Source organism: Anopheles bellator, chromosome 1 (genome assembly GCF_943735745.2).
Source record: "Anopheles bellator chromosome 1, idAnoBellAS_SP24_06.2, whole genome shotgun sequence".
Classification (NCBI taxonomy): domain Eukaryota; kingdom Metazoa; phylum Arthropoda; class Insecta; order Diptera; family Culicidae; genus Anopheles; species Anopheles bellator.
This window is the reverse complement of record NC_071285.1, coordinates 7,899,792-7,960,739: the sequence shown is the minus strand read 5'-3', so window position 1 is coordinate 7,960,739 and position 60,948 is coordinate 7,899,792. Positions and strand designations below refer to the sequence as shown.

The following is a 60,948-nucleotide window of genomic DNA, read 5'->3' as shown; positions in this document are numbered from 1 at the left end:
AATCAAATTCAAGTTTTGCCAATTAAAGCCCCTTTCTCAGTTTCGCTAGTGACTTAGACTGCTAGTTGCAGGTGCTCCAAACCAACCAAAATCAACCTGCTCCTAATTCGAAACGATTCCCAGCCACAATGCCGTATCCACAAACCACCACCAGAGCCACCGGACAGCATTCGTCATTGGCCGAAGGACTTTTCTTCTCCGAGTGAACGGTCCGCTTCCGCTCACCAGCTGCGGCCACCATTTGTCGTTCTACGGAGAAGCCTCCCCGAAGGAATGATCGATGATTCGAAAGTAACCGATGGGAAGCGTAAAAAAAGGGGACCCCAACCGAAAACCCCAAACCATCATCGTCAGTCGGATTCGGATGGCCGTAAATCACACAAAAAATAAATCAAATGCTAACAGTCGAATCGATCCATCAGCACGTGGGCCGAGGCTGGGAGGCTAGCACCTGGCACCTGAATTGGGACATCGATCCTCGGTGCTCTGAGTGGTCTCTGTGTGTTAGCAGCGATCCGCGCTAGATGCATCTAGGCTGAGCTCACCTTTTATGCACCACAGGATGGCGCTTTTAATCCTACCAGCGAAGGACACCGAAGACCGCAATGGGGAGCCATCAATTCGCACCTATCGTCGCACGATTGCGCACCGTTTTATTGCCTCCGAATCGTGCCAAATCTTGGGATCAGGAAACGGGTGTGCGCCATACGCGCCGTAAACAGATCCACCTGTGGCGCCGTAAAATCCGTTTACTGTTACCACTGGCAGCTGTTTTGCAACGAGGAAAACGAGATTTTTTGCCCAGGTTCCAGGTGGCTTATCTGCGCCCGGTTCACAAGCGGTGCTCCACCCGGACGTAGGTCGCTCGTCGCTGGCCTGAAACAGGCCTCTCACGTTTACGACCTCCATTAATTTTGTGTGGCCAGCAACCAGAAGGCGGGTGAGTTTTGCTGTAGAAACCACCGTTTTTGGGGGAGCGTATTTCGTATTTCGGGCTGGGAGCGCCTGCAAGGTCTTGGCCACTCTCCTGACCAGCAGGGTATTATCAATCGTCGCCCATCGCCGTGGCGGTGACCGTGATCGTGAGCCATCGACGACACAGACACCAAGCCGAGAGGCTCGTAGTTCGTTTACAGTTTCCGGCAGCTAGTGGTTGTGGTACCCTCGGCAAGACGGGGCCCAAGATGTCAACGCGATCGTCACCTCGCCGGGCTGCCATCGATTGATTAATTGGATTTTCGGTCGGAAAATTTGTCGCAATCCGTCATCAGTCATCACGGCCTCCTAATGATCGTGTTCTGTTGTCGAGCTAATGCGACTCGACGGCGAAATGTAATACCCGAGATCAATCAAAAACGGATTCGGCAGAAGGTTATGCAAGACGGCGATCGCTGGTGGCCACTGAGCATTAGCATAGATTCCGGATTCAGATGCCGGAGGATGGAATTAGGGCTATCAAATTACTTCATCAGTTCACAGCTTCACCGTGACACCTCTTTAGCAGACGGCAAGTGGCAGTGGTTAGCTTCGACAGTATATAATCGATTAATAATCAAACCGTAATCAATACACCCGGTGCCATAATTAACATGGCATTGGGCAGCCCACCGTTGACATTGAGACCATCCAAACAATGTTGGGTTGCCACTCAAAACATCTTGTAGATCTTTCGCGATCATCACCGGTAAAAAAGAGGAAGCCAGTGACGGGTAGGTTAAAGCCACTTCTTGCGTTCTAAGAATCGCGGTTTTGGAAAGGCCCCATATTTTAACAGCAAGCGAGAAAAGGACACGGAGCGTCTCGGCCCACTGACGATCGTTTCGTAATGTTTCTCGCCAAACACCGATGCTGGTGGTTGTTGTGATAGAAACAAATCAAACCGACGATCTTCTGCTGTCACAACAGTCACAGCAGCCGGCAGCCAGGATGGGCTGTGTTGCAAAACGCGAGCGAATCAATAACCCATTCGGTTCGCCGGCTTATGCTGGCAGTGGCCGCAAGTCGCGCACATCATGAAATGCGCATCGAAAGCAGGAAATTATACTTAACATTAACTAATTGCTTGATTACGCGCCCAGCTAGGCGGGCGGGGCCTGGCCAAACTTCGAAGCGAACGACCGGCGTGCTGAATTTGGCAGATTGAAAGCGAAAAATGATTTATTTATCAGCGGCCGCCAGAGCTTCCGATTTATGGCCCTATCCACTCCTTCGGAGGACCGCCTTCAGAGAGGTCGCCGGAGGTTGGCTAGAGTTCGTAATGGTCTCGGGGATGATCCGAGCTCGGGGTCTGCAGTGGATAACAGTGTGATTGGTTTCAGCTTACGGACGCGTGTTGTGGCCAGCCAACCGACCCGGCAATGAAGTAACGTCTGACCCCCGGTGATCGATACAAGATGGGTCCACCACAAAGGCACATTAATAAGCAGATCGATCGAACAGGAGCTGTCGATGGAACTGCGATTAGAGGGCCGCCACGACCCGCGGACTGTCACGGGTCGTAGGGTATGTTGCGTAACGATTCAGAGAGCGTCTGCCGACGAACCGGTGACGCCACCGAAATCGTGGTAGTGATGGCTCCGAAATGGTGTCATGCACAGACAAATTGGCCGGCAAAAGTTCTCCGGCTCCAGCCGGCAACGGACGCCGCGTGACATCGAATACCCGGCATACATAATTATTCTACCATCAGTGGCCAGCGGTGAGCCGGTCAAATCTAGGGCAGTCGGTGTCCGCCGTCCCGTGCGCTGCCAAAAAGTGGCGAAGAAACAGGAAAACCGAACCGAACGGGCCAGGCCATTAGCAATTTTCTGGGGTCAATTTGGGGCCAATAAACGAAAAACAAACTCTCCCGACGGTGGGCCGACGGTGGGCCGACGGTGGGCCGACGAAAGTGGAGAGATCGCCACTTAAAAAGGGGTTTAAAATTAAAGCGGCCAACATTACATGAGTGAGCGTGTGATGCCAATTTAAATTGTTTCCAATCCGAAAACAACCGTCTCTCGCGTCTCTGCCGATTTGTTTTATCTCTGGCCGGAAAAGTGGAAAAGGCCCGTACGGCAAGGCACTTTTCTCAGAAAATAATTTAATGAATAAAAAAAGCTCCGAAATAAGGGTAGGACAAATTAACAATTATTCAAATCACAATGGCACAACGACGGTTTGTGACCATAAGTCTTCCGGTGTTATCAGAGAATCGCATTGCATTTGAATCACGTCCGAAAGTGAACGTAGGAAGAGCAGACTTTTGAAACACAAAGTGGCCAAATTTTGTGATTGTTTTAACACTTACTTATTATTTGAGTGAAAGGAGTCCCAGTATATTCCCCGAATCGCCCTCAGTTGTAGCCATATGTTGAGCTGCTCACTAAAAAGCGAATATGTTCATACTGAACTAAAGGGGTCCAATCATCTAAATAATAAGGGGTGTGACGTGACTCTACCATAACTTATTTGAATTTCTTACGAAGAACTCTTGAGCTGGTTGATCGTGAATAATAGGTGCACCCCGTTGAAAACGGTATACATTATTTCCTTTCCATTCAGTTAGTTTCAGTTATAAAATCTTCATATTTTTTTGGCGAAAATTCATCCAACGGCCACAAGCGTACAGCGATGGACGAAATGGATGTTGTTGGACCGAGTGTACGTAAGAAGTGGTAAGCGTGAGATATAGTTTCGATCAATCACGCCTCGTCCGAGTTCGGAGGGCGAATTCGCGAAATGTGACGATTTCTGGGGGGTTACTTTCGGTTATCGTTGGCTGGCGATCTGCAATTAATCGTGTGTCGTCGAAAGGAAAACGGAAAATCGGCCGTAAACGCGCCGTACGAAATAATAATTGTGCGTGCAAAACGAAGCCAAGCCAAGAAGAGCCTAGTGACGGTTTATGGACCGTCGCCGATTCGCTATTCGCTCCATTTTGAAAGTCTACAGCGCCGGTAGAGAGGTGACCGCTTATAATTATTTCACACCTTCGATCGCGATCTAGATTTGTTTTGTCTTGAGCAACGTTTTATAAATCAAACACGTGATAAGGCAACTCCACCCTTCGGGGTGGCCCTAGCCCGAGCATTAATGAGTTTTAATCGTACCCGTGGCCGGTGGCCCAGTCGAGAACCGTTTCTTACCCCCGTCTAGTGCTGGCTGGCGCAGCCTGGTGCTAATGTGAGTTGGCCCATTTTAACCGCGGGCTATGCACGGATTTCCTCACGGAACTGGCGAGGGTTTCGTTTTTATTAATGCGCCATCTCGTTGCTTCTAGCCGTCTTTCTCAAGTTGTTTACTTCAGAGCAGAATGGCACCCATTGGCGCCCATTTCGTGATCAACGTCAAGAATGTTGTCAAGAAGTTGCCGCAACGTGCCCCGTCAACATTACGGTCGGTGTTTTAATCACGCCTTTTGTGCCCGGCCCCTGGCTTGGCTGGGGTGTGGATCGATGGGGTTTTTTTTTTCAGAAGTTCAGTCTCGATCCATTTTCATTAGCTCGGCTTGGAGGAGCTACACTCCATTTTCGATTTCGAGTTCCGTGAAGGAGTTCCGCGAAGATGCGGATGGTTGAGACGGATTTGGTTTCCTAGGTTACCAAAAACAGTGGCAACTGAAAAGACTGTGCTGAAAATCTGTGATGAAGGATCGAAAGTTCGTACATTCAATCATAAGCATTTGAACAAACAGGAATGCTTACGCAAAAATATGTTTCTGTAAATATGTAAATATGTAGAAAATGGTTAAAAGGCCAAAGGCTTCCTTGGGCCTCGCGCCTAGGCGTCTAGGCTTCCCTAGTCCAAACAGGGCACCTCCATCGACATTCCAACCCCAAACCGACTATCCATCGCGGCAGGTGAACAAACCCTTTTTTGGGCGCTTCGTGGGCTTCCATCGGTCACCTTACATTTCGTTTCATTTCGAGATCACTACCGCGTGTCGCGTCTAATCGCATCAAAGCGCCGCGGTGCGGTGTGTGGCCGTGGCCGTTCTCTGCGCTCTGCGTGTGAAGAACCATTCTCTTCCGAACATGTTGCTGATGTTAAGAGCCAACCCAACATAAAACGGTAGGGAACCTGCGGCACCGTCTTGCAGTAGGAAAAAATTGGACCCCACATTAACGAACCACCACGGGCAATGTCAGTGCCAAGAAAGGCGGGTGACCAGCGCGGCCTTGGAGGCGGTTGTTTGATGGACGCACACGCCGCACGCGGGCTGAGTGGCGCAAATAGATCGAAACCATCACTACACAGCACTACGCCCCGAAGCGACATTCACGCCCCGAAAAATGCCAAACATTTGACGAACTCGATGAAATGGCGTCGAGGATCGGCGCGCTGATCGATGGCGCACCGCGTGTCCGTGGCTGGACCGCGTGGTCCAATGCTGAGGCAATTTAGTCAACTAGCTTCGGAAGCGCAAAATGGCTGGAAAGTGTTGGCACAATTATTCTGTCCTACCAAGAATGAAATTTAATTGAACATTTTTTTGTTCCAACGCGGTTAAAACGGAATTTCAATTGGTAGCTCCAATTGAGCGGGGCGCACCATCTGGTTACAACGTCGATCAACAAGTAGTTAACTAGCACAAATTTTCCTTTCGATAGGGTGATTTTATATCACGAAAATTATTCAGTACATTGCTTTACGTACTTTCCGTACGTAAATACAAATCGGATTTAAATTCAATGAAAATAGCGCCGGCAGTTAATCGATTACTTGGGGAACTACTTTTAATTTTTTTTGCTAGGCCTCACTCACTTATTGACCCATGTGATAAGTGACATTTCAAACAGGGTCAAGCTTTGCGTCGACATGCGGAAATTATCTTCAATTTTCTTTCCATTTTTTTCGTCCACCATCAAAGCAACCTTCCCATTTTGATCGACCATCATTAGGTTCAAGTTCAGCGATTCTGGTGCCGTTCCGTGTGCAGCCTTTCCACGTTTCTCACCCTGGGGGACCGACCAGAATAACAATGGCTCCGAAGAAGTTACGACGAAGGAGGAAGCGCCCGACTGGCAGTGAAAATTTCGCGAATCGCCGAATCGCGCAGTTTCGCAAATCGTTTCCACACCGAAACGATTCATCAAAGAAAAGCCCCCCGAATAAGTGTTACTTAACTGCTGAAGGTGCGAGGCTCTGTAATGGTTTGGTTCACGATCACCATCCGTTCCGGACCCATCCTACGCTGGATGTTAATTTTAAACATCTTACAGAGTGAGCATCGTTACAAGCGCTCCATAGACACTGAACCCGTCATTGTTCGAAAGGTGAAATTGATTGATTGTGAGCCTGAACTTTGCACACTCCCCAGCGGATGTAAACCGTCTGGTCATGTTTTGACCACATAACCAACATAAAAAATGGCACAATCTTAAGCCTTTACATTGTAGTCATTGCCCTCCGAAATGCTACTATCTGTTGCCAGTCGGGCCCGCCTCTTATCAGATCATACAGTGCCGGCGTGAAGGCGTGAGATAATACGATTGATCCATACTTTGGCAATAGATGACGGTTTTTGGGAATTTTACTTTCGAAGCCGTTTTTTATTATTGTGAAAAAGTTGCTCAATTTAGTACATCGTTAGGTGAGTAAATATCCCTCAAATAGCATCTCTCTCTCTCTCTCTCATTAGACTTCTAATTCGTAGGTTGATAACCACAAACAAACAGCAATCGCGTGGTACCTCGATGGGTAAACAAAAATCTTATCAGCTAACAGGTACTAAGAATCATTTACATGACAACAGCCTGTACGTTCTATTGCTTCGTCCGACCTTGGTGTTTGTTTGTATTCGTGCGATCAAACGCTACTCGGAACATTTGATCAAATTTGAATTGTTAATGATTACTCGATGAACCGATTTTAAAGCCACTGTCAGGCTGAATCCACGTGTAAGTGTCCCAAAAACGGAATAGTTTGGCCCATGATTCATCGACACGTTCATCAAATAGTCCCGTTAAGCCTCGTAGCCCTCTGCATCTGCCACTTTGTCGACCGCTTATCACCGTTATTGTGGCGGATAACAGGTTATCGTCAGAGCGCGTCAAGTGGTGGCCAATCCAGTCATCAATTGCACACCAGTTCACATCCTGACGCCAGCCGGTGAAGTTTGTTGTGCGCCATGAAGCACGCAGTATGGTGCCTGTTTTGCATTTCCCTGTTTCTGCTGTCGGCCCCGACTGAACAGGTAAGCAGTAGCTGGTGCCGGGGTCATCCACTCGGTAACGGGGTGTTCCTACCTTCCGTTTCTAGGTTTCTACTGCCTCCGATCCGCATTACTGGGCCGGCGTGGTAGAGTTCAGTTCGCAGCCTATCGAGGGAGAATCCGACGCCGCGGCCACCGACCGGCGGCTGGCGAAATACTTGGAAATTATTGGCTCGCCCGATGCTGTCCCTGCCGATGTGCTGGCGTTCCCGGAGAACACTCTGGATACCCGATCGACGGCATCGTTTGTGCCTCATCCGGCGGACCGGATCATACCGTGTAACAATCTTCGGTATGAAAGGACCGTCCGCGATGTGTCGTGTGAAGCGCAAAGAACCAAGAAGTACGTGCTGATCAATTTGACCGAGAAAGCGCGCTGTCCGGAAGGCGGCGACACGCGACCCTGCGGTCCTGATGGGCTTTACCACTTCAACACCAACGTGGCGTTTGATCGCGACGGTGTGGTGGTGTCCCGGTACCGAAAGTTTCACCTTTTCGGTGAAGCCGGCATGAACACGACCGTTTACCCGGAGATCGCCAGCTTCGAGACGGACTTTGGTGTAACGTTCGGGCACTTTATCTGTTTCGATCTGATGTTTAATCGACCCGCGCTGGACCTGGTCGAGTTCGGGGTGACGGATTTCATCTTCCCCACGATGTGGTTCTCGGAGCTACCGTTTTTGACGGCCTCGCAGATTCAGCAGGGTTGGGCACTGTCGAACAATGTGAACCTTCTGGCGGCCGGGGCCAGCTTTCCGGCGGTCGGTAGTACCGGAACCGGGATTTACTCCGGCAAACGTGGGGCCATCACCACCGTTATGAACCACGAAGCAGATACGTAAGACGGATTGTCGGAAGAACCGATAGCCGTATGATACTAACCGGACTGGGTTTTTGTCGCGCACAGGAAGCTCTACATCGCGCAGGTGCCGAAGATACAGTTCCCGGAAACACCAGTCAGTAAGCTGCCCCTGCATCCCGGTACACCGTCTCAGATGGCCAAGTTGTGGTTGAAGCGCGATCACATCGATGGCTACAAAACGAGCGACCTACCGATGGTATCGAACACGGCTTATGAGCAGAGTGTGTGCTACGATAGCACCTCCTTCTGCTGTAGCTTCACGATCAATTACACCGTCAAGGAAATGCTCTCGTCACAGGTATACCATCACTGATCGAGCGACCATGCAAAGAAAACTTCTTCCCTTTTCGCTCCACAGAATCATTACCGCTACAAACTGGTGGCTTACGATGCCGGGCGTACGTTCGATGGGTTCGCGGACGGTGAAATTACCACCTGTGCCATTCTTGCCTGCTCCTCGCCCAACTACTCCGACTGCTCGCAAAGATTTGGCGAGGGCCAGTCGTACGTGGACAGCGTCACTTTTAACGCAATCAGCATCAGCGCAAAATTTGCCAACAACCACGAAACCTTCGTGTTGCCTACGTCGGTCGATACTAGCATTATGCCTCTGGACGTGGCCGAAACGGAGTACACCGTAGTTCCCAGTACCACCGACAAGTAAGATCGCCTTCGAATCGCCCTTAGAGTACACGGGATGCTTCAGTAACGTGTGTCCGTCTTCTCTTTCGACAGTGAACCACACAACATCATCACCTACAAACTGATCCGTCCCCGGTCCGACCTCCTATCGTTCGCCATTTGGGCGCGCAACTTTGATTACATAGCTTCCGGGGCCCCACTTCCTGGCGTGGTGCCGTCGTTAGTATTGCTCGCTGCACTGTGGGGTGTGATGAGGAACGCCTGCCGATTCTAACGGCTAATCTGCCTTACGCGTTTTCTTTCCCGTAGCCAAAGGATCCACACCGACGAACTGTAGTGGGGTTCGGGAAGGGATGCAGGTCACAATCATCGCGCCTCATGAACATGTTATTCACTCATTGCACCTTCGGTTACTATTGTTCCTAGAACCTGCCATACAAGAAGCGAAAAGTTTGTCGAAATAAACGTCCTCTGATAGCAAGAAAGAACTGACCCACGAAGTGTTTCGGATGCCGTTTGAATGAACCTCGATTTGCGTTTTAAGATTCACATACAGCTCTCTACGTTTGATTTGAGTTTATTAACCAATAGTTTTATTTGCCCTTCTCTGCCGTGCCGCTCGAACACGCACACGGTGGCCCTGGCTTCGAGGCGCTGATCTTCGAGCCCATCTGGTTCTAAAGCTGCCACCATCTGGCTGGTGCTTCCTCCGTGTGGCCACCGGGAGCACGCGGAGCTGCCGAGCGCTAGAGAAGAGAAGTAGCGAGAAGTGTGTACTATTTTTCGGTTATAAGAAGTTTCTGGGCTTTCGCCCGACCGCCACTGGGTGGGGGAACTGATCGCGCAACTATCGCGCTCGCGATTGATAACATCATCATTGTTCTATTGGTTTCTCTTTCTGATCCTGCCATTTGTTGCTGTAACGATACTTTGAACTTTGTGCTAAATAACTAAAACATAAACGACACATCGTACGCACGGGGCTAAGCACTGACGATAGGGAATCAACAACATTCCACGTTATTCTTGCGATTGCCGTTTTCCCGTCCCGCTCACTGCGCGTTCTGGGCGCAACTTTCGGTCACCCGGTCGGTCTAGGAGCTTGGCAGAAATCTACGAGTTAAATCGGAGTGGTTAAAACCACCTATCCTCTGGTTGGCGCAATGGTTTGATGCTACGATTGTTAACGAGTTTTAAAAATAATTGCTTCCAAGCCCGCCCGTGGAACTGGGTGCCCTGGCGACTAACACACACGATCGGCACGCAACGTGCGCACCCCGAGCGAGAAACGGAAAACAAAATGCGAAACCGGAAACGGGATAGGGCACGAGGAGCGGTGACCGAAGGAAGAGAAGTGGTACTCGTTTCGTAAACGGAAGCAAACCGATCCTATACCACCGGCCGCCGGGGGATTAGTTCGATTTGCTGTTGCAAAAGTTTTTCTTGTGAATCTTCAGATGGTTGGCCTGGGCGAAGGATTTGCCGCACGCCGGGCACCGGTAGGTCAGCTCGGCCGTGTGGTGCGTCGCGTAGTGCTCGGTCAGCTCGTTGAGATCGCTGTAGTTCTTGCCACACATCGAGCAATCGAGCGGATTGTCCTTTTTGTGCACCTTCATGTGGTTCTTTATGTGGCTCTGCTGGATGAAGGACTTCTGGCAGATGTTGCACCGGTACGGCCGCTCGCCATTGTGGATGCGGATGTGGTAGATGAGGTTGATCTTCTGGATGAAGCTGATGCCGCAGATCAGGCACTCGTGCGGTCGCTCGCCGGTGTGGATCTTGGTGTGGTTCGACAGGGCCGACGACTGCACGAACGCCTTGCCGCAGGTCAAGCACTTGAACGCGCGCTCACCTGTGAAAAAGTGAAACCCAACTTTAGACCTCGGTCCTCTTCCGACGGTGCGTCCCAAGGCTTCAAGGCTTACCGGTGTGGATGCGCTTGTGATTGTGCAACGTCGACTGGTGGGCAAACACCTTGCCGCACACGTCGCACCGGTGCGACAGTTCCGGCACGTGGATGCGCACGTGGTAGTTCAGCTTGTACTTGTCCTTGAAATACTTCCCGCACACATCGCACTGGTGCTCGCTGACCGCGTTGTAGTCGTGGTACTTGCGCTCCTTTTTGCCGGGGGATTTCACCGTCCGGATGAACTGTTCCTGCAATGAAACAACCCAATGTGGCAGCCGAAGAAACAGGGGGCGGGTGGGCGCGGGGGCGATTGTGGGGGGAGGACGGGAGGAAAAGTGGAGCTTAACATTCGACCATTACGATCCACACAGACCTGGTTCCACCATACTTCGGGGATTTTTGTCACGGTGCGCACGTAGTTCTCCGTGTACTCCTCCTTCACTTTGATGATGAAGCCTTCCGGCAGCTGCGGGATGACGATGTTCCGGTTGGCTTTGCCTTTCTTTTTCTTCTTGCCCGTCCCGGTGCCGGTGGTGGTGGTTGTCGTGTTGGTGGTGGCGACCGTGGTCACTACCGCGCCCGCTGACGACTGCGTCTGAGGTGTTTGCTGTTGTGGTTGCTGCTGTGGCGCTTGCTGCTGCTGGGAAGCTGACTGCTGTTGTTGTTGTTGTTGCTGCTGCTGTTGCTGTTGTTGTTGCTGTGGGTGCTGTTGCTGCTGCTGTTGTTGCTGCTGTTGTTGTTGCTGCTGGTGGGCCGCCAACTGCGATTGCATTTGAGCCGACAGATGCTGTTGCAATCCCACCATCTGCGCCTGTTGCTGAAGCTGCAGAACGTGTTGCTGGTTGTGCGGCGATTGGCCATCGGGCAGCTTTTCGTAGGGATCGAACTGTTCCTTCTTCAGATTCACGATCATGCCCGGATGGGGAAAGTTCAGCAGCTGATGTTGGGTCTGTTGCGGCATATGAGTATGCTGCTGGCCCATATGAGTGAGCGGCGGTCCAAGCTGGTGCTGCAGGTACAGCCCTTCCCGTTTCACGTCATTCGGAATAAAACTGTGGGAACAGAGGGAACCGCCGTCAGTTGTCGCATCGGAATTGGCTGAAAATTGAAGTCTCGTGGCCCCGCGCAAGGGACCGCCCGCTGAGATTGCCATCACCACCCCCGAACACCCGAACCATCTACCAAAAAAGCGCATGCACACACAAACGCACACAGGGAGGCACATAAAACGACGTAACAGCACCGCACGGTCGGCGCGGCACAGGGCACGGATTGCCCGCCTGGCCTGCGACGGCACTTACAAATTCATGTTGACTTCGATGTTCCGCAAAACGGTCGGCGCACTTTTAAAGCATAGTTTTTGTGCGTTCACTTCCCCCACTAGCTTTGGCCAGTGCACTCGGTTACGCTAAACAACGCCAACGAAAATAAAACAAAAACATTTTCTTCTTTTTTCTGCCCAGCACGGGTTGAAGAATTTGCGTTGACTTAAGATGACAGCTCCGGATCGCTCGGCTAGGCGGTGCCCAGTGGTTGTGCCCAACGAATTTTTCACAGTTTGTGACAAAAGTTCACTATCACGCAATAATCTAACGAGGAAGATTAAAATATCTTATTACTTTATTCCATCAAAAATCAATCTGGAAACATTAAAAAGAATGAGTTGAATTCGGTTCGGATCACTCGGTTCGACGGACTTCAAACAGCATAATAAATGCGTTTGATATTTCGTGAGAAAATCTTGGAACACTATTTATTGATCCGGCGCTAAAATGCCCCATTATCAGGCAACGTCATTTTCGGCGATCTTTTCATGGATCCACCCAACAAATTGCGCAACATCGACATAACCGGCCGGAGTGTTTTGATCTCCGCAACTAAGTCCCCAGGACACAATCCCGGCCAACTCGTACTTTCCAGCGGACGTCCGACACGCTAACGGGGAGCCGCCATCGCCGGTGCACATGTCCAGATCCCGCTCACCACCGGCACAGATGACGCTGGAGTGCAGCTTAAAGAATGGTCCCAATCTGGATGCTCGTAACATTGTTTCACACTTTTCACGCGGCAGGATGGGCAGATCAACTCGTTTCATCACAGAAGCGTACGTCCTGGTCTTCATTTCTACACCCCACCCGTTCGAAGTGCATCGCTGACCTTCGAACTGATCCTTGGCAGCCGAAGTTGGTAGGCAGATGGGCCGGATGTGCGTTTTGTAGACTAGCGGCTGCTCCAGTTTGGCCAGGGCAATATCATTTTTAAAACCTCTGGCAATGTAATTCGGATGAATGAAAACGTTTTTATTAAGGTCGATATCCTGGCGAATAGAGAGAATGTAGAAGATACATTACCGTTAGCCTCTTCATTGTTAGTCATAGCTTGTTACGTTTCTTACCTCCACTGGCCAATATTCCGCCTGGCTGGCAAAGTCCCATTCGCCGAAGCGGGCAAACACTCTGTTTGGTAGTGGGTTTTCCAAAATATGCGCCACCGTTACGACGAACCGCGGATGAATTAAGGATGCTCCGCCAATCGGCTCGTACCTTGACTGGCCGCTTGACTGATACGTTTCCTCGATCAAAACCACCATCCAGGGAAATTCGCCGTATTGGGCATAGGCCTTGCCTGCCCCGTCGGACTCTAGTTTGTATTTCAACCCACCTGGGTTGCTTTCACCGCACGTGTCGTTTGGAAAAATATCATTATTATCAACCTACAGAAAGGGACCGCGAGAGATAGAAGAACAAATCATCGTCGTTAATTTAACGCTAGATTTACAACAGCGCAGCGGTACCTTTATAGTGCCGTAGCTTGAAGGATTCGTCGTAACGTTGGGCGTCAAGCAACAGGTCATCATGAGATCTAAACAAATATCTTCGTCCTCGTCCTCTAACAATCGTAATGTTATAAGGCCCGCGTCTTGAGGATCCACGCTCTGTCCTGGCCCCCCTTGGGGACAAACGTGCCTAGGTTGGCAGAACCCACCAGGGCATGGCTGTTTTGAAAAGGCGTCAAATGAATCAATTACAGGGGACATTTCACGTGCTGCACTACACTACCGTTTTGTCCGCGACTTCACCCAATATTCTTACGGCTAGCCACAGCACAATCAACACACATTGGCCTCGAGAAGACGGCATGCTTCATCGGTTGCTAGATTAACACTGCATCTCTCGATCGTATAGCGGCGAATGCTAAAAAGATAAGGCAAGGCGATCGATGAAATACACAAATAATAATAACACAAGCATTATTAACTGAGCCCCGCTAATATGGCATGACCCTGTGCGATTCTTTTACCCTTTCGAAGTATATTTATTTTTGAATCAATAAAACAATACAAATTGTAACGGAAATTAAGATGGTCAAACTTGGCGATGGAACTGGTAAGCTTTTGACCAGCTCTCGCTTTGAATGAAAAAAACGTGCAGTAGATAAGGTCGGGGAAATCCCGGAACTACACTGATAATATTTAGACGTGTGATCACCAGAATAATGGAAAACCATGTTTTGAAGCGTTTATTAAGCGAGATTTACGGACCAACCAGGTCCCAGGTGTGCATCCTAATCCATGCTAATGTTTTCAACAGTCTCCTCAATCCAATCTACGTAGTTGCTGACCGCAACGTAAACGCCTGGGATGTTGTGGCCACCGCAACCGATGCCCCATGAAACGATTCCAGCCAGCACGAACGATCCACCGTCTGTTGCGCAAACCAATGGCGATCCTCCGTCGCCTTTGCACATGTCCACGTTTGCTTCGCCGCCAGCGCACAAAAAGTCTTTGGAGAGGGAGAAATTTGGCCCCAGCCCTGCAGCACGCAGCGATCTCAAGCACTTGTCCCGCGATAGGATCGGGAGCTCAATTTTCTTCATTATGTTTGCGTAGATCCCACCAACTTCACCCCATCCGCTCGAGAAACAGCGTATCCCGGTGAATCGATCCTGAGGGGCCGGTAGACAAACTGGCCGGATGTGCTGCTCGTAGACGACAATCTCTTCAAGCACGAGCAATGCAATATCGTTCGATATCGGCTTGTACCGGTAACCCGGGTGAGTTATTATCCGTTCAACGGCCACATCCTAATGAGAAGGAAAAAAGATAGATTATGAGTTGATTCCGGCTACGATTCTGCTTCTCCCTTAATCGTTGTACCTTGTACGGGTAGGGCTCCTTGTTCGTGCTAACATCCCACTCACCCAACCGAGCAATCAAGTTCGCTTTGCCGTCGACATTGTGCGCCGTCGTTATCACGATTCGCGGATGCGTTAACGTTCCACCGCACACAAATTTGGTTTCCTTGTTTTCGAGTTGTCGAACGGCCACCATCCACGGGAACTCGCCGTACTGTGCCAGAGTATCGTTGTGATGAAAATTGTACACTAGTCCTTGCTCGTTCGATTGACCGCACTGAGCGTAGGATGAAGCCGGAACTTCGATTTCCTGGAGTTACAGTCACACATTTTATACCACCCTTCGTTTATTGAATTTCCAGAATTACTCACCTCATCCTCATCGCTGATGGGTTGCAAAGGTCCATTCGAAGTTGTACAACACATCATCATGTAATCCAAGCATTCATCCGTGTCCTGAAGGCGCAACGTAATCAATCCGCTGTCCTGTGCGTTTGCTGTATCGGTGGTGGACAAAGCTATGCTCGCGTTTGGGCACAGGTTTTTCTGAGTACAGTATCCACCGGGACACGCTATCGCCTGAAAACATGTTTGCGGAGAAAGGAGCAAATTTGTTCCAGCGAAGGGAGTTGACGGTGCCTTACGTCCGGATCCTCTATACTTTGACCACTACCGCTTGCCACAAGGCACAAAACAGTGATAACTCCAATCAAACTCATCGCTCGGCAATGGTTCAGGTCGTACTAACTCGGAGGAAAGCGAACGATTGTATATAAATCTGCAACTGATAAGACAGGCTTGATGCCTTTCCATGTGTTCGGTGCGGGATTTCCTTTTGTAAAACATGTTGCATATTTGGCACGCACTTTTATATACGCCAAATGTTTATGCGATAATTGTTGAAGCTCAATTACTGATTCTTGAAACTTTTCGCATTATCAAACGAATTGAAATGGTGTGTTAAAAAAAACTTTTTTAAATTAACTTTTTCCTTAGGTTATATTACAATTTTCTTTTTATATTTCTAAAACTATTGTGTTAGTGACGGTCCCGCCAGTGTTCATAGAAGAAGGTCTTCCAAATATTCGTCAAACTCTTCTTCGCGAGTTTTTTCTTCGATATTCGGTCCTGAAAAACATACTTGGGAAGTTAGCACAAAATAAATTACAGTTGACCGGCACCCATCACTACCTTTCGTCCAGTTGCTTTCATCCGCAGGGCAGGCTTCAGAATGGGACGCCTGATCTGTGGTTTCCGTTTCGGGTAGGTTGTAATGGTCTTCCGTTGACAGTTCTCCTTCCGATGCTTCCGCTTCGGATAGTGCCTCCGGATCATCTCGGAACTCTTCCGCCGTTTTCTTTCTTCTGGAGGATTTCATTTTCCGCTCACGTTTCTTCATTCGTTTAATTTCCCTCTTTTTGGATCGATAGTTCAACCGATCCGAGCACTTGGGACAGAGACCTGAAAGGAGTGGTTCTTGTAAAATGATCATTGTTGCGCGCCGACCATCATCACTTACGCAGTTTGACGAGAGCGTTTTTCTTCTCGTCATGTTCAAGGTACGCAAAGTTGACTTCCCAGCTGCGCAGCTCGCTCTGTTCCTCGCACTTCCGGTCGCCACAGATGAACTGCCCCTTGCCTAGAACGACTTCCTTCTCGGTTCTCCATCGCAGCGCAACCTCGAGAGGGGCAAGAACAGGGGACGGCTTGGCATAGGGCTCCGGCACTACCGCAGTTCGCTTACCTTGTTCTCCCGGTAGCGGCTCAGGTCGGAAATGCAGTATTCCTTGAACAGCTTGTCGTAGTACTTTTTGGCCAACTGCTTTTCCCAGCTATCCACCGGGTCGCTGTGCCACAGGAAGCGATGGTTCTCGCGGATAACATCGTGATCGGTTTTGTCGCGCGACGCGTCCCGCTCGAGCAACTTCGTTGCTCCCGGTTTCGTGAGGATGTACTCATTAATCAGATGTTTGTGCAATTCATACGGATTCAGATGGGCAAGGTTCCGGTGGTACATGATAATTAGTTTGATCCGTTTTTTGGCCCATTCACTGTTTTGCAGTATCGCAAATTAACCAAACATAAACAAACACTCTCAACTGACAGAAAATGGGTAGAAATGTCAAAATGGTGTTTACGTTTTGTGCGGATCTGATCCTTTTGCTGATGCTGATGCTGGTCGAAGATGCAGCAAGAAGTTTCCGACGGGGAAATAAGCGATATTTCGGAAGATAGTGCCGGAATTGAGGAGGAATTGGAATCGTTTGAATGTCAGCTCGAGAAGGAAGTAAGTCCTCATAAGATGATCTTTGTTTGCGTCTTGCGTTTCGCTGATCTTTGCGCTTTCTTACGGTAGGTCAGTTCGGATAATGGCACACGGACAAAGGCTGGAGAAGTCCTGGAAAGTGCTAGCGGTCCCACCGTACGCTGCTTGGAGCCGGAGCTCGAGTATCGGTGCCAAATGTGCACTAAATCATTCCACGAGCTGCAGCATCTCGGGCGGCACATCGAAACCCACAACCGGTGGCGGTTCCGGTGTGAGCAGTGCGGGGCATATTTCAAAACGAAAGCAAGCCTAAACATTCACCAACGTCGGCACCGGATCGAACGAACACACCAGTGCAGTGTTTGTGAGAAAAGGTTCGCCACCACTTCGGATTTGCAGGCTCATAGTAAGGTGCACGAAGCAACAGCTCCGCGCTATCCGTGTGGGGTGTGTGGGAAAGATTTCGGAAGAATCTATACCCTGCGCGATCACATGAAGGTGCACGCACCGGATCCGGAACACCGGTGCGAAAGGTGCGAGAGGGTGTTTGCCAAGCGCCGAAATTTGCTTCTCCACGAACGGACACACTTGGTGGAGGATACGCTACGCACTGAGTCGGTTGACTGACAATCAGCACCATAATCGATTTCACAGTATTCCGACCGCTTTTAACATAGTTTTGATAAGTTTAATTTAAACCGAAGACCATTTTTAACTTTGCATTAAATAAAACAGCTAGAAGGACTTTCGCGCGTTTGGTGTGTCTTCGCTTTTGGCTCACAATGCTGGCGGTTGTGCACCAAAACAACAGACATTGGCTCACGATATGCAAGGATCTTTGTTTGTAAACAGTCTGTCCAAAATATTCTTCTTTGGGTTTTCATGCGAAAACTCTTCTTTAGTTTTTCATACAAAAGCTCATTAGGTTTTCATACGAAAACTCTACTTAAGTTTTTCATACAAAACCTCCTCTTTAGTTTTTCATACAAAAACTCTTCTTCAGGTTTTCATAGGTTCATACGTTCGCGTTCCGGGGTTGTGCGGTTTATAACGTACGGTTTGCCACTTCACGTGTCGTCGAAAGATGAAAGATTAATCGGCCATTTTCCTAAAGCGTCTCGGAAGCATCTTCTCATCTCGTCGCTGTGAAAAGCAGTTTCCCGAGTTCCGTGAGGAATAAGAAAAGCAAGGGTGACGGATGTTGGTCGATCCTGAATAACTCGATTATCCTGAATAACTGAAATTACAAGTGACGAGTAGTGCAACAAAGAGGAAAATAAACATAAAAGATAGCACGGCAAACAAGGAAAAATGAGTGCGGTTGACGAGAGAACGATCTACGCTAAACTGGAAGCAATGAAAGACATAAGGTGCGTTTTCCGGTCAAAGGTTTCCTTTTCCGTCTCGTTGCTTCGTAATTGATGCCATATGCTTCGCTTTGCGCGCTGTTTCCCTAGGTCCAAAACACTCCAGCTTGAGAAGCTGAAGCTGAAAATCGTCCGGGAGGTGGAAAATGGGGACGCCGAGGAGAAGTGCTTGTCGGAGTACCGCCGCGAGCTGGAGCTGCTAATGCAGGAAAAGATGAGTCACGTAGAAGAACTTCGGCAAATCCACGCCGACATCAACGCAGTAAGTACCGGGGGTTGCTGCTCTATATATTATGGTCTACTCATGGCCACTATTTTCCCGGCAGATGGAAACGGTCATAAAGCAGGCGGAAGAGAATCGGATCCGCTCGATAAATATGGCAAACCGTATCCACGAGGAGTACGTACCGCTCAAGACCGACGTCGATACGATGCGCCGCGAGTATTTGGGTTTAGAGAGACTGCCGGAGCTGCACGAAGAGGAAGGCACCACCATTTCTCCTGAGTAAGCTTCAGACACCAGCAGACGGGAACCCTGTCGCTAAGGACTCTAATAGCACCTCGTGATTCTGCCTCTTAACAGTCGATTCCAGAACTATTACGCCACCAACAAGCCAATGTCGACCCCGACGGCCACATTCTCCCGTCCGCCGCTGTCCGCCCACCATCCGCTGCCTCCGGACGCACCGGCCACCTCGTTGCCTCCGTCGGCTCCGCCCGGATTCCTGCCGCCGCCACCCGTTGCCATGCGCATAAGCAAGCCACCGGAACTGCCTACTAACCGACTGCAGCAGGCACCGTCCACGATCGGCATTGGGCATCCGACATTCAGGTCTGATTTCAATGTGAATTTGAGGTGATTTTTCGTTTCTTTTTATTTGTTTACGATTCGCGATTCTGTTCATCGTTCCGTTCGTATTTGAAAGCGTAGTTACACGGCAAAAGTTTGTAGTGGGCAATTGTGAGAGAGCTACAATCCTTTCTTTTTCTGTCTCCCTTCACGCCTTTCAGCAGACAGCAACCGCCGCCGATGAAATCGTGCCTATCGTGCCACCAGCAAATCCATCGGAACGCCCCAATCTGCCCACTGTGCAAGGCCAAGAGCCGTTCGCGCAACCCGAAGAAGCCGAAAAAGAAGGACCACTAACCGCGCTGGTAGCGAGCGGGATTTCTTTATTAAATACGCGAGCAGGGGAACAGCGGTTTCGCGGTTCTGCCTCCTCCCATCTCTCTATTCCGTGGCATTTTGCGTTCTAGCGTTACTTTTCCATTTGCTTGCATAAGGCGCAAGGTAGAGTGTAATGTGTATCGTCTATATTACTATTACGAACGAGCGAACCGTGTGGCTAGTACTAAGTTTTATTCGTGAAAATAAATCAGTTTGCTCTATCTCGACATGGCGATTTGCTTTTCAAACAAACCAGATATTCGCGACTCGTCTTCCCAAATATCCGCTCTGCTTGTCACATCTGACAGTTCGGCTGTCAAACCGCAAGCTCGGTCGGTGAAAAATATAAGTCCGCTTGTGTCATTGTGTATTTGGTTGTCTCATTGATCGGTCGTGCGAAAATCGTTCGGTGCTTTATCTTTTCCCCCGCTTTCGGAACTTAAAAGAGGCAAGTGGACCATCTTTTCTGTTGGTGTGGACGGTTGGACCCGCATCCTTCCTAACGGTGCCGGCGCTCGAATGGCCGCACCGATTGGCACCGCACTTGCGTCGCCATTATTACTGGGCCAAGGAACCGCCATTGGCCACCAGAGAGCTAGTGCGTCAATCGCGCTTTTCTGTTTTATTTTCGTTCCCGGCGACGGTTTCAGAGTGTTACGTAGATAAGTGAATGGTGTTTTTGGCGTACCCCTTGCAAGCTGCTACATGGATTGCGAAAGCCGTGTGCGATCGAGACTCCCTAATGGTTCGCCCTCTCCCTCTCTCTGTCTAATGCTTTTTCTCTTTCCACGAAACAAATAGGATTGTGTGCGGTACGTTTGTGCTGACTAAGTGAAGGAGAAAAGTGTGCTGTTCGCAAAATTTTGCCAAAGAGAAGTAGTTCCAGTCCAGCGTGAAGGGATCGGAGAAAATGATGATTTCGTCTCGGTGCACCATCAAGTTGGCACTGATTAGTGCACTCGTTGTCCTGGCGTCCGCTCAGCCACAACCGGCGGATGGAACCCCAGGTAAGCCCCAGCGAAAGCAAATTTCACCAGAACAAACGAGCAGCAGGCTGTTGTTGCAGCAATCGATCTCGCGGTCGTCTCTGGTGGTGTCCAATCTGGCTTCAATCACTCCCATTCAAAAGGAGGTTAAAGCAATTTGGCTTTGTTGGCGCTCTGCCTATTATGATTCATCGGTGCGACCACCGTGATAGCCGCCGGAACGCGCGCTTCAGCCTCGCCGCGTTTCGTGTGCGTTTAACGACTTTTTATCGTCGCTAGCCATTGCTGGTCGCCATACCAACACAGCGGCGCGGCAGATCGCGTACGTGCAAAATAGCCTGAAGTAGCCTTCGCCCTTCGGGCTTTGGTGGACCGGCGATGGCCGCTCGAAGCGGGACCGTGCGCGCGGGATGATCGCGGCGTGCTCGGCCGAGGGGCAGGGTTTTTCGCGATAAGCCCGCGATTGGCGAGCGCGCCGAGTGCACAGTTTTGCATACATCAGCACCTCCAGCGGAGAGCCGCGGCCGGGCGTGTTGCAGTTCTGTTTATATTACCCTCCCGCTGGAGCCTCGGAGCCTCCTCCTGTTGCCATGCCGATGCCGGTTGTGTGTGGTTGGTGTCGTATTCTGCCTTTGCGAATGGAAACGATATCATTGAATAAGAAGGATATTCTAAACATCCGCTCCGATCTCACGGAGTCGGGGAGTTGGATGCGTTGCGAGTATCGTTATTATTGTTATTGCACTCTTTTCAGTCTGTCAGCACTTTCGAGTGCCCGTCCGTGGAAGGAATTGTGTGATGTGGGCGGCTGACGTTTTTACAACCCACAACACATTTGACGTCATTGCTCCGCCTTCGCCTCTACATTGTCGACTAATTTACGTATCAAACTGCCCTGTTCCTTTCCAGCGGCAACGGACAAGAAGCTTCCGGAAGCGGTGCTCGAAGCTGACGATGTGACCAACCCTGCTACCCCCGGTAAGTGTGTCCATATTGAGCAGCAAGTTGCTGAACATTTTGCGAAACAAATTCGAGCGATAATAAGCGAGGCCAGCAGCATAACTGGTTCATTCAGTTGGCTCATTTTACGACCGTTCATTAGGCGGCCCCCCTTATCGTCCTTCGTGAGCGGACGTGAGGAATTCCCCAAGCCAATGCAAATTCGATACCGCGGGGAGTGACATCATCGCGGCGTCAACGCGCCATCGGTCGCATAAAAATCGCAAATCTGTGGTGCAGATTAACTAGCTACTTCTGTGGCATTGTTTGCTTGTTTATTTGGGGAACGAATGGAGCTGTGAGTTTGCAGTAACTGTAAACAATGTTACGACCTATTCGAAGCAACATTTATACATTGTTCGATCCAATCGATTTTTATGTTTGGCTATGGGAAAGAAGCCTAATTGTAAAATATTACTTTGTGTTTCTACTTCGTTTTAGATGACAACAACACGACCACTCCGGCAACCACGACGTCAACGACTACGGAAACCACAACTTCAACCAGCACGACGGCCAAACCGGCACCGACGCCGGAGCCACCGACCCCGAGCCCCCCGAATACAACCACCACTACCACTACCACCACCAGCACTACCCCCAGCACCACCAGCAGCACTACAACCCTGGCTCCACCAACTCCTGCTCCAAACACGACCACCACGGCCGTACCGCCGACCACCACAACGCCCGCACCGACTCCGGTGCCGCACTGCAAGCGCTTCGATGCGTACTCGTTCGTCGGCGGCATAATCCTGGCCTACGGCTCGCTGGCCATCTCGATCGTCCTCTACAAATTCTACACCATGCAAAGGAACGCCAACAACAACGGCAACAGCAGCAGCAACTATCGCACCCTCTAAGCGGGGTGGCGCTAATGCTGCTGCTGCGTATAGGGGGATCCTCGATTCCCCTACTGCTGTGCGCGTCCGTAATTCTGTTTCGTTTTCGTATCTTTTCCGCCCAGTTAGCAAATCCATTCTTCAAACGGCTGCAGCGCATGGCCGAGCCTGGTAGGAAGAATGGTTGTCTTATTTTGTATTTTGTCCCGTTTTCTTTCCAACCCGAATCAGTGTTTGTTTTTTTTTATCGGCGCAACAAAAAGGACATCCCCTTCATTCAGTTAGCAATTAGTCGGTAGTTGATAGGGAACGAGCGAGAGCAGAGGAGAAGATGGATGGTACTGTAGAGCTGTGTATTGGCGGTACTCTCATTCGCGTATCATTCCTTTGCCCCATTTTGCCACCCCGTTGTTGCCATTCGAGGAGCAGCAGAACCGTGCGCCCGATCGGTGTAGTCCCATCGGACCCCCTCTTTCATCAATCCGCCGTGTGCCACCCACACACGATGTTATTCAGTACCAAAGTGCCAGTAAAACAAAAATCGTGAAAACATTTACAAGAAATATCAGAAAGCCTCGAATTTGTACAGCTCATTTCACCTTAAGATCCCTTCCCTCACACTACGCGCCTTCTGGCTGGGTGTCATTCCCTCGGTTTCATTCGTTTCGCATTTAATTTCGAATCCCCGAAGGGAGATCTTTGAGCATTTTTCTTTTATGTTCTTTTATTATCATTCTTCCTAGCATTTCACCGCACCTGTGAATCGGTGCGATCGTATGATCTTAAATTACCCTAATTGATTTCTGCATTCTACCAGAGTGAGAAAGTTAGGAGAGAACGAGAGAAAGAGAACGATAGGAATCAGATGGAAAACTTTGTTTTCTGCGCTGAATTTTATACCAAAACTATCTACTATTGTGTGATCTAGGCGATCACGGCAGACATCCGGAAACAAAACAAACACACACTCACATACCTATACCAGGATACATCGTATCCTGCTCCGTAGCATATCCGGACAGCTAGTAGATCACGCGGTGATGATCGAGCGGACGTATCGGAGATCACAACTAGCAACAATACATTCATATTCCACGGTACACACAAACTCACTCACATGCAGGGAAGTGTCGGTCAGAAGGTCGGGTAATTCGGTCAATCGGTCGATCAGTGTCTTTAATTTGGCCACCTTCACCCTCATCGTTCCGATCATCACCACGCCGCCCCGGAAGGACTCAGTTGTGCGCTGCGTGCGAGCAAAGGGTTGAGAGAGCAAAGTGGTAAACTAAATTTGTTAATGTAAAAAACGAACTCTTTAAAACTGAAATGTGCATTGAAATAAAAGGCTGAGTAATGATATCAACGCGTGTCGCTTCCCGCGAGCGCGCCGAGCAGGAAACCCGAAAAAGTAGTACCGGCGCGTGGCGCTTCTTTACCCTTTCTTTAACGGGTGGTCGGGAAATCGGGAAGGGTCGGCTGGGTCAGGCCCGCTTTGCATCCGCATCGCATCGTTCCGAAAGAACGTCCTGTTGAAAGTGCTCTTAAGTAGAAGTTAATATGTGCAGCGCGCGGTCCGTAGATACCGTTTGATTTCAATCCGGGCACTGTTAGAATACACGTTGCAGGTGACAAAAGCAACATCGTAATATCCAGCAGATCGGGCTATGAAAACTCTGTATTTAAATAAAAAAAGGGGGCTGTTGTAACACACTAAAGTAAAGTTAGCGAAAAAATACATTTGGAAGTAACCAGAGAGAGAGAGAGAACGAGCGATCGAGCGATCGAGGACCCATTGTGCGATGCGTGCGATCAGTATTACACCTTTACGGGCCATTCGGGCCGGTAAACTTTCAACGAAAATTTTGGTATCCTTGATACGACGAGATGTGCGTACCCACGCTCACCCTTGTCTGATATTTACAGCCTGTCCCATCCATCTACGTAACGTGTTTCACTCGCCTGTTTGCAAGAAGAATGTAGCACACATTTTGCGCTGTAAAAATATTTATGCCTAAAAAAAGGAGTCAAATAAAGTCTCCTCGGTTTGTGAATGTTCTCGGTTGGAGTTTTTTTTCACCGAACGCCAAACGCACCTGACACAAACACGATGCTGATACGCGCGTCAGGATCCGCGACGACCTGCTGTCCTTTTCAATCTCAAAACTTAATTGAAAAGAATCGAACAGATGACAGCTCCGGCCTCCGGGATGAGGCGTGCCTGATAAGCTATCAGCTTGTTTTTGGCCGTCGTCGTCGTCGTCGCAGGGGAGCTATTGGAACCGGCATCGGTTTGACGCCGCGCCATCGGACGATCACTCATCTGCGGAACGCGTTTGGTTTCGGTTCGCTCGGGCGAACACGTGCCCCCGCCGGTCGCAAGTTCTGCTGTTGTTCGCCATTCCACCGTATCAGTAATCAGTCGACACGCGGGTACGCATAAGTTCTGGTGGAAGCTGTTTTCGCAACCGGCTGGCCAGTTCGGTTCATTGACTGCTGTGCGGTTCGATCGCGTGAGTACCTTGATCGTGTGTTCCGATGAAAATGTTTTAACCCCGGGGGGCGCAGGATCACCAATGCAATTCTGCTGGTGCCTTCGCCGGGTGAAGGTGATCTTGGATCGATCGCCGAAAAAAAAGGATCATGCAACAAGTTCGAGTGGCAAATAAAAAAAAAATCTTGTCTGTGTTGACCCAGAGTCCGACAGCGGAATCATAATAGAAAGGTGCTCAGGGTTAGAAAACAAATTGTTTGGTTCGAGAGGCTGCAGATTGAACTTATGTCGTTACAAGTGTTCTATACGCATTTGGGGCCTCTTCAATCTGATCGAAACGTAAAAAACCAAGATTCCGGTGCTCGTGCACTGTAGAATCAGGTGATTTTGCCCAGAAGCTGCGAAGTGGCACTATGCAAGTGATCGATATCAGGCATCTGGATTGGTTTGGTGTACGCTGTGACCCTGAGCGGTCGATGTTTCTAAATTGTTTGCCTCAACAACCGTTAAAGCGTGGCTTATTGTTCAACTTCTGAAAGTGGCAAGGCACGGCATGTGAAACTGTGGTCCAGAAGTATGGAATATAGTTCACTGCGAAGCAAACAATTGGAACACCGATGCGTGGCGATTCTCGTATTCTTTCCCCTATCCTTGTGATTTTAATAAAACATGTCGCCGAATCAGGACGAGCAGCAGAACCCTGTGTCGCTACGAGAGCCCCTTTTAAATAAAAAAACATGGTGATCACGTTTCTCTTGATCATCATCCTATGTGCCAAGTCGGTTTCAAACTCGTTGACCCACTGAGAATGGCAAACAAAGCATAAAAAAGGCGACACCGAGAATCAACAAGCAAGTGGTTGGCGTGTATTTACCTCCATCTGAATTACTGTCGAAGTTGCTGGGGGCAGGTCATAAAACCCCGAACACCGGTCCAACTGCTCGGGATGGCGGAACCAACGCAAGCCACAACCTGTTTACTTCCGTAAGGGTCCGCGGCCAGATTGCGGTCTTATCGCCATTGTTTGTTGGTGAAATTTCGTCACTTTACCATCGTCTCGCGTGCCAGTTGCCGTGGCGGATCATCGGCGTTCTTCGCGAACGGAACTGATAAATGCTCCCTGTGGGGGATACACGGTAGCCATTCTCACGCCTCGTACAAGATCATAACGGTGCACCGTTGCTGATAGCGTTTCGCCCGCGACCATAAGATAATTAAGAAATTGTCTCAAGAGTGGGCATACTGTTTACTTCTTTCTTTCGGTTGGCCGAATTCAGTCAAAGTACCCCACAGCTTCTAGCCGCTTATCAACGGCACCAGCTGTCAATCAAATTCGCACCATTCCCAGTATCTAGTGGTTCGAGACAATCGTTCGAGGAGGCCTTGACATTTAATTAACATATCGGTTGGTGCCCGCAAACCTCAGCTACTAGACGTGTCACGTGACCATACCGAATCGGCCACACTCCCTGGACAAACCCGTTTCTGGAACGCCAAATGTGCCGAAAAGCTTCCCATGAACTAGTTTTCACCGAACCCGCGGTTGAAGATTCTGGTTTCCGATCCGGCGCCTACTGGGGAATGTAGCGGCGCAAAAAACCGTTTCGCCATCTCATCGTGTGCCTGGAATGACCTGGTTGAATCAGCCCTGAGCGGTGAAGGTTTCACAAAAACAGCCCAGAGTCAAGATCAACTGTTTGACCGGATTACGTTCCGCGCGTGGACAGCTTGCTTCGGTCGCCTGCGTTTGCTGCTATGGTAACCAGCGACTGAGATGGCTGGCGGTTGTAAAGCCCGCAAACCGCCCCGGTGGTCAACATGTCCGCCTGGTGCCCCGCCCGTCCGCAAACACCGACAGACCGCAACACCTCTCTAAGCTGTTTGTTCTTTTCCATTCACAGAGCACAAAAATAGATCGCAGTCGTGCAGGAGGCCTCTGCCGGAGACAGGAAAGGAAGAGATAAAGTACGAATCGCCAGCCAGCGAGATAAGAGGGAAGAAACCTTCTCCGGCCAGGTGTCTAGCGAGTGGTTCAAGTTCTTGGACCGGTGAGACCAACTGTGAACCCCATTACCCTATCAGTCGTGTCGGAGCTAACGAGCGGAGAGGACGGTTCAAGTTGGTGTTAGCCCACGATGAACAAGGATCCGGAAGAGGGTGGAATCGCGAATCCGGCGTTCTACCAGGAACTAGCGGAGGACCGTGATGTGGGGACACCCAATCCCCGGCCACAGCTCACCGTAACTCGGCCGATCTTCCAGCAAGATCAGCTGAACGATGCGTACCGCTACCGGAAACCGAAACGGCAACTATACCACGAACTGGTGGCCAACGTGCGACAGGTGGACACTAAAACCTGCTGCAGTACCGTGTTCCCGTTCCTGACCTGGCTGCCGGAGTACTCGTGGAGTCGCGATCTGCTGCGCGATCTAGTCTGCGGCTGTACGGTGGCCGTGATGCATATTCCCCAGGGCATCGGTTACGCACTGCTGGCCAACGTACCGCCGGTGGTCGGTATCTACATGGCATTCTTTCCGGTACTGGTGTACTTTCTCTTCGGCACCTCGCGCCACATTTCCATGGGTAAGTCCACAGAGTGTGTGTTGCAACCGGTTCCCATTCATTGATCGTACTCCTTCGCAGGAACGTTCGCCGTGGTGTCGATCATGGTTGGTAAAACGGTCCTGGCATACTCGGGCACGAGTGAGGGCGAGGATGAACCGGAACATACGGCGCTGGAGGTCGCTACCGCCCTCGGGTTCGTCGTCGGTGTGATGCAGCTTATCATGTGCTTGCTCCGGTTGGGTGTGATATCGTTCCTGCTGTCCGAGACGCTCGTGTCAGGATTTACGACCGGAGCGGCTATTCATGTGGTGACCTCACAGATCAAGGACTTGCTCGGACTGACGCTACCCTCGGTGGGCAGTATGTTTGAGATCGTCAAGGTATCAAGGGCGACCGCTAAGGACGGTGGTAGAAAGATAAGAAGATTCACCTCACCAATTTCGTGTTTCTCCTTAGACATACATCGAGATCTTCAAGCAGATCACCAACGTGAACTGGGCAGCGATCGTCATTTCGGCCATCACGATCGTTGTGCTTGTGTTTAACGAGTACTTGAAGGTAAGGCTACCGATGCTAACCGGAATCGAAGGACGCGATCGGTTAATGATCTTTTATTTTGCGGTTTGGTTCCGGTTTTTGTTTCGCAGCCGAAGGTGGCCAAGTGGAGCGTCATACCGATTCCGATCGAGCTGATCGCGGTCATTGCCGGAACGCTGCTGTCCAGGTATCTGGAGTTGCGCGAGCGGTACACTCTCAAAACAATCGAAAACATCCCCACCGGGCTGCCGGGTAAGTGGCGCATGGTCAACGGGCCGATTGTTTGTGCTGCCAGTTGGTTGATTAATGACCAGCCGATTTGTGACACTATTATTCAGTTGCCCCGGAACGAAAATTATTCATACAAGTGCTTAACAACTGCGTCATCGCTACTTTCATTGGCCGTGCCGTCAGATGATGAAATAGCAATCGATGAAATGCTTACGTTGAACTAATTACGCTCCAAAACGGTGCCAAACACCCGACCTTAGGACAGTTTGTTCCGCCAGATGGTGAAAACGCTTGTTGTTGATTCGGGGTTTGAATTGGTCCATTGTTCCTCGCAACCATCTGGGTGCGCTGGGTCAGAGATTCAGGTGTTTAACGCTTCTCGTTGTTTACTTGACCCAATAATCACTCCCTTGTTTTGTTAGAAAAGGGTGACGGGGAGTAGAAACCGGAAATTTAGTAACACACCCCAGAACAAAAAAGGTTTAAGAGTACCTTTCATTGTATGTTTTCTGGTTACATTTGTTACGGTTAAATATTAAATGTAATTTTTATTTCATTCATATTTACCCTCAACTGCAGCTCCGTCTCTGCCGGACTTTAGTCTCATGACTACGGTCATCGTCGACAGTATTCCGGTAGCGATGGTCGGTTACACCGTTTCCGTCTCGATGGCACTGATCTTTGCCAAGCGGGAAAACTACGAGATCGGCTTCAACCAGGAACTGTTTGCGATGGGAGCGGGCAACGTGGTTGGTTCGTTTTTCTCCTGCTTCCCGTTTGCGGCTTCCCTATCGCGGTCATCCATTCAGTACACGGTCGGCGGACGGACTCAGATCGCGTCGGTCATCTCGTGCGGCCTGCTGGCGATCGTCCTGCTATGGGTTGGTCCCTTCTTTGAGCCGCTGCCTCGCTGCGTACTTGCGGGCATCATTGTAGTGTCGCTCAAGGGCCTACTGATGCAGGTGACGCAACTGAAGGGCTTCTGGCGCCAGAGCCCGATCGACGGGATGGTGTGGATCCTCACCTTTCTCTCCGTGGTGGCGTTCGCCATCGACATTGGATTGCTCGTGGGAATCGTACTGAGCATTTGCTGCATCTTCTTCCGTGCCCTCAAACCGTACACGTGTCTGCTGGGGAACGTTCCCAACACCGACATCTACCTTGATTTGAATCGGTACGAAGGGGTAAGTTCTTCCATCACTTGCGGCTTTGCTTACCCCTTTAAAACCCTTCCCACTCTTTGCAGCTCGTTGAGTACCCCGGGATGAAGATATTCCACTACTGCGGTGCGTTGAACTTCGCTTCGAGGGCTGCCTTCAAGAATACGGTTTGCGAAACGCTCGGCATTAACCTGACGGAGGAGATCAAACGACGGAAGGATCCGGATTGGAAGCCAAGTCTTGCTGAGCAGAGCGTAAAGTTCCTGGTTCTCGATTTCACCTCGCTCAGTTCGATCGACCCATCGGCCATCGGGACGTTTAAGGCGATGGTACGTGAGTTTGAGGTGCTTCAGCTGCAGATCGTGTTGGCTGGGTGTCAACCTCCGGTTTACGAGACGATGCTCAGATGCGGTCTCATCGGGGACATCGAAAAACCCTTCTGCCGATTGTTCACCACGGTGCACGATGCGGTGCACCATGTACGGAGCGAAATGGAGGCAAATGCCTCGCTGAGTGGTAGCGTAGTTTCGAATGCTACTGGCATCGTGTAGTGGCCAGCGCGGCCGTTGACCGGTTTCATGTGCCATTAGGGTCCTGCTAGGAAGTGTACTTAAAAATGTTCATCGCTGGCATCGATGGGCGTTTGTTATTTTCGTGGGTTACACATTATGCTTCTGCTATTCTGAAGCGAACCGAGGACAGTCCACCCATCAAGCAGGACGTTTAGGATGTAGGAACTGCGTTTATGCATTGTTTGCCTGAGCTCTTCTTGAAGTATTGAACTCTACAAGACTTGTTATATTTGTTACAGTGTGTCCGAACGAATTTAGTATATTGAAAATAAAATTGAGTTACAATAATGTATTGCGCTTCCTTATGTAGAGTAAAACTTTTAATTTGAACATTGGAAGCGTTTGAAGCCGTGTGAAGCAGTTTGTGGATGCCGAGCTCTTGATTACGTTGTATCCGTCTCCAACGCCTTGTAGGTGACCTGCATCAATTTTTTTGTGTTACTCGTTACTCGTTCACGTTACCAACAAAGAACGTTTCGTTCAAGTCTTCATGAAAATCGCGACGGTTCGCTGAGACGATAGCACAGTGACAAAAAAATAGGCTTGCGCAGAAACCGGTCTTACCTACCGGGGGCTTGCGCAGAAACAGATCTTACCGGTGCAATATAAATAATGTACAATTACCCAACTGACCGGGACGGCAGAGTGTGCCGACTAGGCCTTATAAGAACGTAAGAACAGGTTTGTTCTTTCCACTCTGATGGTTTGTCATAGCGAAAAGTGTTCACCGTCAAACCTTCAATCTGTTAACCTTCTCATCTCACTGTCAAATTTGACTCACTTTCTCACTGCTCACTTCACTTTTTGAGGGACATTTTCTCATTTCCGCCCGAAGTCAGCACGAACTTTTCCGAAGGTTCCTGAAGGTTTCCGATTTTTCCGAGCATTTTCGCGCCATCTATTGAAAGAAAATGCGTGGTGCAATTGAGGACAACAACCCGAAACCATAAACCAGAAACCTGAATCTGCCCCGAACGGATTGCGAAACCGACCAACAGATCTCGCTCTCGAAATTCCGTTTGGGACAAGGACGAAATTTAAAAAAATGACCATATGTAAAAGTTGTGACGGATACTTCATGTTGAAAAATACTCTTCATTTGCGATTTAGTGGACTGCATTTGAGTTGCACTATTGAGTTGCCAATCATTCCAATGGCGATTGTTTCTGTTGAGTAAATGCTCCTGTCTAAAAATCAATCTTTCGGCAATCAGATCCCAACCGAACGAGATAATGCAAGCACCGGGGGCTCGTTCCGGAACCGAAGATCAATATTTTGCCCCAATCTTTGCAGACGTCGCAGGTAAAAGTAACGGATTATTTATTACCCTTGGGTCAGCGAAAGAAATGATACGTTTCTCCATATTTTTTTGCTCCCTTATATCGTATTCCATCATTATTATGGAAGGATTGAACTTCGTAAGAAAATTCTCCGCTCCCTCTGCTTCCTTGTCCTATTTGGTGGTCTTTGTTGTGGCTAACCACATTTTAAAGGATAATATCCTTTCAAAGGATGCCGTCCTTGCCATCTGTTGCTTTCGGTTCCTTGGCCCAGATTAGCTTCTCCACATGCGGCCGAGCGCAATAAAAATACACTAATAATAATGTCTCCAATATTCAATACAAAATCCATAAATGTAGGTTAAACATCAAAGCCGTACTGTCCGTAGGAACTTTTCTCGGTAGCAACGTTCATGTTACGCTTTGCTGCCCGCTTTATTCATCTAACTTTTGGCCTTTTTTATCTCTTTATTGGCAGGTGAATTTGGCCAACGATTCCTTTCCTGGCGCTTTTTTTCATCGTCGTTACTTGTTTCCGAAGAATCGTGCCCCATACCGGAGCGCAAACCCCGAGCAGAGTCCAAGACCACAGCCCGCATTGGCAGATTCTCTCGGTGGCTGAGCTTTAAGCAAGGTTCTCGTGATTTTACCCCCTTTTTTTTGCTTCCTTCAAATATTTCGATGAACCTTCTCATGCAAATTTGGTGCCGTGCTCGACATCCTTTGGTCAGAAGCAGCAATGAGGCATGGGATTTGTGAATAGAAACCGGCCGAAAAAGATCATACATTCCGTGCACCGTGCCGCCTTTTTTTTCGGTGTCCGCGTTCGAGGACGCCTTTCGGTGATAAAGGTGCGAGTATCGTTGATTCCAGGACGCATTTCACTTTACTTCATTTATGCTGTGACGAGGGTAGTCCTCGGTATCTATTTTTCGGCTCCCCGATTTCGTCCCGCATTTGGGTCGGGGAAAAAAGAGGAATAAACAAATATGACACAGCTTCCATGGTGGTCCGACAGCGGTTTATCCTTTCCCGATGGACGAACCTTTTCTCGTTGATTTTATTTTAAAATTACGTTGCCACGTGGTGCGGTTCGATCCGATCCGCGGCCCAGGATGATTGGATGTCCCGTTGATAGGTCCAGAGTCCCTCGTGTGCGCCTGATTTGATCGATTGCAATAGCCAAGTTTTCAAACCGAAAAGGTACATTAGATTAGCGTGGGATGGAACCGATGGATCTCGTGTCACGGGAAATTAACGCCCGTCGAGGCAAGTGTTTGGTGATTGAATTACTTGTTTTGGCGCGGAGTGCTAAATGTCCAATTTAAATCAAACGTTGGCGGGAGCTCAACGGGCAGAACAAAAAAATTATCGACATGAACCTGTTAAAGCTTAAACGGACACGGATTTTTGTATGGCTTTTCAAGCAGTGTTTGGTCAACATGGTTTTTCCGTTCCAATGTTAGCCTGAAAGACTCCAATCGCGCAACCTACCATCGTAAATTCTCAGCAGGAAACAATATTAATCCTTTCAGAGAACATACTTTTAAGCTATTTGGTAATCAGGTAATTTTACGCCCGAATACCAAGAAAGCCCTGCCATGTCCTTCATGCCGTGAACGGCGAGGACTTTGGCGAATTTTTGGAAAATAAATATCAAACATCGAATACAAAGTCTCGATCCCATGCGGAGAAGCAACATTTTGCCACAGCAACAACAACGATCGCTCCAAGGCACCAGTTCCCCGAAGTTGTCCCATCGTTATAAAGGCTGCTTTGCTGGTGATTGCCCGGCATACACATGCACAAAAAACTGGGGAATAAAATAAAATAATAAAAACCCTAGTCGAAACACCATTCGCATTCGGTGCGGTGCGGAACATCAATAAACAAATGAAAAGAGCGAAGGAAAAACGCCCCGGGGCCAACAGAAGTCATTTTTCGCTCGTTAGGAGCGACTACATTTCATTGTTGACTGTCACACATCATTACATCGGGCAATTGCATTACTTGCACTCCATCGACCCGGGGCTCCTCGGGCGAGCCCGGCAGCCAGCAGCCCGGGGCTCCTCGGGCGGAGGCTTTCGCGGGATTTGGTGGGACCATGGTGGATTTGTGTTCGTTTGTTTGGCCGCCGGCCGCGTTGGCGGGTTTGTTTGTACAACGATCGGTTGTTGCTTTATTGTAGCCCGTTCGCGAAACGTTCTCCGCGGAAACTCTTCAGGGAAACACTTCAAACGCACGGAACGGATCGAAAGGAAAACGCCTCCGTCTTCGGTGTGGGAAATGCATTCAAACCCCTTTCGAACCGAGTAGCGCATATTTCCTCGTACTCCTGGCCGATCCTTGCGGGAGACTTTTTAAAATCATTTTCGTTTTCCATTCTTCAACCGAAACACGTTGCATACGTGACAAACAGCGCCCGGGCGTGGCACGGTACTCAATAAATTATTCAACGTTTTTTCATCCCCACCCGGGTGGGGGAGGCGATTTCCGCGATGCTGCCCCTTTTTCTTTTGCCCACGTGAAGCTTTCCAGTTCCGCCGGTAGCGGCGGCTGGTTCTGACAGGCGTGACGCAAAACTTTGCCACGCGATTCGCCTCTCTAATCGCATTTCGCCTACGAATGATAATTGCTGTGCACCGCAAAACGGGAGATAAATTTGGTTCATTTAGACAGGGGCAACCTGAAAGAAGCGGGAAAATAATTTATAAATTACTTTCTCACATCCCATCGGTTCGGGTTTCACATAAACGGGGCGTGAGAATCTCGCGGCACTCAAGCAAGAAATTGCTTTCTTTGGCGGCCGATTTTGTGTCTTTTGTGGTGCACAAAAGATGGACACGGTGAAAACTCATATCATGCATCGCTGGCCAATGGCCGACGGTGTCATGTAGGACCCTTTCACCGGTGGTGGTCAAATTAAGTTGTCCTAAATGTTTCCCGAAGGTGCCAATGGCAGCTGTCAAAAACTGCCGAAATGGAGACGCCTAGTAGGCCGTAAATCAAAGCGCACCGAATAAAGTTACGATGACAGCCAACTAAGGGAACGACGCCTCTTCGATGGAGAAGGAAAATCTTCTCAATTTGCAATAAGATTGAAAGGGATTGAGGTTATCATCACTGCGAAGCATGAGATTAAAAAAAAATGGATTATCAAGGAGATAATAAAATTTGTTTTCAGCGAACCACATCGAGAGTTTTAATTTACGATCCAGCAGCGGCAACCCTATCACCGAAAACCGAGCTCGGCCCAGCGGAGGGGAAACTCTGCCAACAATTCTCATAAACTACAAAAACGCTAATCCCATGGCCCATGGCCGCTGTGGACACAATGGAGCCGGAGCGTTTGAAGTAAATGAAGCAAACAGCGTGGGCCCATCGTTTGCATTTTAATGACCGCGCGATGATCCTTTTACGCTGTGTGCATTAAACATCAGGATGGTCGGACCAGACCCGTGGCCCGGGCTGCATAGAAGCCATCCGTCAACGGCGCTGTTGTTGGCCACTGTTCCCGAACAGCGGCAGCCGCTTGCGCCAGTCTCCTGGGCCACTTTTATGAGGCCACATAAACGAAGGTAATGAGTTCACGAAGGAGACCCAAAGAACCGGCCCGGATTCCGCTGTCGATGGCGGGAAAAGAGTTCGAAGAAAACACCAGCAACCCGCAATCCGGCGCAATTGCAATGTCCGTTGCTGGTGCACTTCTTTTATGTTCCGATGCCGGTGAAGCCAGAGATTAACTTCCGGTGTTTCAGGTGGCCGGGTCGACCGGACCGGGCTCTCTCTCTCTTTCTCTGTTTCCCTCCCGGTAACGGCCATTCGTCTCTTCATTATGCAATTTGGTTGCAGTCGTCCGGGTTTTATGAAATAAACAGGATATCTCATCGGCCCTCCGGAGACGTGACCGACGTGAGCAAGCAATCTAGCGACGACGATAAAAACCGGATCCTCCTTGCGTACTTGCGGCGGCCGGCTCTACGGAATCTGCCCTCTCCTTGCACCGGGAACCATTGCTCGCATTGCTCCGTTGATCCGGAACTATGGGACCTGTTTTTATATTCAACACTTCGCGCGCCGGTGTCGGTGGAAATGGAGAAAAACATCCGCCACCGATGACCGCCATCGAACCGAAACACGGAAAGGTTGGGAAAGGAATGATAGAAAATGGAACGGGAAAAAAACTATTTTAAGGGTCACACAATTGGACGGGAAGCCTGATATTCAGAGCGAACAAAAAACCTCGATTGGTTTTGATTCAACTTTTATTTTATTTCGTGCCGATTTCTTCGATTTGTAGGTTAGATTTAATGGTCGATAAAACGTGGCACGTTTCTCGCCCCGAAAGCCATTCCCACAAAGGTGTGTTCACGGCGGTGTACGCCTTTAATCAGCTTATGCTGATTAACGACCAGCAAAGGCAAGTGGTAGTCGAGAGCGGGGCCAAGATGGGTGTCAATTTGTCAACCATTGCCTGCTGACTCCTGCCGGCTGGTTGTGGCTTTCGTGCTGAGACACTATTTGCTGCCACCGGGGTTTGGATAGTTTCCCCCGTCGTGCGTCCCACTGAACGGCTCCAGCAGCATTGGGGCGTGTAAGTGGCTTCATCGGAGGCGTGCGGTGACGAGTTGATTGATGAGCTTCCGTCTTCTCGAGATCCTTCGTGGTTCCTGATCAGATACTTTTGTGTCGGGTGGATGCCGGACGGAGTGGTCCGTTTTTAGAATCGGTGTTCCCAATCGGCTAATCGAGAAGAGAATCCCGTTTCGCCAACTTGAAACTAGATTGACATGAAATTAAGAAATTAGTTCAGTGGCACTCTAGTGGAGTGAAATAACGAAGGACGGGAAAGCGAGATTTCAACGTTCAATCGAGTTATTAGCCCTTCAGCGAAGGTTAACTACTAAATCAATGTTTCTGATGATGGTCTCTGTAGCTTTAGCTGGCAGCATAATTGATTTGATCCTTTAGTTCCCTTGCTTGCACAGTTGAACGTCGTCTTCTTCAAAAGGAAAACAAAATGTAATCAATATAATCAAATATCAAATCAAATATGGTTCAAATTCAATATCAAATATGGTTCCCTTTTTGCCATAATCAATTTCAAATATAATGAATTCGTGAATAAAATTGAATTTAGAAGAACTAGAACCGCAAACTGCACCGCCTTTTGTCTTGGTAGCTTCTCAGGTGACTTTTCATTGATCCCCAAACATAGGGCATCAATAGAAATGGAGTCAAAATCTGTCACCAAATTCCTGAACAATCTACAAACCCAACCACCCGGCACTGCCGCATTCCGTCACATTAAGATTCATACGAAAAATCAATGCGCCACGGCGGTTTTCGGAACTATTCCGCAAACATTCCACCGCCAAAAACGGGTTCTGCCAAAAACTCCTCGAACGGGTCCCGGGTGTGTCCTGAGAAAACGTGACCGTGCACCGTGAGCCTTTGAAGATCTGGGCTCCATGCGCTGCCATTCTTAGGCCGAAGCCATTCAGCAAACCAACCGGTCTAAGGTCTTGCCGGGCAAAAATCCGGAACCATTGAAGGCGCTTAAGTAACTAACGCATACACGCCAGCGGTGCCCACGATCTTGACACGTTCCGAGCCTCCGAACGCGGAGCCTTTTCGGAGAACCGTCACTCTTGCCACGCGCGCAAAGTTTTATTTTTCTTTCCCCCCCTCGCGGCCAAAGAGCTTTGTCGAACGGTTTGCGGTGGGTTTCGTCGGTGGTTTTTCGGAGCGACCCGACCGGCTGAGCGCTGGTTAAACAAAGTAGGGGGACGCTTTCCCACAGTGAGGGACTCGTGGTTTTGGGCCTGGTCGCGGCGTGGCTTCCGGTTGCCAATGGTGACAGGAGCAGGTGGCGTCGAGTGGAAATTATGCGTGAATGGGAACGTAAATAGGCTGCCCCAGCGCAAAACGGAAGCGCGAATCGATATGACCGAAAGCGGCCATGTATCTGTGTGGTCGCTGGTGGCGCGGGATGGCTTGCGCTGAGACGTGGTTGCTATTTTAACGCTGATTGACGCACTGTCGTCGTCCGCCTGACAGGAGGAATGTGGGCCGGCTGTGGATCAATATTTAAAGTGGGCTAATTTCACGCACTGCAAGTGACGATGGGCCTCGCAGCAGCATGCTGCGATGGGCTTTTGGTTTGAGGTTTATTGTGCCCAGCCTGTCAGCCAGGCTGTTTAATGGAAGGAGGGTTTTCGCGCGAAGTTGGGTCCGGTCTCGATGATCCTCCGGAATTGATGGACAACGACGACGCGACGTGCAGCGTGGGGGCACAATGCTGCGGGGCCTACGAAGAATTTAATCAAGAATGTAAAGCCCTTTTTGAGAAGTTTGCACTCTTAAAACTGCTTCGGTCTGTCTCGGCTGGTCCGGTGTTCGTTCTTGGTTTCGCTTTGCCAAACGCATTCTTCGTTACTCGTTCGCACTTAACAGACAGATTGATCCGGTTTTTTGCCATTCCGTTCCAACTGTTCACCGTGAGCTTTTTCACGAAAGCATTTTAATTACGAGCTGCATTAGGCGACACAAAGCCAATTCGAATGGCGATATCAATTACAACCCGAAACGGCCCGTCCCCGCGAAATGAATGATGGTATCGTGATTTTAATTAAATCTTCAAACCAATGCCGCCTTTCCCGCGAGAATTAATGCACCTTCTACATCAATTTTCCACGATTTCTCTCCCATTGAGGGCTTCAAAGGGCGCACCGCTCCGCACGGGTCCCGTAATCCAATAATAAATCGACTACCCCCGACTGTCTCGGGATGGCGGCCTCGAGTGGAACGACATAACGGAGAGTATGTTGTCCCTTTTCCCTTCTACTACTAAACCGCGACGTTGACATGGACTGACTTAGGGACACGATTTCAATTAGCTAAATACGACCGCCTCCAGCCGCTGGTATTTTATCCAGTTTTTGTGTGTCCAAAAAGCAAAACATTAAAAGTAATTAATTTCTATTGAATCCCACGTGCGTTTGAAGTTTGAGCCCGCTCGAGACAAAAAATCGGAAGGGTTTCCTTTGATAAATCGGTCACGTTTAGCTTTGATTCCCTCCGCGCTGTGCCGAGGGCCCGCGCGTTTTCGATCTCATAAGCCAATGCGGTGGAAATGAATTATGCTCTGCGTCCCACCCTGGACCCTGGAGCGCTTTTTGAGTGGCTGAATTATTAAATTCCTCGATACGATTGGCGAGACGTGACCGGCGACGTGATGAACCCACCTTCACGGGGCCAGGCGTAGGATTCATTTTCCGGTTGACTTACATCCGTTTCGCGATAGTGAAAAATTCTAATTTCATTTGCACATAGTTTACAGAGCGCCGCGCCAAAGTTTGCTGGCCGGCTGATGGTTGGCGACTGTTGGCAAAAGTTTCAATTTCCTCCTCGACCGACCCGGTCGGGTCCTACTTTTTATGTTTCTATTAAATCACACGCCGTAGTTCGCCGAGCGTAGCGGACCGGCCCCCAGACCGGGCCGGGGCGATATTAATTCAATGATTAATTGGGAGCATAATTTATAATGCCCATTATAATTCCGTTTACATTCATCATCTTTCCTTCACGTTTAATTACTTCATGTAAATTTACCGCCCGAAACTAATTATCGCCCATTTATCTAATGACTCATCGGGAAAGAAATGTGGGTATTAAAAAAGTGGGCGTACGGTATCGCGGCCGCGGTTCGGTTTCGGACCGGCATAAAACAGGCCACGCGGTCTTGGAAACCATCAAAATGAAACCTCACGAAGGATACGCGTGTTTGGTAAGCTTTATTGTGTGAAAAATAGCATCCAGCAGATACGCCGCGGATGGAGCACCAATCAAAGCAAAATTGGAGGGATTTGGCCGGAGATAATATATCATTCCATTGATGATACTCTGATTGCCCTCAATATGCTCTGCCCGGTGCCGTACGCAACAATTGGTCGGCCGCACCATCGTAGGCGATTGGATTTTCGTACGAATTCCGTCCTTTAGGCCATCGATCGGTGCCAAGTACCGTGATTTCGGTGGAAAAAATGGGATAATGCTTGTTTTTCTTTTCTGTTCCCCGTTGCAGCTATTACCAGGGAACCATAAAATTTAGTTTAGTTCTATGGTTCTAAGATGTTTCACTTAAATTCGGTTCTAAAGCAAAACAGTGCATCGATCCATTCATGTAGAACCGTTTGGAGCGACTGTAGTTTAAATCAAAACCTACCGGAACCAAGCATGGGTTGAACTAAAGTTCCACTCCGTTCTTCTGCATGATGGCACGTATAGCATAAGCCGTGCCTGGGGACAGCATCGCGGTGAATGATTTTTTTAATTGAAATAAATGACTATAGACTACGGAAACAAATTGTTTGTGGTTGACTAATTTATCAGAATTGTATTTAACAATTGGACGAATGTTTATGATAAAATCCTGGTATTCTAGGCACTATACAGACATAGTTCCCTAGCACATGATTTATTGCATTTATCACACAGTTTAAAATCGAACTATGAATAATAACTAAGCTAGAACGCACTCCGCCAAACATTCCAACTCGATTCCGTCTCACTGCCCAAATTATTATTCATTTTTAGTTGTCGTTTTTTGCTCTCTGTTTCCATCATCATCGGTAAACTCCGCCGGACGCACATATTCAAACAATCCGTGCACAATCCTGTCCCGTCGGGGGGCGCGTAAGACATGCGGTACGCTGCCGCTGTGCATGTGGATTTTATGTTGAGCAAACAAAAACCGGTGCATCCTTCCTGCACGAGGCAATCAGCCAGAAGCAGTGCTGCTTCGGCACTTCGGTTGGCCTCTTTTTTTTGGCAGGGCTTCAGTGCACTGTTAATTGAACAACAATAGTCACGTATTTGTGTTGCAAGCCGCGTGATACGCGGGAAGCTGCGCCAAGCGAGCTAGCGAAGATCCTGACGAGCCACGATGGGCACGGTGTAGTCACAGGCCCTTCCCGACATACATACCCGACACACCGGAGCGAAATGGTAAATAATCCGCAATTTCGCTTCGGTCGTTTGCCCTTTCGTCAGAGCAATTTACCACACACCCGGGCGGCCGGGCGACCGGAGCGAAAAGCGCATACAGCACACCGATCGGAATCCCTGGGGCCCGCGACCCGGTGTTGGCTGGAACTTTCGGATGGATGGATGGACGGAAAAGTCATGACAACTTGCGCGGAACAAACATTACCGAGCCTCATCGAGCAGAGCAGAGCGCCCGGAGCGCCGATAATTGCTGTTTCGTGACAGTGTTTCTCAACTGGGGCCGGGGAATCCGTTTTTTTTCCTCCCGTTTCGTTTTCTGTGGCCCCGAAATGTCGGAAGTTTGATGACCACAATGCATCACTCTACTGGGTGTAATTACGGGAAGTTTTTTTTTTTGTTCCGGAAACTGTTGTGAATGGTTCGGGTTTTTGGGGTTAGAATAGGAATACATTACTGTTGCTGGTAAAGTTCGTTGCTAGTTTATAATTTGAAAACAGTGGCGTTTTGTTGCAACAATTACTCTAATTGATTGATTTAAATTTAAATTTGAGTAGTTAGTATTAACCACTTAAAAAAGTCATCGTAATTTTGTAACTTTTTTTTGCCGACTTCGGTAAAAGCGGATTGCCTACATCTAGGCGCTCTGTTTTCGATGTCGATCCCTGATGACCGTTTCGAGCGGACAGTTTGGAAAATCTAATCCTGGAAGGAGCCCGGAACCCGGAACCCGGGAGTTTTATGTAAATTAAGTATCATGCTCTGCCCCACGCAAAACGACCTCGATCGTGGGATGATAGAATGTAGTTAAAATGAAGCATTCAAACCGGATCCGTTTAATGGTCGCAACATTGTCGCAACGCTTACGATCTGACAGCAAGGTTTCTAGGCAGCATTGCCCTTTGGGCGCGACATAGTTGGCAGACCACAAGACCCACGCGCACCCAGACACACAATGTAAACCGAAGCAATCGAGTTTATATGCAACCCGCTCAGGCGGCCGGCCACGCGGATGTAACGGCAAATTGTTTCCTCCCTGGCTCGGCGGCTCAAGCGGCGAATTTAGTTTCTGTAATACAATTTGATAAAACAAATGAGGTTTGCATGTCCCCTAGAGGCGCCTTCGACTGGAAGGCTCATCGCCGGTACACGATTTTACGCCACCGGCCCGTAAACTTCGAGAAAGCGCGCTGAACGGGACGGAACGGAAAATGGACGGCACGAAAATGTTGTAAAACGCTGCAACAATGATGTGACAACGTGGTGCCTTCGTTCGATCCCGCCGTTTGTGGCCGACTCATCTCGACGAAGAAAGAATCAGAACGGTAAGGCGTCACTTCTCATTCCCCCTAGCATGATCGCTCTGGACCTCTCGTCGAGTCGTCTTAGAGTAAGCCACTTGGTGTACGCTAATTTTTGATCCTCTTTCGGGGAAATTCTGCATCCCGCCCAGTGTAATCAATCAATTCGCCATCTTCGCGGCGCACGCACTTTACGGCCTCATCTCACAGCATGATGGCGCAAATCTGGGCCAATTTGTTTCGAATGTTTCGGTCTCGCCATCGTCGAGTTTTACGGCGGCCATAAACAAAACATCCCCAAGCGAAAGCACGACCACGGATGCCATTGGATTATGGGGTGGAAGTTATCATGTTTTGCTCGCACAAATCGCAGGCGTGATACGAAGGTTTTTTTCTATTCTAACAGATAATATTTAAAAATTATCACACAAATTGGCAGGCACGATAAATTGCGCCACCCAAACGCATAATAAATGAACGAGACAGCACTCGATTAACGCACTGCAAACGGGTGCCATTATGGGCGGGAAAGGAATATAAATGCGAGGATTTTTATCACCTGGCCGGGGTTAATCGGTGAATATTTCACAATTACCCACCACACGAAGGATGCGAACGGCGGACCCTGTCGCAGGGCGCGCGCGCATAATTATGTCACCCGGGCCCGTGATAATTTATTTTAATTTTATCCATTTTGGCGTTATCATTGGACCGCGTGCCACCCCAGTAATCCTAGACGATGCCATACCGTTAACGTTGCTCGGAAATGATTGGATATTTAGCACGGGCGCCGGTCCGGCGGGCAAATATGCTAAGCATCACCACCACGCACCAGCGTCTCAACGTGACGGCGGAGTGATTCTATTTTTCAGAGAGCCAAGGGCCTGGTGGCTGACGAAGACACGGTTCTGATTTGTAAAGCCGTGTGTCGGCGCGATGTGTGTGCGCCGAGCAAATGGAGGCGCCTGGTACGTGGTAGAAATCGGAACATTTCGCACTCGCCTCCGCCCAAAACTAATTATCATTAATTCACGCAACTGACATGTCACAGTATCAGAGTGGAACGATGAGTTGCATTTCCACTACATCATCATCACCATCATCATCACCAACATCATCGGTGCCGTCACGTGGAGAGCTTCGGATGTAAGCTTCTCGGAGACCCACAGCTAGCGATCCACTCGTTCCGGGCTAAAGGATTCCAGGCCGTGGCTATGGTTCGCAATCTGCAGGCTTTAAGTAAATAAAAAATGTGAACGTGGCCCGGCACCCAAGAACGGGGTTTGTGTTTAGCTGTGTGAGGCCGGGCACGAAATAATGTACATTTCCGGCATGATTTAATCGTCGGATGGCATCACTGCCACGCGAGCAGGGTACTGCGGTCGCCGACGCGTCCCTTCCACAAATGCTCGAAATTCATAAATAAACGAAACAAACACCTGCCGCCGGAAACCGGTTACGGTACGCAAATTATTTATTTTTCATTCGAATGGCCCGTACGTTAAGCGCGTTAGGTGCCAGCAAGGATCTCTGGTGGTGCTGCCATACTGTCACGGCGGCGAAGAAGCCCACCCTTAAGGGCTCGGCTGTGTTTGAACATTTTGTTTCCGTTTGCCGGGCGCGAATTTCGCTGTTACCATCCGCTTGGTGCTTCAGCTGAAGTACGTAAGTTGATCATTTGATGTGCCCAAAATTGTTGTTTTGAGATCGTTTCGATTAGACATTTTATGGCACCTTATCGCGATGCTCTCATTCTAGCAGCTCTCTCTCCCTCTCGCTGGCAACCTCGCTGTCTTAAGGGGGGGCCTCTTCATGGGTTTGCAATTATTTGTTTGGAAAACATTTGATACCGATGCTTAATATTATTTTTCATCTCCATCGTCTCCATCCACCCTTGAAGTGCCTGCTCCTCAATCAAATATCTGTTTTATGTTCCTTTCTTAGCGCTTTTTTTGGCGGTTCCCCGAGGGTGGAATAACACATTTTTATTGGTTTTGGCAGGGGATCTAACGGAGGGGACCTGCCTCGGTTCGCTTATCAATCTAATATTTCGCAAGAAAAAGTAATCAATTTAATAGTTACCAGAAAACAGATGCTCTGTGTTTAGCTATCAGGAATTGGTATTGCAGCGAGCGATACAAGGACAATAAATAGGTATTGACAAGAGACATCAATTTTGTATCGAAAAGCGAAGATAACGTAAAAAAAATTCACTTAGCGAGCCGTTAGCGGATTGCATACATTCAGGCGCATTACGAAAGATCAAATTCGATGTTTCTGAACAATGCATTAAGACAGGATCAAAGGGGTCAAAATCACCACAAAAAAGATCTCTTTAGTACAGGGGAAAGTGTCTCAACATAGTATTTACGTAAAGTACAATGTACGCACATTAACACACCTTGTGTTTAATATGCTTTCGTAGTCGACCCGAAAGCATAACTATTATGTTTCCTGCTTGTACTCGGCGCCGATACAATCTGTCGCACTCTTATCGTTAGCATAAAATCGTATGTGCTGTACGTTACTCGTCTCATCAGCATACACCGTAAACGAGGTAACCGTAGCACGAAGTGGACGCAATTTGAAGGAAATCGAGGTCCCGGCATCGCTGTCAAGAGGATCGTCCCATTTCCAGCCTAACGGCCCTGGCCCTGATGTGTCACCTTGTTGCTCTCGGCGGAAGAAACGACACCCGAAACGACTTCCCGGGCTGTCAGAGCATACCGGGACACGTCGGACGGTGCTAACAACGACGTGGCGTCAGTGGCGCGAAGTGTTGGCAAATAAACGGCAATTTTGCTATCATCGTCGGCTGCACCTCATAGTTACACCTTATCGGGCGCCAAGCCCAAGTGGCGCAGTCCAAAACTAGCTCTTGCCTTTCGGTTTCGGTGAGTCCCTGGCGGGCACGGTTTAGTAAAGCAACAGCTTACAGGCTGTTGTATTGAATCGAATAAAACCAGCAACGTATGAAGCTTTCGTATCACATTCGGCCCGTTTTTTAATGCATTTCGTCGCATGTTTAAATGTATTTATTGGTCGCGTCCGAGACACACATCCTGGGCGGAAGTTGCGTCGGTAGCTGCCACATGGCCTGCCAGTTGTATCGCAGTTTTCTTTTCGGTCCCTTTTTATTGGAAATGTTTCGCTTTATCCCCGCTTTATTCTCGCCACAGGAAGTAGAACCGTTTTGTAAGCTGACGCTGGTGCTGACGGTGTCTCGATTGGTTTACGGGGAGGCGCTAGCGTGCCCCACTACCATCGCTACTATAGTGCAACAGTTTCCGACTGTATCTGAGGCAGCATCGTCCCGGTCTCGGTCGTCGTCGCCGGCTGGGAGACCGAATCGTGTCTATATCTTATCACGGTGCAGCAGCAGCACCGTCAAGAGATGGCAGAGTGGTTCGGGGAAAGAAACTTAAAAAACCGGGCAGCGAAAAGCCGGAGCCCGGATGGCGCGCAGGAAAAACGCAAATCTTACCAACGATCAGCACCTTCGATAAAGGGCGGCATCGATGATGGCGGGTCGGACTGGATAAACCACGGGCCGCAAGGGCCGCATGTCTTGGGCGACACAGTTCGAGGTTGGCAGACGTGGGTTTTGTGCCACCGACCCGACCCACCACCGACCCGTCCGATCTCAATCGATTTGGCTTGCCGAGAGAAAGTAATCCTCGAGCATCCTTAAAGTGTCTGCTTTGCATGGGCAGCGTGGCCGACCGGGGTCGACCGGGGCCGGAAAGTCGATCGGACGAGGGACGAGAGTTATCCTTTCCCGTCGGCGATAGCTATCTGAGTCAATATGGCTTTCAAAATTTTCGCACAACAACCGACGATCCAGTCCGACGGGGGCCCAGGGCCCAGTGTTATGGCTGAGTGCCTTTCCGCTCTTTTTCGGCTCCGTTTTTGGGATCCGATTTTGCCGGCGCCACTGCTGCTGCTGCTGCTGCTGACGGCTGTGATATTTACTCTCCGTAGGGGTGTAAATTCACAATCAGCAAAATTTTCGTTTCATTCGATTTATTTTGCACTCGAAAGAAATTTAATAATTTTACAATAAAGTGGAGCACAAAATGGGTTAAAGTGTTCGCTCTTCTTTTTTGTGTAAGCAGCGCGCTTTTGGCCTCAATTTGCAATCGATCAAAAACCTTTATTCGGTTGGATCGACGGGGAAATTTAATAAACTTTGAACGGAACGCGGCTGGAGCTAGGCTTTAATGAAAAGCGCGTACCGTGAAGTGAAGATTACAGTTGGAATTTTATGTAACAAATGTTTTAAGCCCTGCTAAGCAAACTGTTTAAATAACTTTATTTTATTGCTATTTGTTTAGATTAAAGCTCAGCACAGTTAGGAAGGACGGAAAAACTTATGGAAAATGTGATTTAAATGAAAATAAAATGCCTTTTATCTATCTTTGGCCCATTTTTCAATATTCCAAAGATATGGTAGAGTAAACCGTATGCTTTAAAATGAGCTACCTCCCTGTTTTGTAGGCCAAAGGCGAAGGATACGGACGGACAGGGCTCAACGGGAATGCAAATGATGGACAACGATCGGGCGTGGTCCGTCACATCCCCAGGTCCACTGCTGGCATAATAAAAAGGCAGTCCAGAGAGGGGGGCGAGATGGCCCGAGAGAGAACGTTCCTGCTGCATCCACCACCGGAAAGGATTCCGTACATTGTAGTGCGGTTTTCTTTTCGGTTTCCCTGCTATTTCCCAATGGGCGCACTGTGGATGGCCAACAGCCAACCACAGCAGGACAGCAGCCAACAAAGCACGTCTCAAGGTAATGCATTCATCAGCTTGCACCGGTTGTCAGTTGCAATCGATTCGGAACACGACGGCGACACTCGAGAGCCCATCCTCTCTATTAAATGCTATTTGTTTGTGGCAATTAATACCGAGGCCGATAAACCTGAAGCGGTTGAATGGGTCAGCAGGTATTTTATGGTCCCACATCCGGTGCATCCAGCTTCGAATAAAACCAACGCTCTATTGAGACGTTCGTTCGTCACGGACCGCCACTGGCTGTTGAATGAATTATTTACACCTCACTTGGCGGCCTCTTTTAATTGATGAAGCAGAAGCATTTCGATCGGAAATGCCATCGGACCGTCAGACATCTTGATAAGGGATTAACCGGTGCGGAACGTTAATTGACTGTTTGGAGAACCGTTCTCAATTCGTCCCATTTCTTACCTTACCTCAGCAGAAACAATCGTAGAATGGGTAAAGAAAAGGGTTTCTCCCGGGGATCCCGGGACATCCGCAGTATCCGCTGTTGTGAATAATTTATTTACGTTCCTCCCATTCGGACGGCGGAATTCGGGCCGCCAGGAATTTAATTACTTCTTTTCCAACCAACGAATTCAACGGGTTTCCCAATCGGAACTCGCTAAAGTCGCTAATTTTCGACCCACCCGTTCGTCGATAATCCGAAATTAATCAGATCAAATCATTGGAGCAGGCACCGGAAACGAAGCTAGATCCCGCGGCCTTATGCTTCTCAAATGCTTCAATGCCCATAATAAGCACACACGTGGATGCGCCGCGGAAGCGAAACAGTCACACCGGAATTTAGACCCGGAACAGCCATCCGGAGCCCTTTCCGTGTTGAAAGTAATTGAGTTTCGATGCAACCGAGTGACGATCGGGGCCAGCATTCCGGACAGGGGTTTCCGAACGCACGGCGACGGCTTAATGAAGCATTGAATTAGTGACGGTGCCAAATGCGCTGCAAACGAGCAAACATGCAATCAGAATTGGATTCATTCCGATGTGTTTCGGATGTTTAATTTTAAATCGTTGTCATCGCCCGTGAATGCCGTGTCCCCCTTTTTGTTGGCTCAATTTGGAGGTGTTAATTGAAGCAATGCCCCATTTGAGTGTTTTCAGTTTACTTGCTGTTCGGTAAATAAGACCTTTCAACCAGCAGTAGTCGTACTAGGTGATTGGCCGCGTGTTGGAGCAATTTTGGAATTTTTCAAATTTTAAAATAACAATTCTAACTCAACACTCATCTGTCCTCCTGTTTGCTGTCCGCATGGTCAAGCGCCACCGATGCCCAGCATCCGGTATCGGGCGTAAGCTTACCTCGGCACGGTGTCCTTCGGTGTCCCTTGTTTATTCAGCAACCCCGAAATAGGGTGGAACAAAAAATGTGGACTCTCCGCCGAATTGTTCACTTCATCAAGGGCCCACGAAAAAAGGGACGATTTGTGTTTGCGTTCACAAAACAATTGAAAACATAAAACCACTCACCAAAATTAACATCATTCGGTGGCGCCAAACCGGCCGACGATGACGAGAGACAAAGCAAACACACTTTAAAAAGGCTTCCCTCTCGAGTCTGTGGCAAAAAAGGGCACCGTATGTCCTCGCGAACCCGCACACACGAACTGATCAAGTGCCCTCTCGGCAGCCGGGGAACAAACATTCCCACAATCCCCCACCGTTCGGGCCCCGAAAGAACCGACGTAAATCGGATCCAAGGGACCGGATGCGATTCCGATAAATTTTTCCCGCTGACCAACGCGAGTGAGTGAAGCCATTCACTTATCACAAGCCTGAGGGTCCGACCTAATGAAATTCATTAGCATATACGGGGCGCGCTGGCGTGCTGGCCACCGGGCCCGGTACCGATAATGTCACTGCTCATTACGCGACGGCAAAGGACGACGCTCGTCGGGGATCCTAAAATGGGGCGAAACTTTTTGAAAGCAAATTATAATTTCATTTCCCCCAACGAGGCGCGCGGACCCAGGACGATGGCGCGATGGCCACCGTTTGGCGGGTTTGTGGGTTTTTGTTTAATGAAGTGAAGCAATTTTAAGTCAACATCCGAACGGGAACCACCGCAAAAAAAGCACCAAACGTCGGGCCATACATTACGAACTAATAAGCGCATAAATGAGTTTCGGAAAACTTTTCCCTCGCTGCGCGCGGCGGCGCTTCACGATCGATGTCCGGTTTTTGCGTCCGCTTCTCTGCGAAAGGTCAATTGACCGCTAAAAGGGGGGTCCTTCAAAGAAAAAAACACGAGACAACAACTGTCTGTTTCTGTCCCAGCGGACCGACGCAAAAAACCGACGAAAGTCCCGCGTTTCGATGAAAAATCGGTTATGCTTTCCGCGCGTGATTTCACGGCCCACTCCCTCGGTGGAATCTGGGGACGCCCCGCCACTGAAACTATCGATTCAACATTTACAATCGTCGTTTTCGGTGTGCCGCCGAAGAACTGAGAAAGAGTGTACCACTTGACAGTATCTTGTGGAAAGCAATAAACGAATAAAAGCGAAGCGGGTGAAACTTCGAAAGAATAATAAACCCGGGCTCCGGCTGGGCGAAAAAAAACTCAAACTTTCCAATTTGTTGCATACAGTTCAATCGCCTCCGATGGTTCCAATTTCCCGATCGTGAGAAAGAAGTATAAAAAACCTTGAGTGTTCACTTGTTTGTTCACTATTGGGCCGCCTTCGGGGCGCAAAAATCATCTTCTCACATGGCCCCGTTGGAAAGGCAACCCGGGGTCCGAATCCGGGTTGCATAAACAGAGCCAAATACCGAACGACGACTTGCGGGGCTGGAATGCCCCGAAGCACCCGATGCACCCGACGGCTGATCTGCATTCCCGGGGCGGGGACGGCAGCGGCAGCGAACGGGAAGACATATTGTGCAACTTTCTTAATGCTGTTCTCCATTATTGGGCCATAAATAATGCACTCGAAAATTATTCGACATACCAACTTCGCTGCGGGGGGGCCGGTGGGCCGCAGGACCCTGCCACATTCCCTCCGCCGGGGCCGGTTGCAGATGTGATAAACAAAAATGCAGTCTCCACTAACTCAACGGCGACGGCAGCACCACCAAGCGAGCCATGAGAGCTGTGAAAGTTCGATGTAAAGTTTGCCTTCGCCATCCGAAACCCGTGTGGCACTGGAGTTCCGCATTTCCGGAGCGCCCTTAGTGCTTTAATGAATCTTGTTTTCGACTCTAAGCTGACGGCGCTATTGTTAGCATAACTTTCGGGCCCGGCTGCTGCTAAGTAATGAACCCCCGGGCGGGAAGTTTGGGGATTGATCTTCGGTGGACTTCGGAGACTTCCAGTAGCGGCGAGCTGCCGAGATTTATTCAAAGTTCCCGGAATAGTTTCGCCCTAATCGACTGTCAATCTGTGTGTGCGATTTACGAAATCTGTTGCTCCGTTTTTATGCATCCGCACCTCGCCTCGCTACTGCAACTGACTTTTACGGCCAAAGTACGTCAAAGCCGCGGGGCAGAGCACCGTCGGACCGAACACCGTGGGTTTTTGTTTTCTTTTGCGTGCACGTCAATGTCATTCGCAGGTTGCAACGAAGCAACCCCACGCGCCCAGCACGTCCCAGGGACATGAATCTTTGATCCGTCGGTGCGCTCGTTCCGAATGGAAGGATCCGATGGGGCTTGGGACGGGTGGCCCCCGCTCCGATGGACGTGGACAACAACGACGTGTGCATGAGATTTGTTACTGATTTACCACAAGCCGAACGATTCGAACGGTAAACAAATCGCTTTCTCATGGCTTGATGTTCGGATAGCGCTCTGCGCTGGATAGCGTTCCCTGATTTTTACAGGTGAAAATATTTTCACTGTTTTATTCATTTTAATTTCCCAGTTGAATTGTAATTGATGTACTTTGGAATGTACGAAAAGTTAAAAGGGTGCTCCAGAAACCCAAAAATTGGGAAAATTCCACCGGCGCCTGAAGGTATGCAATCTGGCGCACACTAAACAAATGTGTGATCTCTTGCCGTTTTCTCAACGATTTATCGATACATAATGCGTAAACGTCTTCCGAGTGTGCTCGGTTGTGGTTGCCAGTTTTTCGTGCCATTACAATCCTTTTCGTGTCCATTTTTTTTAAATTCGCTGTCATAAAGCAAAAACTTATTTACGAATCAATAACGTTGGGCCCACAAATTTCGATCACTCCCCGTGGACGCATGATGCTCGGTCGATTGGGGCTAACGGTCTGGGTTGTTTACGTGATCACGAAACGTCGTGGCCACGGCCTGCCCTGGTAGCGGCTACCCAAACGCAGGGTGCACGGAATTCACGCAGCGGCCAACACACTTTGAAGCTTACACGGCAACGACAGCACGGTGTTTACTGGCAGTGTGGCTGAAATTCAGAAACGCGGAAAAATGAAACACTACCCCATAGACTCACTATCTCTCGCTCGCTCTTTCTTGCTTGCTCCGGGTTCTATGCGCAAACAACATTCCAGCGGGTGGCCTGAGGTAGGGCATCTTGACTGTGTTTAGTTTATGACTGTCAAACGTTTGCACAGCCGGCCGGAGACGTTAAATGTGTGGCCTCCGCCCAATTGTTCCGCCCAAGGGGAGGGCCCAATTGGTTGGCGCTAATTAATGAAGATATGTTTCATTTCTCAGCCCAGGCAGGCCCCGCGGTCCGAACCGTAGCCGAATTCCGCACGCAGGTACTGCGGGTTGACCAGTTATTTGTTGCCCTGGACGCACGGTGTAATATTTAATATTCAATATTTACCTTCGGTTGTTGGTCGACAACGAACGAGCAGACGATTTTCGTTGCTGCGTTACTCTTTAATCCGGGCGGGGCAGATCCGTGCCAGTAATTTATAGGTATTGGCCCGGTCGGCTTGGGGTTTGCCGTACCATTAGCGTCCGAATTCTGGAGCACTGGAAGCGAAAAGCAGTAGTTTTGCGAAACTAAAAATAGCTTGCACGTGACCTCACAGTGAACCCCTCTACAAGGGGTCGATGAGTTCGCAAAATGTCTGAACCATCCTGACGGACGATCCGGAATCGATCGGCCTGAATCTGCTGCGGCCACACCGCAAACCACACCGAAACCCACGATGTATCGCCTGTATAAATTTTCATCGCATGGACAAGTTTATGAGTTGGACAAATTTATTGCCCAAGATTACGGTCCGAAAGTGCTGCCACCGGGCCATTTGATGCCCGACTTTCGCTCACACCACGGCACGGCACCGGTTTTGAGATCATTTCTTACTGCCATCAAAACCGGTCGGATTGGCGGAACACCGGAAAGGTACACCGGAAGCGGAATCCCACCAGGTGAATTGTTCCGGGGGCTGCGTTTTGTTGAAAGATGAACCCATTTTATCTCGCTTTTATGGGCGCCCACTTATGACAAAACTCCCATTCATCATAGGAGCGCTAGGGGTTGGTAGTGGTGGGGAATAACCACCACGTCACCAAAGGGTTGCTAGTGCTGGAACGTCAGCGTATCAGCATCGGGGTCCTTGCCGACATGTTCCCTACGGTGGATACGCTTTCCTGCCAGTGGTAATGAATGGGGTTGTTGCTTCTTGAATAATACACAAGCACCACACATTCATTAGGCCTGGAGACGGCTCCCCCGTAGGCCTCCCGGGGGCTCGTGGTCCCGGAACGGTGAGGTTGAACCGTTCCGTGTTTTTCTCTCGCTCCTTGCCGGAGTGTGTAACCCGCCCTCTGTTCCTGGGATGTCTTCATTAGGACAAAACCGCAACAGTCAACCACTTACCGGATTGACTTGCTTCGTCCTCAGTGTCAATTGTTTGATTCCTTGTGCGCGCCTTTATTGACATAGAGGTCGCATCGAATAATGTTTACGGGGCTATGATTGTCTGCGGCCGTTCTCGAACCGGTGTTCCACTATCCGCGCGGTTTGAAAGACATACTTTTATGGAAATGTGGACGCCAAATTCATCCAAAAACCTAATTTTCGTCAGTCAATTGTCGGTTTCACACGATGCCACAACAAACGATCAATCGCAATTCGCAAAAACACATTTCAATTTCAATCAATTAGTGCTTTGGAATTAACGCAATAGAATTCGATAGATTGAAAGCAAATCGCAGCCGGGATGGAATGGCGCTTATTCCGGCGAAAAATGGCCGATGCACACTTCCGGCGAATAGAAACCGAAATTTATTATTCCAAATGATGCAGCAACAAGTCCCGATTGTCGCTGAAAACACTGCAACATTCCACACCGGGATTTATTGGGCATAACCCAGGGCCAACCACACGTCACCGCCTGACCAACCCATGAATACTCGATTGAAATCAATTAGTCGCTAAAAACTGAATCCCAACGGGAAGTTCCCGATAAGCCATCGAAACCCGCACACGTCGCACCCTCGAGCGGGGTAATTGGTTTCGGACATTCAAATATTCGGCTCCCGAAACCCACACGGACGGAAGCCGGAGCTGGCACCGAAGTAATTAAAATTGATTGCTTCGTTCCGGAATCACTAATTCATCACTTCCGAAATGCAGTCCTGGTCCGGGTCGAAAAACAACCACAAAACCGAGTGCCACACCGAGCACTTCTGTGTCGTCGGACACGTGTACCGAACCAGCGGACCAGACGCTCAACACGGTCCGAAAAACGAACCCTACACTGTCGCCACCTCACAAGAACCGGGACGACCAGACGCAACATTTTCATAAGCGTACCATAAAAGCATAAGCGCGCTAGAGGCCACCGTCCGTCCGGGGGTCCCCGCAGCTGCGTGGTCCATAATTGCCCGAGAGCCTGTCGGAGCGCCGGTGTGGTAATCCGTGTTTTAATCTTTCCGATCGAATCCACGGAGCGAACGATCCCGATAGTCGCGCGGTGGCTTCTTCTCGCACCCTTAAGTAAGACCCGAATTTATGGGTCTGGCGACGGCATTAGCCCCAATCGGGGGCCAGCACGGGTACTTCGAAAAATCGCTCCCTTCTGTCCGTGTGCGGGCGCCGTTTTTTCTTTCTGGAGGACGAAACTTGACGGACACGGGTTCTGTAGCGCAACGAACGAACTGCAACCGTTCGCCTCGCAGCCCCCGGGGCACTCGGAATTCCCACAGCTTATTCGAGTAGCACTTCTGAGGTCAATCAGGATTCTGGTTCGGAGAGCTGGCCAGAAACGGACGACATTCTGGGCAGCGCATTCAGATAGCACCGTGGGTCTCCAAGAACTCCGGTCCACCGGAATCGGGCCGGTATCGGCGAGAGATCCGGCGTCGCATCGCGCAGTCACGGTGTCGGTGGATTTTTTAATATTGACACTTTCTCTTATCGTTCGCTTGGTTCGCTTTTTTTGGCCACCGCCCGCTGATTGCTTCGGTGACGGTGGGAGACACACAAATCAAGGCAAACCCGGGAAGGTACTCGAATCCCCGTCACGTGTGGTTCCAGGTACAGGTGCCTGACGCTCGAGTCCCTCTACTCAACAATATTTGATGAGCACGAAGCACACGGCTTGCATTTGGCATCTGCGATGTGGGCTGAAGCAGGAAAAAAGCATCTTTTGAAAATCATGCTTTAAAGAGTCCTTAAACAGGGCTGGCAAATCGGCAGCGAGTTCGGCTCCATCCGAACAATTCTTTTGATGAAAAGATTGATGATGAAACGGTGCCATCGGGAACAAAGCTTCAGTCTCGCGGGCGGTGATTCGTCGATGCTTTTACCTTTGATTGGTTACAGTTTTCGTGGCTTTTCTCATTAATCGCCCACCATCATCCATTCGAACGTATTATCTAATTGAAGCGTACGGAATGCCGCGTTCGCGTTTATGACCGACGGCTTTGGGCTTTGGGTAAGTCTCGAAGAAGAATCGCATCTATAACCTAGGAATCCAGGACAGAAACCTCTACCTGACAGCGAAGTCGTAACTCCTTGAAGGGCCCACCAAGAACCCTCTCCTATAATTAAATACAATCAATCATTTGCAGCCCTCTAATCAGCGGCCAGCCCTGCCGCCAGCGGACCCGGAACTTATCGCAACAAACGACGCGACGCATAAAGATGGGGCTTTTTTCTAGTTCTCGCTCCTCCTCTGCCCAGCATCCGAGCGATCGATTCCGAAGCACTGCTGGCCCCATGCCAAATCGTTCGCGCACGCAATATTCCCCGGGACCGGGATCGAACCGGCACACAATCTTCTAATTGAAGCGCCTGGCAGCATCACCGAACCAGGCCCGGAGCTGAAGCCCTCTCGAAAAAAGGCGTAAACATCTGGCCCCGTGTGCGCCAGTGTGTATGTGTTTGTCGGGGCATCCTTTCGTCAGTCTGCCAGGGCCCGGGGCAATATTCGTTGCACGAATTGCGCTCGAAAGCCATTGCCGCGATGCATCTCATTTTATGCTTGCCTTCAGTTCCACTTCAGAATCGAAATTTATGGAGCGTTCCGGTTCGATTTTTCGTCTGCTAGTTCCCTCACTCAACTCCGCAATGTAGGTCAACATGCTTTGCATAGCACCGAGTCCGAGTTGGGGCCCTCCCAATCCCCTCGAAGCTCGTTTCAGTTCCAGGTTCGGCGAAATATTATGTGCCGCCGCCGGGTGCCGCCGGGTTTTTCCTGGAAAACCCGGCGGCACCCCGGATAGTACCACAAGGAATATGAAAATGATATTACTTTAATTAATCATGAGCCGGGCCCGTGAGCTGCAACTGAACGAATCGATTATCCCCAAGAAGTGGGACCATCTCGTCTCCTTCAACCCCTATGTTGTGCCCGACGGGTTGACGGGGCTTCCCCAACTTCCATTGTAAAGTCGAAACTAATTATCACGCCAGTCAGTCGCGACGACGCCGAGCTAACCGCAAACAATAAAGTGTGCACCGGAATGGGAGTGTCGCAGGGCTCCGCAATGTTTGCCGATGATGCAGGCGGCGCATCCGGTTCGTTCGGTATCGATCGCAATTGGGAAGTTGGAAGCAGCCCTAAAGATCCTTGCTGCAGTTGAGTACTCCCCGGTGAACCGCTAAAAAGGCGAGTGGAGTTGTAAATTAATTTGGAATAAATGATAGAGCACATTTATGGAGAGTTTTCCGATTGCGGAATGTCCTTGAATAAATTACAAGAACCTTTTACGTGGTGGACCTAAAAGGTTCATCGGACCCATGCGGACCTACCTTGCTTCTGTTATTGATTTGATGGCTTTATTTATGCTTTATGCGCTGCCTAGCTCAACAGACGAGACACCGCACACCATATTGTCTGGCTGTTGCCGAAACTCGATTCCGATCGACAACAAATCTCGCCCGGCTAATGTATGGATGGACCGCAGGCAGGCCCCCACACATCCAGTCGGGGTTATGAACTTTTGCGTTATGACCAAACTTGCCAGACCACCCGACAGCACGACATAATGTCCGGGCCATCCGGTCCCCCTACGTATGTCGGCTCCGAAAATGATGAATGCTTCGGCAAAAAGATTCGGCCGCAACACAACTTTCCCGAGACCCCCGAGATAAGCCTGCCCGGGACCTCGCTGTACAAGGTTTATCGACTTCGCGGCGAATCCGCGCCCGGCTTTTGCGGTAGCCACAAGTGGACGAAAGGAATTGAATTAAAAGTAAATCGTCCTATCGCAGCGGGCGCCATACTTTCTTGTCCCCGGCCGAGAACGGTAAAACTTTTCCGAACAGCCTTCCGTAAATGAAGCAATTTTTATTGCACTTCGTTGGCGGAAGTAGAAGCAAGCAGAAAAACGGATCACCGAACCGGACCAGAATGGCGCTAACGGGAACTCGAAACTCACTCGGTCTCCCGGAAAGGCTTGAGTTTGGCCGCGCTTAAAGTTTGGGCCGCTCTGTCCGGTGCTGCTTCCGGTTGCCGTGCCGTTCGGAAGAAACGGGGTCAGTTCGTCCGTTGTTCGCACCGTTTGCGGAAACCATTTTACGATTATTACAACGTCTTCCTTCGCACACCCCCTGGCGATGGTGGTGACCCTGAAAACCCTCAACTTCCTAAACAGCCGCACAATTTAAGTGCATCCCCGCGTACCCGGGGGTTGATCCGGGGTTTCCGGGCCATCCCGTTTGGGGTGTGCGATTTATATCGCCACACAGCATTTTTATGGTTTTTCTCTGCGAAGATCCCGGTGCCATTTTTAAGTTCACTGAAAAGTTATAAAATGGCGAACGGTCGCTTTTCACTGGATTTTCACCTTATCTTGCCGCTGACCAAGTAGAAACGAGTCGCTGTGTTTCTTGTTCGTAGCCGAAAGAAACGGATTGCAGGTGAGTATGCCACGGGCACACCGGTCCATGGGTTGGCAGTAGAACCGGAACCGGCGGTTGACGTGGTGGTAAAACACTTTTCACACTTCCGCTTCCCAGGTAAGCTCCCGCAACTTATTGTACACAACCGTTGCCACCCGGATTAGGGGTCTGGACTCGAAATTGGAACCGATTATGGAGCAACCGGAACGTAGACGCACGATAACGGCACGCTCCGGTGAACGTTGTGTGGACCATTCTGTGCTCAATCACTCCTCCTGATGGCTATTGGGGGTCGAACATTGCGGAACTTCATCACGTTCCGGGCCCGGGTTCTGCTTCTGAAATAGAAATGATAATAATAATAATAGTGGCACTTCCGGCCAAAATACACCCAACCCGGGGGCCCGGTCCAGATTGAATCGGAGATTTATAGTGTGCTTAAAAGCGGAACGTGAGCCACGCCACTCCCGGTTCCTGGGCACATTCCTTCGGGCTCACGTTTCGGGGCTTTCCCGGGGATTGTGATTCTGTTTACTTCTGCCATATTTTGCAGTGCAGGCGCGCCACTCCCCGAAACCCGATCGCCAGCCAAGGCGAGGGCCCTTCAATCACCCGTCTCGGGCGGATCGGGCGGAACTAAAACCGATTTCGGTCCGAAACCCGAAACCCCAGACCGGGCGACCAATTCCACTGAGTACGCAAGGAACGGATGAATCAATTTCTTGGGCCGCACCCAGACCGCGGGTTCGCTAATTTAAATTAAAATGAGGCTCCCGAAGGCCGATGGGCCATTGCGTCAAATTGGCATCGCCACTGGCGGGCTGGCTGCACCCATAAATCCGAGGTCCTGGAATGGGCGAACAAAGAGCGAACCGCCGTCCCAACGGAGGAGTCTGTATGTTTATCGGCGACGACGACGACGATGGAACCTCACAAATCAGACACCGAGCCTTCGAAAGGGGATTTCGGGCTCCCCATCTCGATGGCCTCGAGCCTCGGCTCCCTCGGAACCCATAAATAACCGAAACCCCAAATGACCCGAGACCGATCTGGGTCGCCCGTCGCCGGCAAAACTTGACTCCTGCTGACTGCCGCCGCACGGCGACGAGTTGCTTCCCTAATTCACTTTTCGCCTCCCGCTCTCTCTCTCTCTCTCTCTCTATGTCTGGTGTGACCCAAAAATCCTTGTCCATTAAATTACCATTTTTGTCCTCCTTTGGAGCCAATTGCCGGCCGGTATATCGGGTGACCGTGGGAGCCATATCCCTTCTGGAACCGAGGACACGCGCCCGACGCTGGGCCAAGTTTTTAAAACCAAGTTTGGCACTCAACAACGGCTGGGACCGGTGCGGGAGCCACTATTAGCGGAGGACAAAAGTCGCCAGAAGGGCGCCAAAATCTCCACTCGAAACTACTTCGCAAACGACTTAAGGGCTCGAGGGTCTGGCACTCTACAAGTTGGTGATTCGAGTCGCGAATCCCCCGGGGGCGACCTCGAGCCTACGGTGGAGGAAATCAACAATCCGATTACTATACTTACGAGCCAGGGATCGTGCCATTCGCACAGCAAAAGGATATGAAAACGGGGGCTACTCACTGCGGTGATCGGTGGTCCTTATGCTTCGGTCAATCAAATTTTCAAAATAGCCTCAGAATAGTCACGCATCGGCTCCTAAGAACGGGGCAGATGAGTTCGGAACAGTAAAGCTTGAGGCGTTCCGTTCCATTGGCGATTGGTGAAGCAAGCGTTGGCAGAGACCATCTTCGAATATTCAGTCAATGTCTCCTTCGATTGCCTTACTCAATTACGCACGGTGAAGGAAATATAACCTAAATTGATAACCTATTAATATGGCGCCGAAAGTTTTGATGAAAATCCGATCATATGAAAAATAACATAACACAAACTTTCTTTTGGATTGGAAAAGGAGGAGTCGCTACAACAGCGAGCTGTACGCAATGTACGATGACCTCACTATCGTAAAGCGTCAATAGTCAATAGTCAAGCAGTTCAAACCGTAATTCGTGGATTTTTGCCATCGGAACGGAAGCAAATGCGGCGGGCAACGGACGGACAGCTTTCTCATATCTAAATGGTGACTATTTAAATGAAAAAAATTTTTTTTACGTATTAATTAACTTTTTTATCTCCGCCACTCAATTCAGCGGTCGTCCATCAGCTTTTTGGTAAACTGTGGTGAGGATTTCACCGGTAGTTGCAGTTTTTGGACGTCCTAAACATTCATTGTCTTACGGCTCTTACGGTTTAAATTTATCTAATGGGGAACAGGGATATGCAGAACCCAACTCATCTTCAATTTTGCCAGGCGTATTGCCTTTTAAATGCAAATATTTAATGGCACCCCGATACTGAATGTTGTCCAACATATCAGCCCACCTTTGTTGGCGGCTCTTGTAGGCTCATATAAAATTCCATGGGTTGAGAACGTAAATAGTCCCTATTTAACGGGTTTCTTTTAATGTGACCGAAAAGTCAAATAATGTTTACTTCTCGTTCCATTTAAAACCTATCGTGTTTAGCTTCCCTTGTTTCATGTTTGCATCTAACTAAATTGTGTTATAGTATGGAAATAAGTCAATCTGCATGCAAATAGTGTTTGCTTGAGTGTAACGTTTTACCCACTGAATAAATTTTCACATCGTTCTATTTTTTCTTCTCTCCCACTGGAGAAGATCAACACAAAATACTCCCAACACCAACCGGTACGCGGGGCCCGTGGAAACAAATGGTTGCAATATGTCATCCATTTTCATGAACTGAACAAGCCCATCGGAACAACAACCCGTGGCCGCTGATCGGCACCGGCGACGTGACAAGTTATTCTGCGAGCCGCCACGTGGAGTTCGCGTGCTTAGCGTGATTAATGAATTTATTATAATTGTAATTACCGAAAAGCCCCGCTTCGCGTTTGAGTCGTTGGCGCGTCTTGGGAAGGAGCTTTTGCGTCTGCGTTTCGACAGTGCGCCACGCCGGCTAATCGAGCATATCGCGTTCCCCGGCCGGTCGTCGTCGTCGTCCTGAACAAACGATTTATTTTTAAACGGTTTTCCCACCCACCCACAGCCTCGGGGAAGGCTCCCCGCTCGGGTGGCAGATTAATGTTAACCGAAACCATCACTGTCAGCGTGCTCGCGGCCGCGGCAAGCCAAATGAAATCCATCATCATCCCCCCATAACACAAGTACCAATCTCTCTCTCTCTCTCTTGGGGCCTCCCTTTTCCAGCATTTTCTTTCCTTCGTTTGCCCACTTCCTTCGGTCCTTCAGTGGCCACCTTGTTTCTAGGTGGTTGCTCCACTCCGACCCCGGGCGAGCTCGAGCATATTTCTCTGATCGATTTACCATGCTCGGCGTTCCCCCCGGTGCTGGTGGGCTCCGGCTTGGCGTTGACAGTGACGAATGACGCTGAGGAGGAACGGGTTGCCGGCGAAGGAAAACTTCACACATCCTGCCAAGTGCCGTGCGTGGCGTTGTAAAACCGCGGCCACCGCTGCAGCGTTTGCGATGACACGACGACGCTTCACCGAAGACACCGAGTTTGCTCCGACATCCAATCAACAAATTGCCTGCATCAGCATGCATCGAAACTTGGGCACTTGGCCCTGGCGGTGCGTATGTGTCGTTAAAGTGTCATAAAGAGAGACCGATCCAGGACGCAGGACGCGAGCAAGAGAAAGAGAGGAGTTCAAAACAAATTTAAAAGTATCGCACCCCATAACCAGGGCCAAGCGGGCGTCGGAGAGGGCGTACTACCCTGGTCCACGGGGGTGGGCTTATTTGAAAAATGAGGTTTTGACCTACTCCAGGGAACCAACGCCCGAAGACGCTCGCGACGTCAGAAGCATTTTATTTATTTATGGAGGCTCCCCTTCGGGGCTTCACGTTTCAATCACTCACGGCAAACTGTAATTTCTTTTGATTTAATCTATCCCTCAAGACGAAACGCAGAAGCAACAGGCCGGGGCCGGTGCAAAATGGCGCCAATTAAGCAGAAGCATAAATTACTTTTTTCGGTTTTCTTATGCGTGGCGCAAGAAGTACGCTCCCGGCTGGCTGTTTCCGGCGAAAAGCATACGGCACAGCATAATTACACTTTTATGGTTCGCGGCCCACGGCACGGCACGTAATCCCCCAGGTGCCTGCCAGCCTGTTGCCGGTCGGCATTAGTGGTTGCTCTTTGTGGAATCTAATTTTTCAAACAAATCCTCGTGGCTTGCCGAAGGGCCGAACCGATGGGCTTGTCACCCGGCACCGGAAGCTTTACCTAGCGCGCCCGCGCCAGATGATAAATCCTTTTTTCAGCTTTTAAGCGTTTCGCATCACAATCGGAACATCCGGAGACCGTCCGGTTCCGGTTTTTTCTTTGCGTCTTTCACCGCAGCAT

The 60,948-nt window shown here is 49.6% G+C and overlaps 9 protein-coding genes across 14 annotated transcripts; 5 read left to right on the top strand and 4 right to left on the bottom strand.

The window, feature by feature from the left end:
* The first annotated feature begins 7,050 nt into the window (after window positions 1-7,050).
* On the top strand, window positions 7,051-9,175 carry LOC131213165 (vanin-like protein 1). Its single transcript, XM_058207148.1, has 5 exons — window positions 7,051-7,177; window positions 7,243-8,033; window positions 8,103-8,355; window positions 8,416-8,717; window positions 8,793-9,175. Exons 1-5 carry the CDS (start codon window positions 7,112-7,114, stop codon window positions 8,971-8,973), a joined length of 1,593 nt encoding a protein of 530 aa, XP_058063131.1. The 5' UTR covers window positions 7,051-7,111; the 3' UTR covers window positions 8,974-9,175.
* A 76-nt stretch (window positions 9,176-9,251) lies between these two features.
* Window positions 9,252-12,062, bottom strand: LOC131209185 (zinc finger and SCAN domain-containing protein 12-like). Of its 3 annotated transcripts, none has more exons than XM_058202190.1 (4): window positions 11,910-12,062; window positions 10,982-11,660; window positions 10,625-10,856; window positions 9,252-10,551 (listed from the first exon to the last, which is right to left on the bottom strand). In XM_058202190.1, exons 1-4 carry the CDS (start codon window positions 11,915-11,917, stop codon window positions 10,112-10,114), a joined length of 1,359 nt encoding a protein of 452 aa, XP_058058173.1. In that variant the 5' UTR covers window positions 11,918-12,062; the 3' UTR covers window positions 9,252-10,111. The 3 variants fall into 3 exon arrangements, with proteins under 3 accessions (XP_058058173.1, XP_058058181.1, XP_058058189.1); XM_058202198.1 differs by having other exon boundaries at window positions 10,625-10,850; XM_058202206.1 differs by having other exon boundaries at window positions 10,997-11,660.
* Window positions 12,063-12,286: 224 nt separating this feature from the next.
* LOC131215175 (inactive CLIP domain-containing serine protease A8-like) lies at window positions 12,287-13,739 on the bottom strand. Its single transcript, XM_058209560.1, has 3 exons — window positions 13,403-13,739; window positions 13,004-13,321; window positions 12,287-12,925 (listed from the first exon to the last, which is right to left on the bottom strand). Exons 1-3 carry the CDS (start codon window positions 13,643-13,645, stop codon window positions 12,392-12,394), a joined length of 1,095 nt encoding a protein of 364 aa, XP_058065543.1. The 5' UTR covers window positions 13,646-13,739; the 3' UTR covers window positions 12,287-12,391.
* Window positions 13,740-13,895: 156 nt separating this feature from the next.
* On the bottom strand, window positions 13,896-15,532 carry LOC131207692 (inactive CLIP domain-containing serine protease A28-like). Its single transcript, XM_058200322.1, has 4 exons — window positions 15,387-15,532; window positions 15,115-15,321; window positions 14,765-15,052; window positions 13,896-14,691 (listed from the first exon to the last, which is right to left on the bottom strand). The coding sequence occupies exons 1-4, from the start codon at window positions 15,459-15,461 to the stop codon at window positions 14,173-14,175; spliced, it is 1,089 nt and encodes a 362-aa protein (XP_058056305.1). The 5' UTR covers window positions 15,462-15,532; the 3' UTR covers window positions 13,896-14,172.
* A 163-nt stretch (window positions 15,533-15,695) lies between these two features.
* LOC131213122 (protein FRA10AC1 homolog) lies at window positions 15,696-16,925 on the bottom strand. The gene is made up of 4 exons (XM_058207106.1): window positions 16,487-16,925; window positions 16,262-16,421; window positions 15,934-16,203; window positions 15,696-15,870 (listed from the first exon to the last, which is right to left on the bottom strand). Exons 1-4 carry the CDS (start codon window positions 16,757-16,759, stop codon window positions 15,803-15,805), a joined length of 771 nt encoding a protein of 256 aa, XP_058063089.1. The 5' UTR covers window positions 16,760-16,925; the 3' UTR covers window positions 15,696-15,802.
* Window positions 16,887-17,668, top strand: LOC131213138 (myoneurin-like). Its single transcript, XM_058207110.1, has 2 exons — window positions 16,887-17,029; window positions 17,099-17,668. Exons 1-2 carry the CDS (start codon window positions 16,928-16,930, stop codon window positions 17,633-17,635), a joined length of 639 nt encoding a protein of 212 aa, XP_058063093.1. The 5' UTR covers window positions 16,887-16,927; the 3' UTR covers window positions 17,636-17,668.
* A 461-nt stretch (window positions 17,669-18,129) lies between these two features.
* Window positions 18,130-19,764, top strand: LOC131216436 (zinc finger C4H2 domain-containing protein). Of its 4 annotated transcripts, none has more exons than XM_058210930.1 (5): window positions 18,130-18,378; window positions 18,466-18,637; window positions 18,702-18,880; window positions 18,959-19,207; window positions 19,390-19,764. In XM_058210930.1, the coding sequence occupies exons 1-5, from the start codon at window positions 18,320-18,322 to the stop codon at window positions 19,520-19,522; spliced, it is 792 nt and encodes a 263-aa protein (XP_058066913.1). In that variant the 5' UTR covers window positions 18,130-18,319; the 3' UTR covers window positions 19,523-19,764. The 4 variants fall into 4 exon arrangements, with proteins under 4 accessions (XP_058066913.1, XP_058066912.1, XP_058066911.1 ...); XM_058210929.1 differs by having other exon boundaries at window positions 19,387-19,764; XM_058210928.1 differs by having other exon boundaries at window positions 18,959-19,231.
* A 121-nt stretch (window positions 19,765-19,885) lies between these two features.
* LOC131212764 (integumentary mucin C.1-like) lies at window positions 19,886-23,936 on the top strand. Its single transcript, XM_058206810.1, has 4 exons — window positions 19,886-19,991; window positions 20,345-20,550; window positions 21,439-21,507; window positions 21,970-23,936. Exons 2-4 carry the CDS (start codon window positions 20,454-20,456, stop codon window positions 22,389-22,391), a joined length of 588 nt encoding a protein of 195 aa, XP_058062793.1. The 5' UTR covers window positions 19,886-19,991; window positions 20,345-20,453; the 3' UTR covers window positions 22,392-23,936.
* A 2,918-nt stretch (window positions 23,937-26,854) lies between these two features.
* Window positions 26,855-30,164, top strand: LOC131211371 (solute carrier family 26 member 10-like). The gene is made up of 6 exons (XM_058204808.1): window positions 26,855-27,444; window positions 27,505-27,806; window positions 27,883-27,984; window positions 28,074-28,215; window positions 28,774-29,378; window positions 29,441-30,164. The coding sequence occupies exons 1-6, from the start codon at window positions 26,997-26,999 to the stop codon at window positions 29,903-29,905; spliced, it is 2,064 nt and encodes a 687-aa protein (XP_058060791.1). The 5' UTR covers window positions 26,855-26,996; the 3' UTR covers window positions 29,906-30,164.
* The last annotated feature ends 30,784 nt before the right edge of the window (window positions 30,165-60,948 follow it).

Excerpts from the sequence above, each read along its gene's own strand:
- LOC131215175 (XM_058209560.1), bottom strand. The coding sequence starts at position 13,645 with ATGTCCCCTGTAATTGATTCATTTGACGCCTTTTCAAAACAGCCATGC. Across the intron at positions 13,322-13,402 it reads CAAGCTACGGCACTATAAAG|GTTGATAATAATGATATTTT; the intron begins GTACCGCTGCGC and ends CCCTTTCTGTAG. Across the intron at positions 12,926-13,003 it reads CGGAATATTGGCCAGTGGAG|GATATCGACCTTAATAAAAA; the intron begins GTAAGAAACGTA and ends TCTATTCGCCAG.
- LOC131209185 (XM_058202190.1), bottom strand. Across the intron at positions 10,857-10,981 it reads CCGAAGTATGGTGGAACCAG|GAACAGTTCATCCGGACGGT; the intron begins GTCTGTGTGGAT and ends GTTTCATTGCAG. Across the intron at positions 10,552-10,624 it reads TCACAAGCGCATCCACACCG|GTGAGCGCGCGTTCAAGTGC; the intron begins GTAAGCCTTGAA and ends ACTTTTTCACAG.
- LOC131213165 (XM_058207148.1), top strand. The coding sequence starts at position 7,112 with ATGAAGCACGCAGTATGGTGCCTGTTTTGCATTTCCCTGTTTCTGCTG. Across the intron at positions 7,178-7,242 it reads TGTCGGCCCCGACTGAACAG|GTTTCTACTGCCTCCGATCC; the intron begins GTAAGCAGTAGC and ends TTCCGTTTCTAG. Across the intron at positions 8,718-8,792 it reads GTTCCCAGTACCACCGACAA|TGAACCACACAACATCATCA; the intron begins GTAAGATCGCCT and ends CTCTTTCGACAG.
- LOC131212764 (XM_058206810.1), top strand. The coding sequence starts at position 20,454 with ATGATGATTTCGTCTCGGTGCACCATCAAGTTGGCACTGATTAGTGCA. Across the intron at positions 20,551-21,438 it reads ACCGGCGGATGGAACCCCAG|CGGCAACGGACAAGAAGCTT; the intron begins GTAAGCCCCAGC and ends GTTCCTTTCCAG. Across the intron at positions 21,508-21,969 it reads GACCAACCCTGCTACCCCCG|ATGACAACAACACGACCACT; the intron begins GTAAGTGTGTCC and ends ACTTCGTTTTAG.
- LOC131216436 (XM_058210927.1), top strand. The coding sequence starts at position 18,320 with ATGAGTGCGGTTGACGAGAGAACGATCTACGCTAAACTGGAAGCAATG. Across the intron at positions 18,881-18,958 it reads GGCACCACCATTTCTCCTGA|TCGATTCCAGAACTATTACG; the intron begins GTAAGCTTCAGA and ends GCCTCTTAACAG. Across the intron at positions 19,232-19,386 it reads GATTTCAATGTGAATTTGAG|CAGACAGCAACCGCCGCCGA; the intron begins GTGATTTTTCGT and ends CACGCCTTTCAG.
- LOC131207692 (XM_058200322.1), bottom strand. The coding sequence starts at position 15,461 with ATGAGTTTGATTGGAGTTATCACTGTTTTGTGCCTTGTGGCAAGCGGT. Across the intron at positions 15,322-15,386 it reads AAAGTATAGAGGATCCGGAC|GCGATAGCGTGTCCCGGTGG; the intron begins GTAAGGCACCGT and ends ACATGTTTTCAG. Across the intron at positions 14,692-14,764 it reads AGGAGCCCTACCCGTACAAG|GATGTGGCCGTTGAACGGAT; the intron begins GTACAACGATTA and ends CCTTCTCATTAG.
- LOC131213122 (XM_058207106.1), bottom strand. The coding sequence starts at position 16,759 with ATGTACCACCGGAACCTTGCCCATCTGAATCCGTATGAATTGCACAAA. Across the intron at positions 16,422-16,486 it reads GCCGCTACCGGGAGAACAAG|GTTGCGCTGCGATGGAGAAC; the intron begins GTAAGCGAACTG and ends GCCCCTCTCGAG. Across the intron at positions 15,871-15,933 it reads TGAAAGCAACTGGACGAAAG|GACCGAATATCGAAGAAAAA; the intron begins GTAGTGATGGGT and ends TATGTTTTTCAG.
- LOC131211371 (XM_058204808.1), top strand. The coding sequence starts at position 26,997 with ATGAACAAGGATCCGGAAGAGGGTGGAATCGCGAATCCGGCGTTCTAC. Across the intron at positions 27,445-27,504 it reads CTCGCGCCACATTTCCATGG|GAACGTTCGCCGTGGTGTCG; the intron begins GTAAGTCCACAG and ends ACTCCTTCGCAG. Across the intron at positions 28,216-28,773 it reads CATCCCCACCGGGCTGCCGG|CTCCGTCTCTGCCGGACTTT; the intron begins GTAAGTGGCGCA and ends CCTCAACTGCAG.
- LOC131213138 (XM_058207110.1), top strand. The coding sequence starts at position 16,928 with ATGCAGCAAGAAGTTTCCGACGGGGAAATAAGCGATATTTCGGAAGAT. Across the intron at positions 17,030-17,098 it reads AATGTCAGCTCGAGAAGGAA|GTCAGTTCGGATAATGGCAC; the intron begins GTAAGTCCTCAT and ends TTCTTACGGTAG.